Source organism: Chamaea fasciata, unplaced genomic scaffold (assembly GCF_029207755.1).
Source record: "Chamaea fasciata isolate MVZ Bird 193981 ecotype frontalis unplaced genomic scaffold, bChaFas1.0.hap1 SCAF_5, whole genome shotgun sequence".
NCBI classification, from domain to species: domain Eukaryota; kingdom Metazoa; phylum Chordata; class Aves; order Passeriformes; family Sylviidae; genus Chamaea; species Chamaea fasciata.
Genome location: NW_027094090.1, coordinates 63,673,011 through 63,744,827, shown reverse-complemented (window position 1 = coordinate 63,744,827; position 71,817 = coordinate 63,673,011). Strand labels below are relative to the sequence as shown.

The following is a 71,817-nucleotide window of genomic DNA, read 5'->3' as shown; positions in this document are numbered from 1 at the left end:
CACTGGTTGGCACAGGCAAAACCATGGCAGGGGGAGTGCTGACAACAAAACAGTGCAATCAGTTGCAAGGCAGTGTGTGATACTTGGCCCTGATTTATTTGGCACTAATAACTCAGGCAATGTGACTGCTAGCATCAGCATTTATGAAGATCATGAGCTTTCAGGGATATTTTGCAGTTTGTCAAAATAAAGGGCCCTTGTCTCTTAAAAGCACTGAGTGTGAAACTAGACAAAGGGAGAAGACAATAATTTCCAAGAAACTACAAACAAACCCGTCTTTCCTTCACATGACTTAAAAAAGTACAAATTAAAAAGACCTGACCCTCACTCCTAAGAACAAGATAATTATCACAAGACCCAGGAGTCAGTTTAATTTGTGTCAGTGTCCCCCACTGCTCTGCAACCTAGGATATTTTTCCAAAGAGAGTGTTCTGGTCGCCTTCTCTGTCTTTGGAGACATGATATAAATTTGAGGCATTATGGACAATTTGGAGCTATGTCTGATCAGCCACACACTGGCTGGGACCAGTGCAGCTCTTCTTTGTTTACATTCCACTTTCAAAGTCAGACTTTGCTTCAGGAGCAGAAAGTATGTAATTTCTAGAGGATGAGGAGGTAAGGGAATATGTGTGTTTTCATGAGAGAAAAGTTGTGTCCAGGGAAGCTGTGAGGAATTCAGCCAACAAGGTTTCCACTGCCTTTTATTGAAACCTATTTCCAAAGGAAATGCAGGAGAAGAAAGGAAGCAGTTTTCTGTCCTCAGACTTCCATCCATGGAGGTCAAGGTCTGCAGCTGCAGTAATTCCTTACACTTTCCATAGGTGTTTGGAAGGTGACACAGACTTAGGAGATAAACAGGTAAAATTTCTTTGTCCCTCTCATTGCAATGGGTGATACCCATGTGCAGCCTGCTCTTACCCTATGGCTAGTAAGGAATTTTAGGATTAGATATTGAATACTTTAATCTGAGAATGATTTAAATACTTAAGACTAGAGACAAGACTTTAATGGTTTACCTTTATCATTCTGAAACAAGTAGATATTTACCTCTGCCTCCACTATCAGGTATAATTTGAAGTTTTGGGTTTCTTGATCATATCCACAGATGTGACACATCCAGGGTATTGTGAAGTTCTCGCAGTCAGGGTGTTTAAGACCTTTGTGGGACCTTCAGGTCCATTTCTTTGTTCAGAATCATTTCTTTGTTCCTGATTAATCAGAAGGAAAAAACCATTTCTATTTCAATAGGATACTGGTGCACAGCCCTAGGTGTGGTTTCTGAAACCTTCTCCACATATATTTTATTCTGTTTCTAAATCAATATCACATTATGCTGGCATACTCCTGTAATTAATTTAGTGACATGAATAAATTCTCTAATATCAAACACTTTTGCTTTACTCTCTCTTTCTTTCCTGAAAGGAAGATACACTCACAATAACTGTTTTGGGTTGGTGGTTGTCTGGGCCCTGAGCTCAACCTTTTCCATGCCTTCCCCCAAGCGGGGTTTGGCTGCCCGTGCTCAAGGGCTGCCCAAATTGGAATCATCCTGGCTCTATCTCCAGCATCCACTATTATACTTTTTCCCCTCTCTCTTCTTTATCCTCTGTTCCTCCTTCTCTGTTCCTTCTTCTCTCTCATACTCTCCAGTCTGACTGTTCTCTTTTCTTCCTGAAAGGAAGCAGAAGTAGCAACAAGATAGTGCAAGACATATCTAGTATATCTGAGAGGAAACACAAGTCAAAGAAACACGTACAACTTCTGTTTTTCCCACAGTTTTTGTTTTGCAGAAATAATTTCAACATAGCTATGCTCTTGCTGGCATAAGGAAGAACCAGCCTTCTTTGCCAATCTGATTACTTATTATCACCACTGCCTCTAGTGTAACACATTATTCTCCACTCAAGTGCAATTATTAGCAAGTCCTGATATAATGTGTCTGTGTGGTCTCACAGCAAAAGCACGGTACAGTGATTGAAAAGCTAATGAAACTAGATGGATTAGCATGCTCTGCTTCCTGTTCTTCCTCATCCTGTACAGAACCAGCTTCTTCCATAGTCTGGACATAACACTGGAGTCTGCAAGCTGGATATTATGCTATCTGCAAGACCAGTCCAAATTTTTTTGCCCAGCCCCATCTCTTAGGTTCATCAACCAAGCCTCTTCAGGCCCTTCACAGGACACCAGCCAGGAACTTTGTTTTTACAGCAGTTGTTAAAGCTTGGAGTCACATTTATGATTTGATGAGCCTCAGAACAGTCCACACATGTGCAAGCTGTAAGAGATATAGTTATTGTAGGGTCATATTGTAGTCACTGTAGAAAGTCACTGAGGCTTTCTGAATAGAAAATGGATCAGGCTGAAGAAGACAGTGGGAAATGGTAGAATGAATACAAGTTACTGGACTGAAGAAAGCAGAGACAGAGAAGTGACATGCTGGGTGATGAGAACTGCTGGGAATATCCACAGTGAAATTGGTCTGCATTTATTTCACTAGTCAAAATTGGCCATTCATGGGAAAGTGGCAAGAAATCTCCAGCATCAGTTGCTGCTCTTAGAACAGGCTGGACTCTTTGCCTTTTATCAGATCGTGAGTCTTAGAACTGAAAAATCTCACCTCTTTGACTCTGCGTATTTGTAAATCAAAATGGTCCTGCAAGAAAAGTAAGACTCTGGTCTACAACCTGTGCAGAAAAGTTGGAATTGTTTTCTAATAGGTAAAATTAATTTTCAATAAATATTCTAATTTAAAAGATAGGTCTAAAGGGTTAAGCTTGATGTTTTTAAGCCTTGTTAGGCTTCATGCCTTTGGATCAAAAGGGCCGCATAACACTGGCTAAAACTACAAACACATCTTTCCCTTTCTCACCCTTCAAAAGGACTCACAGCCATTCCGACACAGTGAACTATCATCTAAGACTTGTGATGGTACGTTTGTTTCTCTTTCTGAACTGCAGAGGCCTGATGCTACATGAAACTCCAACACAGATGCAAGGCTGGTCAAGTGTGAGTATAACACAGTGTTCTGGTTTGAAAGACAGGTGTCTGCTAAGGAAGGCACAAGCCTCCCTTAGAATGGAAAATGTAAACTCCTTCTTTCTGAATTATTATAATTTTGAAATTAAGGGGTTCTCAGGCAAAGATATGAGAATAGGAATAAAAGTTCTTTACTAGTATGTATAAGTAAATAAAAACAAACAAACAAACAAACAAAAAACTACAACTTAAGAGGAAAATTAAAATAGTATGTAGCAGTATAAAAACACTGACAGAGTTAGAATACAACCTGACACTCTGTTGGTCAGGGTGTTGGTAGCAGTCTGATTAAATGGTGGCTGCAGTATTTCTGGAGTGACAGATGTGGTTCTGTTGAAGCAGTGGTTTTGTAGAAGGGTGTGGCTTTCTTCTGAAGATTTAGTGTTGATGTAGAAGGGTCTGACCTTCCTCTGGGAATCTATTGAAACAAGGCTGACTTTGGCGTTCCAAACTTCAGATTATATCTAGGTAGGAATGCTTGGCTCTTCCTCCTGGGTGGAGCTTTCACAGTGGGATGATGTAATTTTATTAGTCATGCGGTGGGACTTAATGACCCATTAACAGAAGATATCTCTCTGGAGAGAGGATGAGTTGTAGAAAAGACAAAGAACACTGCTCTACTTGGTTTTAACAGATGGTAATAGAATACATACTTTTGGTTACATTTTGCATTGCAACCTAAGACACATAGAAAGCCTAAAAGAGCAGCTCTCTCCAGTGAGAAGCCTGTTGTTGGAGATGAGAGTACCAACACCAGCTGGGTAATGCTGAATGGGAATTTATTTAGCTGGGCACTCACATCAGTATCAGAGTCCTAAGATAAGCGTAATTCTGAGTCCTTGTAGTTCTCTGCATAGTTTTGCAATAAACAAGGGTCCAAGCTGAATAACAGGACCCTCAGGACCTAAGCAGTGTAGTGTTGACTTTTATACCCCTTAACATGAGAAAGAATGTGGCAGACATTTAGAAAAACGACTTCTAAGAACAATACTACGGACTTTTTAAAAAGCCAAACAAATGCTCTCAGCAATCCACTGCTCTTCTAGCAGTCAAGAGACACCTCTGTAAAAAGTCAGTAAGGGCAAGATATGAGTGAGTGATTTATTGTTTAAGGCAAAAAACTAGATGCCTCATTAAGCAAGACATTCAACTTTGCCTTTGTGGGTTGTTTTCATTTGATGAATACATTGCCATGCCCACCAAATAAGCCCACTTGCCTTAGCAAGAGCTCTGCCTCTAGGAAGTCATATGCAAAAGTGAGAGACACCCACTCTGTTTAGCTACAAAGTCACAGAAAGGAGAAAGCTTCCTGGCAAGGAAAACATATTTCAAAAACCTAGCAGCTGAAAAACTCGTGTCCTTCTATCAGTAAACAAACATGCCTCATAGGTGAATTTGCAGAGAGCCCGCTTTTCCTTTTTCTTTTGTGAAAAACCTCCATGCAAGAGGGAGCTTAGTCTGTTTTGAGGAAAGGTCACTGTTAACCAGGGAAAATGAATGTGCCCTTCCTTGAGAATTCAAACTCCAAGAACAGGAGCTGAAGTTGCCTCTGCTGTCATGAGAACTACTGGCCCAGGATCAGCTTGCTTGTGTGCTGGTCTTGCATTGATTAAAGAAAAGCTGTGGCAAAACCAATCAGTGGCTAGCTTTGAATATTGACAACCAGTGGAACCAATTAAAGAGCTGGATATGCCTCTGGGAATACACAGGTTAAAAATCAGGACAAAATCCCAGGAAGCTCTCTTTTCTTCTGACCTGGGAAGAGGGAACTGGGTGCTGATGGGGCTGGCCCCACTCCGCCGTGTGGCCCAGGCTGGGCAGGGCCTGGTGGCTGCGGGGCACGGGGAGGGCAGGAGAGAAGACCTGGTCCCAGCAGTGGCCGTTAACATCCTGCCGCTAAAGCCACCCCCCACACCACGACCCCAGGATGCCTAGCAGGGCTGGGCGGGCCCTGCTGTGGGACAGGCCTCTTTCAACCCCACCCCCCAGCACGGCTTTTTCAAGGATCCTTCACCGTAGACAGCTCTGGCCACCGCTATCAAGTCATCCGGCCAAGATGGGTGGGGGCCAGCCGTGCGGAGTGGCCCCGCACCTGGAGTTGGGGCCCCCGGGGTCCTGGCGCAGCCCGAATTTACCACCTTCGGCCACTGCGCAGGAAAAAACCATCATGACCCTCTGTAGACCTGGGAGAAATATTAACTCTTTCCTTGCACAGATGAATCTTGCAAAGCACTAATCCTCTCTTAAGTGAGAGAAAAGGACAGAGTGAAGACACGTGAAGAAACAATATGAAGACATTAAGGTCAGTGCAGGAAGAGTTACATCTTAGATGAGAATGAGAAGATGCCTTGGTTTTAGGCTGAGAGTCTTCTGTAATGCCATGGTAATGGACTGTAACATAGTAGAATATCCCTTTAAGTTGTGGAAAACATGGATGGGGAGATAAGAGTGTTCAAATTGTAGATACAAGCAAAGGTATTTCTGGTGAAGTAAGTAAATATGGAAGTGGCTGTGATCTTATGAGAAGCTTGAACAGAGAGCGAGAGAGATGAGATGAAGATGAAGATCTGCCCCCAGGAAGAAGACCTCTGTTCCCAGAGATAAAATGATCTCAGAGAGAGATGAAGAGAACCTTTACTTTTGAACTGCTCATCCTTAAAATAGTACCCCATGAGTTTACATGGTCCATAATGCAGCTGTGGGAAGGCTGTGTGATATGGGAGGGACTTCACAAATGCAGATTCCCGGGCGACTGCTTTTGTGAGAATTAAAAGCCATAAGAGAACTGTTCTTCTTGTGAGGAAGTTTCCATGGCAGATCAAAAGAGACTTCTCTCTCTAAAAGAACTAATGAAAGACTATTTTAAATTTTGTATACTGACCTGAGTTCCAAGTTTTGTCACTATAAGTTGTCAGTGAGAAGGGAAAGGAAAGTTGTGGGGGAAGGGAAGTGTTTTGAAGGTTTTATTCCGGGTTTGTTTTTTTTTTCCCCTCTCTTGTAGTTTAGTTAATAAAGCTTTCTTTACACCCTTTAAGTTTGAGCCTGCTTTGCTTTTTCTCCTAATTCTATCTCACAGCAGAAACACTCAAACCGCTACACTAATTGGTGCCATGACTCAGATACAGAAATTGGTGAACCTGAAACCACTACAGTTTTTTAGAAACAGCAGCCAAAAGATGGCAAAGGATGATTTTGCCTTTCCTAGCTGCCCAAGGGCAGCCTAAACTTGCAAGAAAAACCTGTGCCTGAGCCAAGTCAATGTCAGGTACAAAATATGAAACAGGCTGCCAAGACCAGGTTGTTTCAGCCATTGTAGAGTTACTGCTTGAGAGACCACAGAGTCCATGTCGTTCAGTACTGTGAATCACATGTTAGGCAAGGCATTATAATCTTCCCAATATGTGTTTATTTCTGGAAAGATCAGTGTGCAATGATGTGCTGGTTTTGGTTTGGATAGAGTTGGTTTTCTTCACAGTAGCTGTTATGGGGCTGTGTTTTGGATTTGTGTCGGAAACAGTGTTGATAATTCAGGGAGGTTTCAGTTATTGCTGAGCAGTGCTTACACAGAGTCAGGGCCTTTTCTGCCTCACCCCACCAGTAAGGGGGCTGGGGGTGCACAAGAAGCTGGGAGGGGACACAGCCAGGACAGCTGACCCCAACTGACCCAAGGGATATTCCATACCATATGGCGTCATGGTCAACGTATAAAGCTGAGGGAAGAAGAGGGAAGGGAAATGTTTGGAGTCATGGCATTTGTCTTCCTGAGTCACCATAACATGTATTGAGCCCTGCATTCCTGGGGATGGCAGAACCCTTGCCTTCTCATGGGAAGTGGTGAATGCATTCGCTGTTTTGTTTTTTCTTCTATAAGCGGTTTTGCTTTCTCTATTAAACTGTCTTTACCTCAACCCACAAATTTTCTCACTTTTACTCTTGCCTTTCCCATTCTTTTTCCAATTCCACCAAGAGGTGCTGAGTGGTAGTTGCCAGCTGGAATGAAACTACAAACATCTTCATCACCTTTTGTTTCATTACCTTTTACTGGGCACCCTAGAGCTCCAACACTTTTGAGTAATGGAGTTCCTCACTCACACAGGTGCTGTGCCTCTGCTTTGTCAGCTGTGTTTTTAACTAAATCTTGACTTTAGCATAGGTCCAGCAACTAGGTTCCTGATCAGATGTCATAAAATTAGGAAGAACAGGGAAGTAAGTATTTTCACTGTCACATTTTGCTTAACCAATTTCCCAGAACTGTGATATTTTACTGCCAGTGAGATGTAATGATCTCTTAACAGAGGCTGAACTTTGCTGCTTGTTCCATTTTCTGTTAATCTTCACTCAGAACCTGTTTTTTAAATCACCATTCTCCTGGTGTGCAATGCTTTCTGAAAGGAAAATTCATTTCTATTTCCAAATTTAAACAGTCATTAAACAAAATATTGGTTTACATAGTGAATGCTGTTGCTAAGTCTGATGCATATAAAACTGTCTCCATTCAAATAGTAGCACTAGTGAGTATGTAATGGCACTGTTGAGTACTTCATAGTAGCACTACTAGATATGGATTCTGCTTAAACCAAACCCACACAGCTGAGGGATTAAAATTCAAGCCACACTCTGATTACATATTTTCATTTAAGTGATAATATCGCTCTGCATCAATAGAAGTGAGGCAAATACACTCAAATAGAGACAGTGTAATTTAACATATATTTATCTTTTTAATCTCTGGGGGGAAAAGGAAGGGGCTGGTGGCATCTAAAGAAGTGAGAGGCAGTGAAGTCTTTTACTATTTTCTCTAACCTGGACTGCAGCCTCTGTGAGGAGAGTTCTGCAGGTTTGGACAGTACCTTCAGGAGCTGAAAGTACCAGAGCTTAGGCAGCTTTATGGGATTACATATGGCCAAGTGTATACAGTTTCTTAGGAATCAGTGACAGCTGGAAGTGCATCAGAAATAAAAATTTTAAAAGCTAAAAGAAAAACAGAGTAAGCCAAGAAGTGGGAGGAGAAGGGAAAGCTACTTGACAATAATTTTCAGAGCATACTGTAAAAATGAACGTTGTACACATTGTATGGAGATGAGCTTGAGAATGGAGACTTTTCGTCTTCGTGTTTCCCAAAGGGCACACATGTATGCTTCTCTCCACATGGTCCTTTCCCAGATTAAAGAAAAAAAAAAAAAGTGTAAACTTATCCTTTCAGTTTCTTCTTAACAGGCAGAAGAATTTTCCCACTTTGATGGAGAGAAGTCAGTGGAGAAAGATGAGGACTGGTAGTGCGCTTTGACTCTTGGAACTTCAGTCATTCATAAATAATTGCCTTTTCTTTCTTTCATGCTTGTTAAACACAGTTGCACTGTGTGTGATTCCAGGCAATACTTTGTTACTCCTCTCACTTAATTTACTCCAATTAGATTCTGGCATCCCTAGACACCAAGGATCTGCCTATCAGATGGAATGTTTCTGCAACAGAGCAATGCTTGGTGAACATGAGATTAAAGTTCCCTAGAGTGGAACTGAGGCATCTCTGTTCAGCAAAGCTGTGGCAACTTGTGCTTGCTGGAATGTGACGGGATCAGTGACAGTAAATTCACCACGCTGGTCTCATGGCAGAGTCTGGCAGCACCAGTTACCTCGTTAGTTTGCACTGAAACAGCAGTCTGACTGTGTCAGGATATACCTATGCTAAAAAAGGCCTTAGGAGCTCTGGCTTGGGAAGGCTGAAAGGCAACCCCCTCTGCAGAGTCAGGCTGTGAAGTGATGCCTTTCTTCTTTAAAGGTCACACAAAGGCAGTTAACTGGCTTGTTAATTCCCCATTTAAAGTGAAATCCAGTTAGTACCTTTAGCAACAGCTTAGGGTAGAGGTTCGGGAAAATTCTTCTGATACAAAGAGCAAGCAGGAGAGATCGGTCTAAATGCCAGAACTTCTCCTTCTCTATGAAAGCAACTTTCATGGGTGTATATGAAAAGTGGTGGGCAGATTGCCATTAATTCATTGGTAATCTATTCAGGCCTACTGGGATGGGCTCTTTGACCAGAAATACTTTAATAAATCCTTTCAGGAAACACAGAATCATGAGCTGACAAGACACCAAAAGGCCATCTGTAATGCAGTTTAAAACTTCAATCCCAAAGTGGGACAAAGCCTGACTGAATATGTATATGAGTCAAGCCTTTTAGCTCCGAGACAGGACATGAGGATGAAGCCAAATCATTGTTTAGACAACATGTGGGTATTGCCATAGCTGTGTAGGCCATCCACAGCCTCTCTTGGACACAGTGGAAGGTTTGTCAGGCATGTGATGTCACAGATTGACATCACAGTAGCCAGGTACCACCTGCTGGATCTGGTCTCCAATTCCAGGAGCTGGTCACCTCCCAAAAGCAGATCTGGAGTTACATGAACACTACCAACACTGCACCAGGAGTTATTCAACAGGTGCCATGTGCAGTCTTATGAATAGAGTGTAGTGATTGGCTCATGCAAATTAGGAGTTCTTAAGTATGGTGGGAAGAAGTTCTGTTAAGGTTTAGAGTTCTTTTGACATACACTTTTGTTGTTTCAGTATGGTTTTGAACCTTTTTCTGCTCTCCCTTCAATCCTCCCCTCCCCCTGTGTGGCAGCTGCCTGGCCACTCTGGCTGACAGAGCTGTCAAAAACATGTTGGGGAGGGCATATGCTTGCTCCTTGAAAGAGGCGGCAGAGAGTGGGGGACACTTGTTGCGGGGAGGCCTGGCAGGGTAACAGGGCACCACCAGTCAAGATATGAGAAGGGCTCCAGCAATGAAAGGCACGGATGGACTGACTGGCAGCCCTTGGGAGGAGCCAAGTTTACATATAAGGAAGAGGCCACGGACCCTAGGAGGAGACAAGTATACAGATAAGGGCAAAGCCAAGGACTGCTCATGAATATTAATGAGGCTGATGCAAACTTGAGTGTATAAAAGGCTGAGATGCCATTTTGTGAACTGAGCCTCTGGTAAGCAGAAAGAGTCTCACTATGCTCCCAGCGCTGCCCCCCCCCCCCTCACCCCCCCCCCTCCCCCGCCCCCTTTGCTTTGTAATTTTCATAGGTTCTAATTAAATTTTATTTACTCCTTCCCACCCGGGGTGTGAGTTGTTTATAACATGCAGCAAAAGCTGAAAGGTGTTTTCTTAACTAGGATGGACTGCCTTCAGGAGCAGGAAAAAAGAAAACATCTCCTTTATTTCTCATGACCAAGTAAATTAAAAAATGGACAAATGTTTTACTAGAAAAGACACATGCAGTTGAAAAGATGACAGAGCACAAGGCATCTAGACATTCTCAGTACGTGCCAAGAAGAACCTGGTGATGTGGCCGAACAACAAAGAAACAGCAGGTTTTGAAAGCAAAGTTTAAGTCAGGAGGCTGAAAAAAGCAGTCCCACATAGTAGCATTCTTCAATAGTCCTGCTTTATACACTCTGTCAGATAACAGTCTCACTGCATGATTGATTAAACTCTGTGGGGAAAAGGGGATTATATTTATTAGTATCTGATAACATTTTGAAGTAGATTAAGTTTATATACGATGGAGTCCACCTAATCAAAACAGAATCAGTGCTGCTGATATTTAAGATTAAAGACACTATGAGGCAATTTTAAAATGAAAACTAAGGAAATGATGCCAGATGTGGAAAATAAATGGTTCAGATTGATGTATTTGTGTGGTCTGAAATCACAGAAAGCCTATGACTTAGAAAAAGGGATAGGATAGAAGGTAAGAAAAACACAGTAAAACAAAAACCTGGATAAGTAGAGCAACCAAATCAAGACAAATGCTTTGTTTTATTTTACTTCATTTGCTAATATGAATCTAGCCACACAGTTTGGTTTTTTAGCCACTGTAAATGATTGCTTCTTGGAGTTATTTGTGAAAGCACTCACAAGAAAATGAACAGATTTAGTCCTGAAAAATATACAAGACCTAGTACAAGCTGAAACAATGAAAGGCACAAGTTTACAATAATGTTTTAAGGAAAAACTGGCAAAAATAAGCCTAAGAAGCTGTTAAAGGATGAAATGTTTTCAGTGGACAAAGGAGCTTTTTAAACAATCATATACAAATTTAAAAAGTGAACTTAGACCATTTATGAGTATACCCATGCTATAAAGATAGAGTTATGGTAGCCTTAATGTTATAAAAAAGTAAATGAGGCAAGACATGTAGAGAAAAAATGATAACTTAGAGTAATCTTTTCAAACTAAATTTTACTGGTTAGTAAAACATATTTACTTTTGTTACAAGCCTTACTGTTACTCAATTGTTTTCTTATCATATAAATCGGCAAAGAAATTTAAACATTCAATTGCTGAACAAGTAATTGAGATAAATAATCAAAGGCTTTAGCAGGCCTCAGCATCAGAGAAAAGAAATATAAAATGAAAGTTTTTGAGGAGTGCTCAGAGAACTATCCAAGGAACTACTGACCAATCAGGCTGGCTTTTGTACAGGATGATATACACTGTAAGGAAAAACAGAAGTAGTAGAGAAAAATGTTCTGAAGAAGTGTTAGCATCTCTCTATAAAAGAGAGTTGTTCATGCCTCATAAAATTGATAGAGTTCTTGGAAGAATTCCAGAAGCAAACATGTACAGGGTTATCCAGTTAATGCCTTATACTTAGATGCCTAAAGAGCTTGAAGTCCCTTGAAAATGCATTTCCAAGAAACTAAGAGATTAAACGAATGTTGTCATGTAGATTGAAGTCATTTAAAGACAGAAAAAAAGAAAAGGAAAAAATTAATGGTTAGTTTTCATATTGGAGGAAGGGTTTAAGTGGTTTCTGCCAGTAAAAGTATAATTTTCAACACGGTTATTAATTATATGGCAGACCAAGTGGTGAGAGATCTCTTACCTGAGAGATCTGAGTGGTTGAGAAAGACTACATTTTTCTGGGGGACTCCAACTTATTGATGATGGAGAAAACACTAAGCAATTAGGTGTAAATGGGATATGAGATCAGAATCATAGAACCAGAGATTGACAGAATGCTTTGGCTTGGAAGAATCCAAATCACCTGCCATGGGGCAAGGACATCTTCCATTAGAACAGGAAATCCCCATCCAACCTGGCCTTGAATCTTCTAATTAATAATCATCCACAGCTTCTCTGAAATGCCAACTTCTTTGTCTTGCCAGACTCATTGTAAATATTTCTTCGTTATATCTAATCCAGTTCTATCGTATTTCAATTTAAAACTGCTGCCCACTGTCCTGTCACTACAGGAATGAAATCTTGTGATTCCAATGAGGATCAATTGGGCAAGCTTCGGTCCATTTCCTTAAACTTCATGTCATCCCATTCACTTTTATAGTTTTTACTTTGTTTCAGAATTGTCTCTTTCTCTTTCAAGCATTGAATTTCTTCAGTTTCTTCTCCTGTCTCATTGTTCAGCTTTTCTCCCTAATTTGGAGATTTCAATGGGAATAATGCTGGCAAGTTTCAATCCTTTTCACTACACCTCTTTTCCTCTTAGTATAGCTGGCTGTAAGCACTCCATTTCCAAATTCCCTGGTTTTTCCAATCACGTTTTATTTGATCTTATCTCTCTCCCAGAGTGTTTGTTCCCCTTTCTTCTGTGATTTGGGAACACTGTACCTACAAAAGGCATGCCAAGGAGAATACAGGACTGCCACAACATGGCTCCCTCCACACCATTCTGCTTGGCACCAGCCTCACACCCATGCGGCTTTTACTGCACTGCCTAGGGTTAGGGCTCAGAAAACCACAAAGTCCAGAGCTTCAGGCACACTGCAGCTGCAAAAGGCATGCAAATGTGTCACTTTGATGTCAGAGACAGGAATGCGACATAGCACACCAAGGTTCATGTGTAAGAGCCCACTTTTATTGAGTCCTCTCCTCCTTATATAGGTCAGATGGTCCATGCAGTCAATCCCTGTTGGAAACAGTTGCCACCCAGACAACCAGCAGATAGCTGCTCATGTCCCCAACAGTCTAGGCCTGCTCTCCAACAGCCTACACTGGTCAAGTTATATAATTAAGGTACTTATATAATTAATTATGTTTCAATTATAACATTGGGATTAATTATAACCATGAGGCCTTCAGGCCAGCTGTTGGCCACCACAATACAAATGGGAACACTGGACTGCCACAACATGGCTCCCTCCACACCCTTCTGCTTGGTACCAGCCTCAGCTCAAGGCCGCATTTTCTGTTCCACCTAGGGTTAGCGTTATGCCTAGGGTTAGGGTTCAGAAAACCCCAAAGCTCAGAGCTCCAGGCACACTGCAGCTTCAAAAGACATGTGAATGGGAACACAGGACTGCCACAACATGGCTCACTCCACATCTTTCTGATTGATACCAACCTTAGCTCAAGGCTGCATTCTCTGTCCTGCCTAGGGTTAGCATTACGCCTATGGTTGCAGTTCAGAAAACCACAAAATCCAGAGCTCCAGGCACACTGCAGCTGCAAAAGGCCTATGAATGGGAATGCAGGACCGCCAGAACATGGCTCCCTTCACACCTTTCACACTATTCTGCATGTCACCAGCATCCCCTCCATGCAACTTTTCTTGCTCCGCCTAGGGTTAGGGTAATGCCTAGAGTTAGGATTTAGAAAACCACAAAGCCCAGAGCTCCAGGCACACTGCAACTGCAAAAGGCATGCAAATGGGAACACAGGACAGCCACAACGTGGCTCGCTCCACACCTTTCTGATTGGCCAAACCATCACCTCCATGCAGCTTTTAGTGCTTCACCTAGGGTTAGGGTTATGCCTAGGGTTAGGGTTCAGAAAACCACAAAGCTCAGAGCTCCAGGCAGCTGCAGCTGCAAAGGCATGTGAAAAGGAACACAGGACTGCCACAACATGGCTCCCTCCACACCTTTCTGCTTGTAACCAACCTCACCCCCATGCGGCTTTTATTGTTCCACATAGATTTAGGTTATGCCTAGGTTTAGGGTTACGCCTAGGGTTATGGTTCAGAAAACCACAAAGACCAGAGCTCAAGGGACTCTGCAGCTACAAAAGGCATGCCAAGGGGAACATAGGATGGCACAACGTGGCTTCCTTCACAAGTTCCTGATTGGCCCAAGCCTCACCTCCATGCAGCTTTTAGCCCTCTGCCTAGGGTTAGGGTTATGGCTAGGGTTAGGGTGCAGAAAATCACAAAGCCCAGAGCTCCAGGGACTCAGCAGCTGCAAAAGGTATGCCAAGGGGAACACAGGACTGCCAGAACATGTCTCCTTCCACACCTCTCTGTGACAGCAAAACAGCTGGTCTGTGAAGCCTAAAAGAAGCAGACAGAACCAATCCCTTACAAGAACATTACAAAGCAGCTATTGTTCTGTGAGCTTGGTGGTAACCAATCACAGCCAGTAAAGTTTGAACACTGAGTCTTTTGAATAGAGTATATAGGACCTGTGTAAACCATTAAAAAAAGCTCTCTGCTGCATGAAACTCAGAGTATTGTGTCATGTCTCTGTCTCCCCCAATTGTAACACATTTCTGCTTGGCACCAGCCTCACCTCCATGTGGCTTTTAGTGCTTCACCTAGGTTAGGGTTACGCCTAGGTTTAGGGTTCAGAAAACCACAAAGCCCAGAGCTCCAGGGACTCTGCAGCTACCAAAGGCATGCCAAGGGGAACACAGGACTGCCACAGCATGGCTCCCTCCAGACCTTTCTACTTGTCACCAGCTTCAGCCCAAGGCTGCTTTTACTGCTCCGCCTGGGGTTAGGGTTATGCCACATATACTGAGATGAAAAAAGGTGCACTGGAAAGACAGAAACTTGCTAAAATTATTCTGATTTAAATCCCCAAATCTGGGACGAAAGGAAAGCAAAGTGAGAAGTCATGGAATTCAAGGGTTGAATCTGCAGTTAATGAAATAAACTCAAAAATGTGTGTCAATATCTTATGTAACTTTGAGTGCCACAGAAGGACAAACAGCTTAGAAGATTAAAAAGTACTCATCTCAAACCTTTGCAATATATGTGCACTCTGCAAGCAAGGAGCTGAAAAATTTTTAAAAAGAGAATAAGAAGGGCTGTCCAGTTGTTTCAGATAGCTTTACAACTACTTCTCTAGACAGACAAATCATCCTCCAAGAATGAGGACCAAATGGTTCCCTACCAACAAGCTGGAAAGCACACAACCAACCTACAAAGGTTTTGACCTGAATCTGGTTCATGTTGTACAAATTTGTAGAGGAGTTTGGGTTCACTCACTGAACCTCATGGTACAACATTCAATGTGTAGTATGAACAGCTGTTAGGGTCAGGGTTGGAACATTCAGAATCCTGGCATACTCTTGAAAGGCCTTATAAAGGGCAAAAAGAGGCATGAAGTCATAGGTGTTACTTATTCCCCAGGTACAGAATGTGACAGGTGGAGTTTCTTTTCATGGAAATTTCATCTCCATAGTTAGAGCATAGGCAGCATGTAGGGAATGAGAAGAGATAGAGTGGAGTTCTATGGGAATAAGATTGCGTGTACAACATGCTTGTGAACAAGAAGCTAGGTGGTGACTGAAGGATGGGTTGGTTTGTTTTCCATTACCCAGCAGAGGTACAGGATTCTCTGAAATTCTCCTGCTCTTGTTCCTTGAAGCCTTGGAGGGCTTTCCACCACAGGTTTCTTTTTCTAGCAAACCATTCAGATCCATTTTCCTTCCTTACATAAGAGATAGCCCCCAAGCCTACAGAGATACAGCAACAGACCAGTTCAGCCTTGGCCTTAATTAGAACTACTGAGGTCACAATAAACTTCCTACCCTAGTCTCATGCAAATTTGAGTAATATATTTCTGGTTGATGAAGATTATAATAAGGGAATAACAAAGTGATTACTTCAGAGCAAGGAAAAATGCCTGCTGTTAAAACATAAGCACAATCTTTTATGTTTGAGTGTGCAGTAAGGAAAGGGTTGCAATCATCTCATAACTCGTTTTTTGACTATGTAGGAAACACTGGTGACTCATCATGCAGATATACAGGCTGAGGAGCTGAAACTACTTAGTGAGAAGCCCTACAGAGAGGAGCATGTCATAATTGGCTCCTGAATCATCAGAATGATGATTCGTCTCCTGCATATCAGTACCTAGCACTGGGGAAGAGAGCATCAACTTGCCTTTGCACAGTAACTTTGTGGCTCAAGCTAATTATCAGGAAGTTGAAGACCTGGGACTCATGACTGCTTCTAAGTCTTGAATCACCAGGCTACAGGATTGTAAAATGCTTTTTACCACCCTCACTGCATCTGGACCTCATGCAGAAGAGAATGGAAAATCATAGGATCAGCAACAGGTGAAGTTTATTGAAGTTTTGATTCCAGTAAGAAGTGGATTCCTCTGACAGAGAAGAGGCATAGATTATAAGTTCTGTTTCCAATCTTCATTACATATTTTATTTAATGATACTTAGGTGGATATTGAAGAAAGAGTCCCCAGAGCAGAAACTCATTCTGCTCTAAATGAATTGTTATAGATGGAAAGCAAACCTCTGCAGTTCCCCTGTCCTGACAATGGCATGTTACTCTGCAAATTCCAGGCTCCTTCAGATGGTAATATCGTCTCTGTAAATCTTGTCTCCAAAATCAGCCTCTGCAAATGCCCAGTGAAGTGCAGAGGAACAGAAGAAACAGAGAGCTGTCAGAGTACTGATCACATCTTAGAGTACTGATCACAATGCAAATGGGCTTTATCCAAAAGCCACTGAGTTGAATCAAACTTGTCCCACTCATTATTCTTCTTGATTATTAAACCCCAGCAATTTAAGGCCCAGCAAAATGATACATATCTAAGATATTAATTCAGATACAACATTTGCATATGAATTTGAACATCCCCTTTTAGGACATGCTTTGATAGAGCACAATTATACAGCTTGGAAGAAATTAATTGTGCCACTTATAAAAGGCCAAAGAAGAGAATAAAACAAAACAAAACAAAAATTGATTACAAAAGGTCTAAATTGCAAATCTCTCAAAGTGTTCATCACTATTCTCTATCAGAGACTGCAACTGTCTGCCTTTGGCTGTGAAGAGCACCAAGTTCAATTTTCACACCTTTCAGATTTAAAATGCTATTTACAAGGAATAAATTCTCAAAACCCCAAATAATTTCACTGTAATTTCTGAATCAGCACAGTCCCATTAACCCAGCAGGAGGAATTGGGTGGCACAAACACAGAACTCATTTTCTCTGTCAAGTAATATAACGAAGTCAGGAGAAAACATCCTACCTCACATATAGCGTAGCTGAACCTATAGAATTTTTTGAGACCTGAGCAAATGAGCTAATAGTAATTTTATTGTAAACACAGTATTTTTAACATATGAAATGAAATACTTATAGGAAGAAATAATATGTTTACTAATACAGATTTTATATTTCAAATAAAAATATGGTTTTTTGGAAGTCAAGTCCACCTTCAGGTCTGAAACTAAAGCCTTTTCACTGATTACAGAGTGGCAGTTCTGAACAAATGCTCTTGCCTTGCACCACTTTCTATACATCAAAACTGGGAAAAAAGGTTTCCCCCTTTCTAAACTCTCATTATTTAAGGAAAAAAAACCAAACAAAGAATCAATCAATATTTTAGGATGAAGTATATAATGCATAAACAGTCAATAAACCATAAAGAAAATTATGTAGTACTTCAACATCTAGAAATAGAAGAACCCCAGCAGTTACAGGCTTGTGAACCTTCCCAGCACCTCTTACCTGCCATTTTCTGTTGTCTGCCCCACTCCCTCTCACTGAACTTTAGGAGCCCTTGGGTTTTCCTTCAGTAACATTTCTTCTTCCAAATGGTTCTCTACAACTTGCTTTATGTATCCCAGTAATGTTTCCTTCTTATCCTTTGAATCGACTGTGATATACTGTACATTAACATTAAGAAAGTTTTCCTGGATTTCAACAACTTTTTTCTCATTTTTTATTTACACTTCTATAACTGTCTGGTGTTTTTTCACCTTAGACAATACCTATTTCATGCCACAGGGGAAAGGCAGAGATATAGAAAAGAGAGAAGTTGCTTGGTGACTTTTAGAGCTATTTTACAAGTGCACAGAAATTAAACAAAGTTGCTTTTAAGGATAGAACTTTTCTTTCCAAGGTTCCCAAGCTTGTCCTCTTCTGATAGCATTTCAAGGTGTTAAGTCTGCATTTTCTCCCATGAGTTTTGCCAAACAATCTGATACAATTGCAAGATGATTGTGAAGTATTACAGGATCATGAGGAGGATAAACTGTTCATCGTGGATAAGCCAAAAAGTTTGAAAAACACTAAAGGGTAATATTTGTGTTGTTTTTCATGCCAAATCTGTGAAGACCACTGAGAATGATGCTGAGCTACTTCAAGTTTTTTAACACATTGGACTGGAAGCTTGAAAATGGAACTGGTGTTTATTTGTTCCTAGGTGTGAGGGTTCATTTTCACCAGATAGTTGCAACTTCTTTCAGTTACCTGTCTCTTTGGTATTCATTAATATTTATCCATTTAACCGATTTCTTTGATCCTTAAAGATTGCTGCCAGGAAAAGTAATCATCTGATTTCAGATTTTTGAAAAGCTGAATGACCTGTATTTTTTCCATCTTCCATACATCCTTTTCCTTGCCTGTGATGGATTCATCATCACATACAGTCTGCCCAAGTATTGTCTCTCCTTCAGGATCTTTCTTGACTTGGTGGTCTTTGTGACTATTATCCATCTTCACAATGGATTTTAGGCTATGGAAGCAATAGTCGCCAACCTGGCAAAGGAAAACTGGCTCAGTGCTGTCAGGGTTTAACACCACCAAGTTTTCTTCTGACAAAGGCTGCTTTCTAGGAATATCATTTTCCTTCTGTAAGACAAGCAAAGAAATCTTTGTGGGGTTTGAATGTTCTTGGAGACCTTCAGGCACCGTAAGATAGTCGCCAAATGTATCCAGGTGCAATTCAGGAGATGAGGTTGGTGCTTGGCCTGAAACTGGGATCGTGACACCCATTTTCCCCAGGGAAAACTCATAGCAGGAGTGGTCACTGGGAGACTGGGGCTCCTGTGAACCACAAGGTGATTCCTCAGCTGTGACAAGTGGAGGATGAATGGAGGTGCTGGCTGATGGCAGTAACTGGCTGTCTGTGGTGATGTACTCCAAGGGACACTGTTGAGGAGATGTGGTACAGCTGAGAGCCATTGGAGAGTTTTGCTTCTCTGTTCCCTTTTTGGTGCCTTCCCCACAAGCTTGTGAGGCCTGTGAGACTTCTTCCTTGTCATTGAGGTGCTGCATAATTTCCTTTTGATCTGGGAGCATGTACTTTGGAGGAGCTGTTCCTGGCTGTTCTTGCCTCTGTGAGGCCTGGGGAGAGTCTTCCCTTGGGAGAGTCACATACTGAAGGGAAATGGATTTCTTACTGAGTCCCACAGGGTCCATTTCCAGGGTCTGATGTATATCAGGGTGGGAGGACACCACTGGGCTGTACAAGTATGGACCATTGAAAGCAAAGCAAGGGGTTGCTGTGTGGGAAGCAATACTTGCATCAGCACTGTTTCTCCTTGAGATGGGAAAGGAATGACTAGCACTCATACTTGAGCAGGCAACTGGGCTGTGCTCTGACTCATTTAAAGCATGGTATGAGTTCTGTAGGTCCAGTGTAGCAGGGGAAACATCTGTCTTCCTAGTCTGCCCTTCAATGCACTCTGCCAAAGTCTTCACCTGCCTGAATGTGGGAAAGGTAAAAGTTGCTCGTGAGAGAGACTATTGTTTTAAACACAAAATATAAACCAATCTAGTTGAAACACACATAGCTACACACAGGCTTAGAAAAAAATTTCTTGCAAATGCAGTTACCTCTGTAGTAAAAAATTGAATCTCCTCCTCAAAAGCAACTTGTATAGGATTTTTAGTGACAGAACATTTGATTATATTCTGCCATGATGCAGGTCTGCCAGGTCGTAGAGACTAGCTACCGTATCAGTATCATGTGCTGCTCACTCACCTGTCCACAACTTGAAGGAAGCTGGCCTGCTCCATCTTCTCTGAAAGGTTGTATTTGTTGAAGTCCAGCTGGTTGCTTGTTGGCCAACTTCCCAAATGTCCTTTCTGAAAATGAAAAAGCAGACATGACCAAAGAGCAGCATCTCACTGGCAGTAGAATCAGGATTTGTAAATTCCTTGTGCATAAAGAAAACAAATAGGAAAGCCTATAGCACTTGGTTACAGGGGTACAACTTCACTTATACAACTCAAAGGTATGTTCTCTTGTCCAGATGATGGTTTCTTCAAACCCATATTGCCTTACCACTGACATAACTACAAGTACACAGTGAGCCAACTAGGAAAGATGCCCTCCTAAACTTGTTGTTTGTTAGTAGAGGACTTAAGGGACTTGATAGTAGGTGGTTGTCTTGGCCACAGTAATCATGAAATGATTGAGTTTAAAATTTTCGGAGTAATAGGAAAAAAGAAAAAGGAACAGTAGAGTTGCTACTCTGGACTTCAAGACAGCAAATTCAAGCTGTTCATGGAGCTACTTGGCAGTGTCCCCTAGGAACCTGCTTTTGAGAGTTGGTGAGTCCACAGGTGCCAGGCAGGTTTTAAGAACCCCCTTTTAAAAGCACAGCATCAGGAAATTTTAAAGTACTAAAAATTTTTCTACATTGATTTTAAATCACAGTTGTGCTGACAAGCACAGCACAAAGAGGTCTGCTAAATATAAGAGTACTGTTCTGTTGAGTAGGACCAGAATTTCTCCTAAAAACAAGTAATAGATAAATGAAGATGTTTGTTCATTGTGGGCTAGGAAACAAGAAGAGCTCTTAAGATTATTGGAAGTCCTGAAAAAGAAAGAGAAATAATGAATCCTTCATGGTACAGTTCCCTCTTACCCCCAGGTAGCTCTGGATCAGAAGACTCTTGCTGGGGTTCGGAATCTTTTCCTCCCACATTTTCTTCTTCCTGCATCCAGAACATAGTTTTCAAGATTTGCTTCTCAACATGGCTACTACCAGAAAAGGCTGCACCCCATACACTGTACTGCTCAGCACAGCGAGGCACAACCGAGGCACTGGCACAGCACCACCCAACTCTCTCCCTTGCACAGCCCTGCACTTGGCTGCCCACCAAAGCCCATCTCCACACAGACCTCTCTCCTGGGGGACAAGAAGTGCCTCAGACTTAATGCCACTCACAAGGACTGCTAAGTCTCCATGTTGCAATGCAAGCCTACCTGAGGAAATACTTATAGCTGCAATAAGCAACTATCAGCAAAATGATGATGAGAGCTGGGAGCATCACTGGGAGAACCACAGGTGACAGAACTGAAACAGAGAAAAGAGAAAAAGCTATCCACCTGCAGAGTGACTGTTTCCTGCAATAGGTTTTTCACTCTGCCACTATTCAGGGAATTTGATATGTAGAGGGACAGGATCATAGAGCCTTCAAACTGTTGGAATATCCTCCAAAGTAGGACAAGCCAAACATGACCTGAACAACACACTGACTGAAGGATTTCATTATTTCCTTTACTGATTCGCTTCTTAGCTTTTACTGACATCAGAATTAAACATTTTAAGCTTATAAAATGATGGTTATGAACCTCATTCCATCATGAACAACAGGCATGGCATCTTGAGTCTGTCTGAGTCTGCACAGTTCTGAGGAAATGAGGTCTCAGAGATTTCCTAAGAGCTCCCTCTGCTAACAGCCACAACAGCACGCTAATTTCTTCCTGAACAAGCAAATCACAATTTTCCCACAGTATAACCACTACAACCTTCCTCAGGAAAAATCATGCAAGATCATATTACTTGGAGTAAAAGATTGTATGATGGCAGACATTTTGCATCTAAGTCCATAAACAGCAAAAACATGTAAAGATTTTATCTCCAGCGGAATCTACTGTGTGTTTTACACGAACTTATAGTCACTCTGCAAATATAAAAAGCTGATGGCTTATGTTCTATCTTCTTAAAGTTTCAGACTCTTTAGTCACTGACAGCAGAATGGACTAGTGGAATCAGAAAGTGATAATGATAATCAGAAAGTGATAATGGTAATCTTTCAGGCAGGATGTCTTTGATTCATTGTCCACATGGAAAACTTCATGGTTAGTTGTACTCACCTTATGAAGGCAAGTGAAAAAGAAGCTTAAACGGTCATTCACTCCCTTCCCTAACATTGTTGATGTGCTGCAAGGATGCAGGCAGGGCAGCTGCCTTGGTAAGTGATTCCAACTAGGCCATGGGCACCTCACTCCAACCCCAGCTGAGAGAATGTGTTATAGTAAAGAGCCATTCCAGCCATTAACAGTCCACCAAAACCTGACAGAAGCAGCTGCATGAAAAGTACCATTCTCAGTCTTCCAGGTGAACTCCTCGCTCCATTCACTCCAAGGTCCCTCATATTCCAGAGGCCTATTCACCCTTGCACGCATTTTCCCCCTATATTCTGTAGATGCTGCCAGCATCTGCAGGGTGAAGATGAAGGGGGGTTCATCATTGCTGATATTTAACTCCTGGAGAGTCTGGGGAGAGGGAAGGAGCACAAATGACAGAGGTGAGAAGAACTGTCTTTCCATTTTGACCAGCAAAGAAATATCCATGACTCTTGGACTTTGTAAGCTACCTTTTCATATCGGTTGTTTTCCCAGTACTTGACTTGGTATCTCTGTGTTATGAAGCTGTAACTCATATTGTGTTTTATCCATCTTAGTTCATACTCTTGGTTCTCTGTTGCTGTTACTGACACATTTGCAGGCGGCAGCACCTGAACTGGAACACATTGAATGTCTCAGAGAACTTACCAACCTACTGGTCCACTGCTCTCTTTCCACATTGAGAATCTTTTCCAGGGCCTGAAAAAAAGGTTGTTTTGTGCAATGTAAAATGGGTTAGCTTTTTAACACTTCTTAATTCTCTGCATCTTCATTTTAAAGTCAAATACCACAGTAGACCACTAAATAAGGGAAAATCCTTAGCCATGAATACTAACAGCACTCCCTCTGTGCAGAAAAGCAGCAAAGCAATAGTTTTGTCTGTACTTGTCCACCACATTTCCAGAAATTTTCAGTTCTCTTGGAGCTACCTCCTGATATTTTCACTCACTGCAGGAGCTGCCCTAGTTTTAGAGTTTGAAAAGTCACCCAGATACCTTCAGATACATGTGGGCAGTGATGGCCTACCTAGTGCACCTCACTGGGCAAAGGTTTCCTACCTCATCCAGTGTTCCAGGGGCCATTGCACAAACTCATAAAAGCTCACTGGCTTCTTGAGAAATCACAGTGACACACTCCTACTCGCCACAAACACCTCTCACCACAGTCCCCTGTCACCTGCAACGCTCATGAATGTGAAACACAGAAAAGTTAGCAAGGTGGCAAATATTCACTGAGAAGCTCCAGGTCACAATTTGGATTTTGCACAACAGTTTCCATCACTGTCACCTTCCTCAGAGTAACAAGTTCCACTGAGGAACTCCACACCTACACCCCAGAGCTCTGACCTGATACAGTCCCTTTCTTCATCAGTGATTGTTTCTTCCATTTCCCACTCACTTTTCCTCATCACCACTGTCCTCAGCCCCACTTGCTCAGACAGGCAACTCTCCAAGAAACAAGAAGGAGAAGCAAGAAACAACACAGAAACTCACTGTTTTTGTAGGCTTCAATCAGTTTGTCCTCTGTCTTGGCCCGGACAGACACATGATATTGGCTCTGGCTGCTGGAATTGCTAACAGGAATCTCACAGCTCTGGACCACATATAGGGTGTGGGGCAAAGTCTTCTCATGCACAGGAGAGCACTCCTCTTCTCTGAGGGGAAGAAAGAGGATGGATGGAAATCAGGGGAATGGGACAGGCAGAAGCCCTATGGGAGAGGCACAGACACACTGCCATGGGCAGAGCACATACTCTGATGCTGGGGTGGCCCTGAAGAACAAGCCAAAGAGCATAGAGGTGGTGATCACTTTCTTCACTTCCCAGCTGCATGTCAGACGATCTCCACCACTGAAGAGGCAGCGAAGGTTCCTGGGCTGAAGGCCACCTTCAGAGAACACAAGTGCAAGGTTAGTGTCTGGAAAGTTCTAGGTTCTCAGTTTCCAGCCCTGCACGGTCCCACTCCATCCCATGCTACCTTCAGTGGTCTTCCACGACACCTCCGTGCTCCACTTGCTGTACTGCCCAGAGAAGCCGCTGGCCTGCCCCGGTCTTGCTCGCACACGGGCAACATAGCTGCTCCCTGGGACAAGGTCCTCATGGCTGAGACTGCAATGTGTGGTGTTGGAGAGCAAGAACGAGACAGCTTCCTGTTGTTGGGGGAGAGGAGGGAGAGGAAGAGATAGAGGAAATTAGGATGTTGGGGAACAGAGAGGTGGAGGGAACACAGGGAAAGAGTGAGAGGAGGAGCTGACTGCCAGTATGCATCTCCAACAGTCCCAAAAGTGTGATGGTCCCTGCACATGCTGCCATGCAGTGCTTCCTCGCTGCTGCACAAGAGGGGCTCCAGCATGTGCTGCAGCACAACTCAAAAAGGGCAAGGTATGGCCACTGTCAGGCACAAAGTCCCACCGCAACAAGTAGCAAACTCCTGCAGCTTGCAAAGTCCAGACTGTCTTCACCTCCTGCTACACATGTTCATAGCGCTGCTCAGCACAGAATTATGTGGGAATCTGGCCAAGATAGTCCCCTTAAAATCTAAATATCAGGCTGACAGGTACAGAACAGAAACATATGCAGATTTAGAGAAATGATAGGGCAAAGGATATGGACTCTTAAAAACTTTTAAAAAAGAAAAGAAAAACCCAAAACATATCTGTCTCAAAGGGGAAGCAACTTCTCAAATGTATTTTGCTGTTTTCCCCACATGAATCCACAGCCTTCTGTTGGAATGTGATTTAATTCAGTTTAAGAGGGATTCAACTCCTGCTCAAAGTCAAGTACAGTGGTTGGGGATTTCTTTGAGTGGAGAAGAGGTCTATGCATTCAGTTCAGGAAAAATGGTATTTCACTGGACAAGCCACTTGCCAACAAAAAGAGAGCCCTTTCCACCTGACCCAAAACAACACTTGTATCTCTTCACAGTCCTTGAGAATGGAAAGACCATTCATTCACACAACTTTTACCAAAGACTTTCAACTGCCCAAAATGGTGCAGCCCAAACCAGGACAGCTCAACTCCTCTGCTCTTACCTCCCAGGACTCCCACTCCCGCTTGTAAGTGACTTCATAGTCCAGTGCATTGCCCAACCCTTGGCTTCCATCAGCTGTTTTCCAGGTCAGCAAGAAGTCTCCTGATGTCATTGAGCTGACTGAGAGGTTTTGAGGTGAGAGGGGCTGAACTGGAAGGTGAAGGTACAATGCATGAGAGGAGATAATATGGAAATTACACAAAGAGGGGAAGAAAATATCTAGGTAAGCTTCCCCATTTCCAGAGTATCTTATCCCTGACAGACCAAGTATCTCCTGCTTGACTAGTTCCTGAGATGATACCAGATGCAGCTGCTCTCAGAAACTTTCCTTCTGCTCTGCCTGCCCAACCCTCTCAATGTGGAACTCTTTGGCAGTTTTCACAATGAAGGTGGAATTCAATTCCAGATGAACAGAAAATACATTCTCAAAAATCCTTAAAATTCATTGGGAAATGAGAATTCGGTATTTAAGCCTTACCATTTTGGAAAAGATCAACATCCAGTTCTGTTTGAAGCTCTTTTTTAGGTCTGAAGCCATAAATATCATCTACCCCTATTCCAAAATAGTCTGTAGTCTTGCGGCAGACCCAGTGCACATACACGTCTGGAGTTTCATGTAAGTAATTTTCTGTCTGGCGTTTGCAAAACATGTCCTTGTTCTCCCTGTTAACACAGAAAATGATCTGTAAAGATCTGATCTGAAGACCTGTGGTTAGTGCAAAATTAAACACCTGAAACTAATTTCATCCCGTCCTGCTCTTATAATTCATTAAGGCACTTATATCCTTTTCTCACTGGTCCTATTAGTCCTCGTTTGCAACAGTAAATATGAGAAACATTTTTAACACCAGAATTTTGCCTCCCCGTTTCAAAGTCATGCAGCAGAATGTTATAGTGCCAGTTTATTTTTGTTACTTTTTTAGCCTAGCTCTGTGTAATCTCATATTTTTAGGTGACAAATAGTATGATGAAAATGAATATCATGTAAATACACCTTTTACTCAGAGTTAAAGGCTGTAAAACTTCTGATGATCCTAAGCTTCTTGAAGACTTTCATTTTGCAGTACCAGAAAAACACTTAGAAAAAAGATTCTCAACCAAAATGTACTTCAGTGTCCTTAGCAGTTCTGTTCTGCCAAAGGATCTTAAGTATTCATTAAAGATTTCATCCACAACATTAATCATCCTTTCAGATGGCCCTTCTCCACGCCAAGGAGCATCATGAAAATTAGAAACATTTTTTTAAACTAGGCAGGAGAGGATAATCTTTGTGTGGTTGCAGTAGCCTTTGCTGCTGGAGAGATGCGTTGCTTCTTTATGTACCCTGTGGAATTTTGTTTGTGCTTATGGCTTCATGCCCAGTATATTATATTGTTCCAGCTAAGATGAGAAATCTTAAGTTGTGAGTATTTAAGGCCAAATACTCTCTTCCAGGATAGGATGGAGTCTTTTAGCCAACTATATGTCAGCAAGCATTATTCAGCACTACTGCTATTTTTATAAGTTGGATATTAGCAAGGAAACCAGGGATATTGCTGAAGTATGGATTGCACACTGCAGTATGTGTGTAGCCTTAAGCAAATGAGTCAGCCCTAGGGGTGTGAAGTCCTGAAGTTATCTACTCACCAGCATTACCTCACACTTTGGGGTTTAGTCAACTATTCTTAATCTATGAGCTGATCCCATTTAATTGTTGGCTATTTTGATTTCAAAATCAAAATGATTTTTCTGTGTGACTGCCCATGTTTAATACTTGCTTGTCTGATTAGTTCATCTCATTTATGTTCCATGATCCACACACTTCATCATGTAACAATGTTTCAGAGAATCCTTCAAAAGTCCAAGGAACTTTAAATCATCTTTTCCCAGAAGTATTTAACTTCAAGGTCCTAAACCTGCAAGTTCTTCCACTGTTTTCATCTGCTTATAGGTCTATTATTTTCCTCTTATTTGCAATAAAATCAAGAGTTCTTCCTCTTTCCTTTTCTTCCTGTATCCCCAGACTCTAAATAATTTTCTTCTCAACTATCCGTCTTTGCCTTCCTCTCTCCCTTAACTATTCCTCCATTTCTATCTGTCCTTATCCTCACCAAAGATCCAGTCTGATGATTAGGTTCCCTTTTGAAAAGGAAACATATGTAACAGAGAGATACTGTCATGAACACATCAGTATCTCTGGGAGGAAAACTGATGGCACAGATAGAGAACTTACCAGTTCTCTCTATCTCATAAATACACAGTCTACCCATCTTTCTCAAAAGTTATCAAAACCACACACTCAGTGATGCTCCTAAATGAGCAAAATGATGGGGGGAATGTCTCCTCCCTTTAGGGTTTACAAACAATACTCCCACTTATTCTGATACCTCCTTCTCCCCTAATGCTGATTTTTAGCAGCCTATATGCCCCACCTTATTTCATATCTATGATCCTACACCAAAATTATGGAAAATAATTGTAATGGTGATTAAAAAACTTCCACTGGCACAGCCTATTCATTCCTCTCTTCCTGAGGCCTCAGAGCAGTCACAAGTTTTGCTTAATTCAAAAAGAGAGATGGATGTGCTTTCTAAAAACTTGATTGCTTGTCCCCAGGATTCCAAGTTATGTCAAATTTCCCTTTGGACTTTTATCTACCTCAGCACATTTCAGGTACTTACATTTTAATATTATCCCTTTGGTAAAGAATCATACCAACAAGGTCATGAGCCTCTGAATGCTCCATCCATGTGCATGTCACCTGTGAATTGTAGTCATTGTAGCACTTTAAGCTTTTCATTGGGATACTCTCTGGGAAAGGAATTGAGGTAAAAAAAAATGCAATGATTAAAAATATAAATGGTGAGAGATAGGAGGTACAGAATGGTTAAGGCACTGATAACAGTATTCTCCTCTTGGCACCAGAAAAATCATAGACTCATAGAAATGTTTGGGTTGGAAGGGACCTTAAAGATCATGTCATTCCAACCCTCCTGCCATGGGCAGGGACACCTTCCACTGCACCACTTTACTCAGAGGCCAAGTCAATCTGGCCCTGAGCATCTCCAGGGATGGGGCAAGACTCCATGAAAATATGTGCAGTGTTGTGACCATTCTGCACATCTCCACAATACATAAGTGCCCTAACCAAGCTACAACTAGCAACAATTAAGAGAAATCTTTGTGCCTGTATGGCATACATCTCTAGACAAGGTATCACTTTTCAAACACTGAGTATTTCCAAGGATTAGTAGATACCATGGTCAGCAGACATATGGTGATCATTTCCTCCTTATGTGTTGCTTGTGAGCTTCTTTGCTACTAACTTCCCAGTAAAGCTTATAATGCTAGAAAGGTCTATTTAAAAGTGAGATACTCTGGGAATGGCCTTGTTATGACTCAGAAGAATGTCCAAATTAATTTGTTGAAACTAGATTTATGATCCAGAGATGGCCAGACCTCTCATCAAGGATATATTTTTTTTAAGTTCACAACTGTGAAGCTGAAAAATACAGACTGCCTCTGGCACATGCACTATGAAGCAAGCTGCTTTCTTATCCTTCCTTATTTTCTCTGATGGTTATATCCATGCTGCACTTCTGGGATATTGCACCTTCAGATGACAAAGATGTCAGTGTGCATACATAAGTGTGCTCTCTCAAATAATATTCTTGATGAGAGCTTATAATCACCTTGTTTGAGGGGCTTTTTACAGGCAAAACCCCATCAGAACAGAATGATGCTGTCTTAGCAGGCATTAGAGAGACCTTACTTTGATCTGCTGAAAACCAGTACAAAGTAAGTTCTACTGGATTCCTTGCGTAAACAGAAAATCGAGCATCCCACATAGAAAAGGGTGGTCTGAATGTGGGGCTAAGGCTCAGAACACCAAGAACTCAGTCTGACCTACACAGTAATACATTTTCCCTCAGAGACCTCCAAGGAAGATATCCTGTAATTGATACTGGGCCAGTCAGCACAACTCCTCCAGCTACTGCAGACATGAGGCATCTGCATTAGAAAAGGTACATGTCCACGGCGCATAACTCCTGACAACACCCTTTTTTCTGCTGTCTTTAGGATGGCTATAGGCCTAGCCTTGTGGCAGGTGTGGTGTACTACATATTCCCAGATCTGTTAAATCAAGTCAGAGGGCAGGGCAGGGCAGGGCAGGGCAGGGCAGGGCAGGGCAGGGCAGGGCAGGGCAGGGCAGGGCAGGGAAGGGAAGGGAAGGGAAGGGAAGGGAAGGGAAGGGAAGGGAAGGGAAGGGAAGGGAAGGGAAGGGAAGGGAAGGGAAGGGAAGGGAAGGGAAGGGAAGGGAAGGGAAGGGAAGGGAAGGGGAAATAAGCTCTTATTGTGTAAGAAAGGAAACACAAGCAATGGATATGGCAGATGGTCTCTTTGTCTGTCAGCTATTCCACAGGAAGAAAATCAGGTCATCTGGATTTTGCTCTTGGTAGTCCTCCACCACAGTCTTGTGTCTGGCCACATGTCTCTACTCCTGTGCACTACCATCTGAATTATGCAGCCCTTCATTTTCCTGTGTTTTCACTAACTATCAGGGTCTGTCCTCCTTTCCTTCACTCATTATCCAATCAGCTTGGATACAATTTATACAGTATTTCACCCTGTCCATACCACCAACATACAAATGATTTGGCTGCACATGTACCTGCTACATGCTGGTTTTGATCAGGATGTCTGTTCTCTTACAGCTTAGAAAACAGGAGAAGGAAGCAGAAAAACAAGCAGAAAATGAGGAAGTGCATTAGCTGTAAGGAGACATATAAAAAGAAAAGCAATATTGTAAGGATAAAAGAGAGTATAAATTTGTATCTCACCTCGAATGGCTTGAACACTGAAGACCAAATACAGATCCAGCAGCAGTTTGAAAATCTCTTTCATGTTCATATTTTCCTTGGCACAAAGGCTTGATCCTAACCCAGAATTTCAGAATTTTCATTGCCCACTGGCTACTCTCTTGTCCTGCTTACTGTGGAGCTGTTTGGTTTTGTTTCACATAAAGAGAAGTAAAACTGAAAAAGGGAACTTCTTTAAGATCATGATCAAGTGACATTCAGGAAGAACTTCTACCAAGCATTTCTTGTAGGACAAAATCCACGTCTTTTCATTGTGTGTTGTTGCAATACAAGCAAAGAATGAAGTAAACATACATTTCCAAGGGAGTGCAGGGATTCAGTCAGCTGAGTAGCAACAAAGAAAAATGCCAGTTTTTATGGGAACACGTCCTTAAAATTCATTTCATCTGCTCTTTATGCTTAAAGCCTTCCTAATGAACCACAACAGTTGTTAATTTCCTTAAAAATATTATCTGAACCACACAGTTCCTAGGAGCTGTAATCCAACCAGCAATCCTGGTAGGATTTCCATATTCATTCACTTTGAGGTGCCCCCTTTTCTAGGTGCCCCCCAAACATGTTGCAAATTGTAGACGTAGTACCAAAAAAATTTTTTTTTTTTTTCCCCTGGTGATTGTAGTGAGTGAAAGTAGATTGGGCAGTTCCAGGACAATGGACCACACTGTTCAATACTTGAATTTAAGTCCTTTTGACCATCTCTCATTGCTTTTTCAAAATCATAATACAAACACCTGCTTAAGCACATTATAGATCTGAGACTTTTTCTACTACAGGGGAGCATGGAAAAACTCCTCTTAAATTCCTATTGACTTATAGATTCCCAAATGCCAATTCCTTGGACTGCAAACAGCTGGCTGAGCCCTTGAATAATCATTGCAGCTAAGGAATCCCTCAGTAACTCACAAGTCCTTGTATGAGAGCAGACTCTGCTGTTATGCTTCCACCAGAAAGGAAGACATTCCCTTACCTGGATCCAGGGGTGTCTGTGAGGCAGATGATTCAACCTGATGGGTGACTCCCCCTGTCCAGCCTCCCCCCAGCACCAGAATCCTCTGATGCAGAAATCAGCAAACCCACACTTGCCTAGAACTGGATACAGAAGTATTAACCAACCACAGGATTTTCTTGGCAAGTAAGTCTTCAAAATAACTGCTACATCTTTTGTGAACCTCAAATGCCACGTTCAGAGAAGCTGACACTCCCCTTACAAGGAAAGTCTGCAGAACTGCACAAAATAGGAAGTCTGTACTTCCTATTTTAGCCCCCAAAGCACGCACTTAGATGGGACTGTTAGATGGACGGGGAAGGGAGGGAAAGGAAATTTGTCATTGCCAATCTGTGTGTTAACAATTACCAGAATATGAGACCTACATATTTTTAAAAAGAGAAAGGACTGACTGCAGAAGAAGTAAGAAAGATGAAGAAAGAATTTTCTTCAGTGCTGTTTCTTGCTTTACTCTAGGCTAGACAATCTTCATGGCAGGGATCCCTCTGGACTTACATTTGACCATCTATATTGGGGGAGAGTGAACTACCTTTATCTCTGTAACTCTTTATTTTGAGTAATATTTCTAGGTTCTACCCATTTCAACAACAATTAAGAATAAATTATAAGTACTATAATACATAGAGGAAACAAAAGAAAACTGGTGAGAGTAGTTGATCTGAAGTTATCCTACATCCAAGGCAGCCTGGTCTTTTAATCCAGCCATGAAACTTAGCTCAGTAAAAAAAAAATTTAAAAATCCAGCCTTCAAAAATAAACCTGAGAAAGGTTAGGCAGCCATAACAGAGACACATGCTCAGGCTTCTGTTCTCAGGGATAAACAATGGGGGCTCAGATGAGTCCCTAGATACAGAATAGAACTGCCAGAGACTGTCTGTCCTGCACTGCTACTCCTCTCAATCCCTGTGATACTGACCAAAACCACAGTTAGCAGTTATTCTCTCATCAGAACTGTATCAATAAACAATAAAAACCAACTAACAAACAAGCAAAACCAACCAAACAAACAAAAAAGTATCATGTGAATAAGGGAAACATGCAAAGCAAGACAAAGAATATGGAGAATAACTGGGGAAACTGTGTGTCAGAAGGTGTCCATATAAAACCTGCAAACAGTTAGGGGAATATGTAACTTGGCTGGATGGGAAGAATTTATTTTGCATTGCAGTTTAAAGGCAGAGGGGGATCATCCTCTCCTGATTTTCAAAGGCCAGTGTGTTTATGTTCTTCCAGAACCCTTATAAAAGAGGACAGTTGCTTCCCAGCAGACATTTTCCCTCCCTTTCCTTTCTCATTGAAAATGTTTCTCCATTTTGAGAGAGATATGCTGAGTTGCTATTACACCACAGGATCTAGCTGTCAGTGAAAATCTCAGTGCCACTTGCTCTGTTGAACTCCAGGAACAAGTAACAAGGAATCCTGCACACCAGAAGCTTTGCAGGCCATATATGCTTTTAGGTTTCAAACTTACAATGCTTTTTCTTATGTATCACAACATGTCATATCACTGACACAATCACTGTATTACTTCATCTCCTTTTTAATCTGCATTGCTACAATGCCTCTGAAGCAGGAAGTTACATTTTGTAATATTTTAGTAAAATAATGTCAACAAGTTCCCCCCGACAAAAAAAAAAAACACTTTAAAATAAAAACTGACAAACTAATATTTAACTTTATTTGTTGAATAATCTGATACAGTAATTTCTTGTTAGTTCTACTTTGAAATGCAGTGTCAGAAAGCAGAAGTTGCAGAAGAAATTGCTGTTTGAGTAGACATTCTACACATTTTCCCAGAAAATGAAAACAAGTAGATTGTACAATTATGTAAAGGTCTATAAGGAACACTGCAGGTGTACACAGGTCTGATTAACAGAATTCAATACACTGGTCCATAGAAAAGAAGAAAGCTAAGATGGGCTGCAATTTCTTCACTGAAATCCAAAAAAGTTTTTCTTGATGCTCCTAGGACAAACTCTGAACACACAGTCAGACTCCAACAGGAGAGAAATAATTACACACTGGTACACAAACCTTCAGATCAGCAAATGAAGAGAAATTTATGGGAGTCTAGGAAAAAAAAGAAAAGCTTATAAAGTCATTCCGGATAAATAATTAGCCTTAGGAGTGAGAACAGAGACCAGAGCAGGTCTGGGGGCTTAGGAGACCTCTACTGCAGGCTGACACTAACTTGCTTTGTTAACATGGCCCATGGTTTTATTTCTCTATTCCTCACCTTCTCTGTTCCCTATGTAGATGTCTCTATTGCAGATGAATGCTAAAAAGCTGAAGAAGTTAACAAGTACAGATTTTACACTGAAAGGTAATATATTACTAAAAATGACTCATTTCAAGGACACTTCAAAGACATGTTGAAGGAAATTGCCTGTGGAGAGGGGTATCTATATAGCACTTACATTGCTCCTACTGTTTGAGTAGCACCTGTTCCTGGACCAGTGTTGTAGACACCCAAGTCATCTTTGTGAGTGATGTGCAACTTCCAAGGGAAAAAGTGCTTCTCAGAGGGACTTCTTCTGCTCTGAGACACCATGAGCTCAACATCCTGATCAGAGAGCAAGCGGATCAGATCACCACCAGGGTCCCGGTAATTCAAAACAATGTCATCTTGGTTAAACTCCTGCCTGGGAGAAAAGAAATGGATTGATCCCAAGAAATCAAGGAATTCCTGGGAGGTGCTACATGATGAACAATATACTGACAATCTAATAATTTTGATAAAAGCCACACAAAGCCTTGGGTGTCTTGGCTTTCTTGATACAGCTAGTACTAGAAATCATATAGCCACATTCATGCTGTGTTGTGTTTAAGCTAAGAAATCTATCAGATCCAAGAACTATTTCCAGTAACAGCACATAAATGGCACAATTAATCTGTGTGTTTGATGGAATTACCATGTAAAAGACCTGACTGTTGTTACTACCCACTTTTGCCTACTTATTTTTGGTTTTTCTGAGGAGTGCAATAATATTAGAACAGGTGTTCTATTACCAATATTTACTGTTCTAAATTGTTGCTGTTCAGCACCAGAGTAATTTAGTTTAACACTAGTTTAACAAGTGTTAGAAGGCCATGTCCTACATCCTGAAGAAATGTACTAGACAAAAGATGCTTTTATGGGGGTATGGCTCTTATCTTAGTACAAGAAATGGAAAATTTCTACCCATCACAATTGAGTCAGAAGTGTGTGTCATTCCTTACTCATGACAATCCCAAGAAGGACTAGTGTCTGCACAGATGGCCCTGGGTCAAGTCAAAATGCAGCTTCTTCAAAACACTTGAAAAGTATTTCATACACAGAATATGGTGATGACCAAGTAGAATGTGGAAAATCTCGAACCGGAATGAACTTGACAAATGTTTAAGTATCAAATATACAACCAAGTGATTGCATTGTACCTCATCAATTCCATTAGATCTTTGAAAGATGGAATGCTGCTTAGATCCTCTTCCACTGAGATATCCCTGTATTTAGAATACATCTAATCATTACGTATCATGACAAGAGAGAATTGTTGGTGTTTCTTCAGCAGTAAACTGGAAGACTATTTTGTTACTACCTGATAATGCTCATGGTCTCATCATAGTAATAACAGCGAACTTTATTAACTGTGTCTTCCTGCTGTGGTAAATCTTTTATGATCTTCACAAAAGCACATGGGAAAATCCCAGTGGCACCATCAGCAGTTCCCTGGAATGATAGGAAATATTAGAATCAAGAAAACCATGCCATTTTGGCCACATGCAATAGGTTCTGGAATTCAATTAATTTACATAGAAATAATAATAAGAATTTTTCCACTGTAATCAAGAAAAGAAATTCTATGGAAGTGACCTGACGGCATCCCTACAAAAATATTATACAATTGCATAGTCAAATACCAGGCAGAGTGAAACAGTGTGGAAAAAATGAAAGTCAGATGGTTAACAAGGAAGGCTGTGGTGTTTGAGCAAGCAGAGATATCATAACAGCAAACACACAGTATGTTCCCCTCATCCTTTTTTCAGAACACTGCTGCATTACCCAAGTTCTCTCTAATCAGGCTGACGTGTGTTGTGGTATGAAGCATGAAGCATACATCAACTCACCCTGAGGCAAGAAAACAATTAATGACTGAAATGGAGTTTCCATCTCCTTTCTGTGTCCTTTCTGTGTTCTAATCACTTCCAAAGAATTTAAAAACATTCCAGCAGAAGCAAATGCAAATGGAAACTGAAGTCTGGAGAGCAGAAATTTTGTAAGCTAAAAACCATGAAGGAACCAAACAACTACTAATTTGGAATCAAGGATTTATTCTTGACAGTAAGACCTGATTATGACAGTTTCTCCTTGAAAGGAAGTGGCAGGTCACAAGGACCAGGAGAGCCCTTTCTACTCATATATTTCAAGGTATGCTAATAATTTAGTACTGCTATTGCATTCTTACCTCCAACCAGTCTTTGTTTACTTTGCTGAGTAGATAGATCAAATCTCCCTTCTTGAAGCTGAGTTCCAGTTTATTGGTTCCAGGAAAATCAAACAGTGCCTGTGGAAAGTAATAACCTCAAAACTATTGATTCACAGAATTACAAAAGCAAATCTTTCTGTTGTGTTCTTGAGGAGAAAGCATAAAGCAGCAAGACAGTGTGCACTTTGTCATCATATATGTATTTCTGGGATAAGGTCACATATATTTGACCATAGTCTGCAGTTCTCACACTCTCTTCTCCTCAGCACACACAAAACTGCTTTGAAGAAGCAGTGAAAGCACTAGGATAAACAGGGCCCTGAGAGAGCTACATCCAAGGATTCTAAAAGTGGCAAAACACTGAGCACCAGAGAAATGAATATACGTAAGTTGAAAGCACTTAAGAGCAAGTAAGACAACAGACCTGAAGCCAACTGACAGCTTGAAATCCTGAGAATTAAAAAAATATATTATTTCTCATTGCAGCTTTACAGCTTTTAGATTTGCTGCAAAATATTGCAAAGAGTCTTAAAAAAATTTGCAGAAATGTTGTGTCTTAATTTAAGGGTGTCACAATAGGACACGAAATAAAGATGCTTGACTCCAGTCAGCAGGCAGTAGAAATCAGAAGGTTTTATTTACAATTCATTTAGCCCTTTTATAACATGCTGCACTAAGAAGGCACGTTATTGGTCCATAGGACTGACACCTCTCCCATTGGCTAAGTAACAGAAATAGCAAACAACTGTTGTTATGGGAAAGCAATATTGTTTACACAAGCTTGTTTTGGGAAAAAGAAAACTGTTGAAAAGTTTCCCTTGGGAAGAGCTAGCAATTCTCAGGCTCAGAAAATATTGGGTCCACATAAGGGTAAGTAACTGTTGCTTTCACATCTAGTTTTCAGGTCTGTATGCTGAACTGGGAGATTTGGGAAAGCCTGGGAAGTTGGCATACTGTTAAAATGAAATTGAGATGCCCTCTTCACGAAAGGGAAAAAAAAAAAAAAAAAAAGGAGGCAAATACATGCTACCACCCCAACAAAAAGTTGGATCATTATAGTGTCTGAGTTATCAAAAATGCACATCTCCCCCATTGTCCTTAGAAAACATGGTAGCCATTTAAATGGTCTTAGAGGAGCAAAATGATAAGGTGTTCTTTATTCTGTGTTACAGTGGTTCTTTTGGTCTTGTTAATGCCAAGAATTCTCTTAATGAAAGAAAACCAAACAAAACAATGGCTACTGTTGTGCTAGTGGTTCTTATGTCTACTTAATAGCTCTTTCAAAAGCCTTTTTTCACCTATTGAAAAGTTCTGGTAGGTATATTCAATATTAATAAATTAATAGATAAAACCCAAGAGATATGACTGTTCCAAGACCTGTAGTTCTCTGCATAAAGAACAAAACTAACAAACCTCAAAGCAGATGCGTGGGGTTTTTAATCTTATATGACAAAGTCACATGTTTCAGGAAGCAAGATCCTGTTCAGACAAATACTGGTTACAAAGCAGTCTCATGTGCTTAATACTGAGAAAATATACCACAAAAGACAAGCCTATGGGCATTTTTCAGTAGAACATTTATGTTACAGAAAATACTAAGATGCCTCACCTGCAAAACTTAAACATATGCTGAAGTCAATGAAGCTGAAGCTTATGCCTGCTTTAGATTTAACTTTTGGGTAGCACTATGCAAATGTGGACCATTTGGCAGAAAGCTGTACATGTCTCAGTTTTGAACCTCCTGTCATTTTGATTTCACCATGGACCTTCTTATTACTCAAATGATGAGGAACTGAACACCTCTTTCCATCCTTTCATTCCCTGTTGTTAAAATCAATTGTTTTTCTCTGTTGATTTCACTTTCTTCCCCCAAGCTCTAATTGAAAAAGGCAACTTGATGGATGAGGTACCAAAGTAAAACAGGATTTAATCTCCTGTCCCATGACAGGTTGTGCAGAGTACTCACCTCAGCCCGCGGAGCTGCAGTGCGGTCTAAAACAGGCACTTGATCTGAAACACTCTTACTGCAAAGAAATGAGACAACAAACATCCTTCTAAGACATTAAAAATGCTACACAGTCGGTAGTGCAGTGTCTGTGGTTTTACAATTTAAAGGGCATGTAAGCCATAGATCACTGGAGAAACTGCATGAGAATCTGTGTGCAGCACTGAAGTAAATAAATATGGATGCAACAACACTGCCCTTGTTCTCTCAGTTTCAGTGCAGAGCAGCAGCAATCTCATGGTGTCTTCTGTTGAGAACAGATGGGATTTCCAATACATTCAGTATTCTGGACCTCTCTTCCACAGCACTGCTCAGTCCCCCTATTCTGCCTTCTGGGCATCATTGTTTCTAGCATTTATGGCATTTAGTTGAAACTCTGCCATCATACACATATGCAGTTTTTGCACTGTTTGAGGTAGGTGAAAAGGAAGCAAGTCCATCTTTGGAATGCTGAAAGGAGAATTAATTTATCTGACGGGTAATGAAGTATGATGTCAACTTAGCAGTTCTCCAAAGGGGTGTCAATGCTGCTATGTAGGACAGGCCCCTGCTTAGACAAAGGACAGGAACAAATTAAGTATTCAGTTTCACTTAGTGTCTGAACAGAACTCACTGAATTCAGTGCCAAAACTCACATTGACTTCAGTGGTGTAAACCTATGTCCTTAAGCTTGGCCTGTATATTCTGCACATTATAACAGAGATTACCATTAAAGAAATACAGGCAAATAGAGATGGACAATATTTTTTAAAAGCAAGGTATACTCTCATTTTGGAATTTTCCTTTAATGCAAGTACTACGTCCATTTTAAAAATCTGAGATTACTGAAAGCAAGAAATACTCTGTGTTCACTCCACCACAAAGACCCTCATATTAGGGATTCATGGATTCACTTGGAAAACACAGTGGTGATCCTCATCCCTCTCTTCCCGCAAAACTGGACAGCATCTCTTACATCAAGCAATGCTGGAAACCACATATCAATCACTTACATTCGGCGTGTCCGTGGGCGAAGTCGTCGCAATCTGTGAGGCACCTGCTCACCATCAAAGGTTGAGTGGTAGAAGAACAGCCGTACGTCCTCATCCATCAACACCCAAGCAGGGAGGCAGAGGAGATTCTGTGCCAAGAGCAAGCAGGAAGCAGAGTGTAACAGTGGGAGAGACCAGTTCTCTATTTATTTACATGTAACAAATATGCCTCTCTGACCTACAGGATCATGAAGGATATTTATTACTGCCAGAAATCTCCCTCCTCTCCCTTCTCACTCAGCAGGACACAACTGAATAGCTGACAGTCTCTCCTCTTTACTCCTGGAGGTGGCCAATGCATTGCTTCACTCTTTTTTGTACCTCATTTACTGCAGAAGTAAATTGGTTTTTGTGTTTCTCTTCAGAACATGAATGACTGTGGAAAGAAGGAAATCTTAAGTAGTGGAAGTCTTGGCCAGTGGTTCAGACTTTTACTGATTTGAAGTTCAGTTCTTCAGTTAACCTGCACACAAAGAATATCTCTCCTTGATGTATGCTGCATCTTCACTGTAATTCAGGTTTTCTCAGAAGCCCACCTGTCCTGATTCTAGTTCTAAGAGAGTCAAGTTTCTTCTCAGTAGCTGGTACAGTGCTGTGTGTTGGATTTAGCATGAGAATAATGTTCATAACACAGATGTTTTAGTTGTTTCTAACTGGTGGCTTACTTAGTCTAAGCCAAGGGTTTTTCTGTTTCCAAGTCCTGCCAGTGAGGAGCTGCACAAGAAGTTAGGAGGGAGCCTGGCCAGGACAGCTGGTCCAAAGTAGCCAAAGGGATATTCCATGCCACAGGACATCAAGCCCAGTATGTAACTGGAGGGAGTTGCCCAGGAGCCACTGATCACTGCTCAGTGGACTGGCAGTTGGTCAGCACGTGGTGAGCAACTGTACTGTGGATCATTTTTTTGTTTTCTTTAGTTTTATTTCTCTCTTTTTGGTTACCTTCCTTCTAATTACAATTATTTATTAGTATTATATTTTACTTTATTTCAATTATTAAACTGTTCTTATCTCAACCCATGGGTTTTACCATTTCCTGATTGTCCTCTCCATTCCATTAGGGGAGGAGGGAGTGAGCAAGAGGCTGCATGGTACTTAGATGGTGGGTGGGGTTAAAGCACAACCCATACATCATTCTCCTAATCCCTTGGATGCACACACCAACCCTGTATTCATGCAACACCTGGAGATTCACCGTTTCCTCATACATCTTGGGAGGTTTTGGTAAGGATATCTATCTATATATGAAGACAGAGAGTGAGCCTCTGTGAACTGCATACTCCAGCAGATACTACAGTCTGAACAATGTGGGGAAGAGGACTTCAGGTTGTACCACAGTGTGGGCACTGTGTCTTCAGGAAAGCAGTACAGAGAGAAGCAGAAACTTAGAACTGTCTGTCTTAGTTGATTTCCATGACAATGTATCTGCAGTGATCAGTGCATTCTTTACTTTAAAATTAAGTTTTACCTTCATGTAGACATTTAGGATAGGAATCCTGTTCTCAGCAATTTCCTTTTTGGCACCGACAAAAACTTTTCCTGGAAAATGTAAAACCTGTGACAGTTATTGAAGGAAAAAAAAAAGAGGCTGCCAGACAAATGAAGCAATCAGAAGGAAGTAGAAGCTCAAAAAAATTTACATATTTTCTAGAGGATTTTAGATTTCTAAATGAAATTTCCACAAGTGAAGGGACTGTCAATGGAACACGACTTCTCTGGCATCCATAGACAGGAATGAGCTTCTTGTCACAACTACTTCTCTCACTGCATTCCTCTTTAGAACAGCCTGGAGCTGAGAAAGCTGATAATTATGCAGAGGTTTGGTACTCACAGCTTACCTGGCAGTACAGGCAGTGTACAGGTAAATGGGCTGTTATTGCTCTCTGGCCCATATCTCTCCTCTAGTTTGGTGTGCAGGGCATAGAACTCACGATAGCGCCGGAAAATGAGGTATCTGCCACCACCTTTAAGCTTTACTTCAATGACAAACATCTGAAACAGAGAAGAGGGATTCAGGCTGATGTTCATACTTATAAATACTCACCAAATTAATGTGAGGAATAAAATAGGAACATAACATCAGTGCTCCATTAGTGGGAATATTCTCTGAGGAGCAAAGAGGAAAGCAAGCCTTCAGTTAGGCATCTGCTACTAACAGGAACTAGGAAATAGCAAGGTAGCACCAGTGTGGTATTTTTGTGGGTCCAGCTTGCATATGAAGCATGTCCCTGTGGCTGCTTTATATTATATAATCTTAAAAGGAAACATGAAATTACTAGATTCAACTTTACGCTTGCACACTTTCCCTCAGTGACAAACAAAATACATTAGGGAGACAAATACAAATATTTTACAACAAGAATGCCTTGGGCATCTAAATCTAGAGACAGACAGACATCTAAATGAATTGATTTTCAGAATTGAAGGCATTCATACTTCTTTTTGACTTTAATGTACACAACTGCAAAAATTGTGGTCTGACCTCCTTCAACCACTCTGCTATTTATCTCTTGACAAAATTGCTTTGCTCTAAAGGAACCCAAAATTTCCATGCACTGACCTCTGAGTCACATTGCAGCCAGATCCTTCAGCAAACATAAAGACAGAACAACCGAATGTCACTCTATTCCAGAGTAAAGCCTGAATTCTGCAGTGGAAAGGTTTTCATGAGCAATGTCTCCAGCAGCAGTCAGACTGAGCTGGTCATATTCAAACTTTCAGAAAATCTTAGTGCCTTTCCCTACTATTCTCTTCCTGTGTGCTCTTTTGTGTCTTAATATGCTATCTCCTGTGAAGATGGGAGCATCCTAACTTGCCAGTACCACAGAATAATGAAGCAAGACTCTTCCTTTCTACCCTCCGAATTACTTTCCCACTATCTTCACCAATGGCACACCAACAGTACTCCAACAGGAAACAAATCAGATATTAGAAAAGAATAACTATGTTGGACGATATGTCCCACATTTCATTCAGAAAATAAAATTTTAGACTGAATTTGGAAAGCTATACTCCATTCCAGAAAAATAAAGCACTGAGAAGTCTTCCACATGGAACTACTCATGCCAAAAAGCAACTACACCAGAGTGACTGCATTTTGCTTCCCACAACCAAACCAGTCACAGGTAAAACAATATAGAGGCAAGATGAATCTCCCTTCTTACACAGTAATTAGTAAAGCCTTTCTTCTCTTCAATATCTGCAATATTAGCTGAAACAGGTACATCATCTGGAAGCTGGTCAAAATCACTGTGAAGCAAGAACAGAAGTTTTAGGTTACTCATATTGATAATAGCCTTTGAGGTATCTTATGCCACACAGAGCAAAGATACTCAATATCACATTTTCTAGTATCAAAACCAAGATGTTAGAAACTCATGGTGTCATTCTCTTCCTCTGGAGGTCTGGTCTTGAGATGCCAAGTTTCAATAAGTTCAGCACAAGTCAGTGACCATTGTGAAGATCCATCATGCCTGAAAAATACCCCTCATTCCTAGGCTTGCCTGAGGAACAGGACTACAAAACAAACACTTGAACTGCTAAGCTTTTCCTGAGAAATGTGATCAGCTGTGGATACATTCTTAATCCTTCCTTAATCTAGGAGATTTACAATAAGAACTGTGCATCTGTAGATCTTATTCTAAGGAGATCATTATATATCATGATTTATGCTGCTATTATTACTGCATTACTGTAGGGAAAAGGAAACAATTCTGAGAAGAGCTTGTCATGTGAGGTGCTGTAGAAACTGACAGCACAAAGCTAAATTCTAAAAACTTTATACTCTGTGTAAGATGTGTAAAATGTGCCGCATACATATAAGAAACAACAAGGATAAGGACAAACAGAAAAAGAACAAAGAAACAAAAGCATAGAATTGTTCTATATCAAAATTAGTGGTGCCTACACCAGCTGTCAACATGTTGTCAAGTTTTCTTGTAAACATCACAATAAAGCAAACTCTTAAAGAGGCTTGGAAAAAAAAGGGTAGGCTATCAAATATTTGGAGAGAGACCTCCCAGCCACAGCAGGTAAGATGTATCACAGAATCACAGAACATTTGGAGTTGGAAGGGACCCACAAAAATCACCCAGTCCAACTCTTAAATGAAAGGCCTGCACAGGGATCAAACCTACAACCTTGGCACTTATCTTCCAGTCACAGCAGATAACCTGAAGCAAGCACAAAGATACTTGTTTGAAAATGTCAAAAATGTGTGAAGGAACACATGGTAGTAGGCAAGGTTAGAATAAACTTTGCAGGTCCTAGAAAAAATTGGATTTGAAGTGAGAAGGAAGAATCCCTTGCAGGAGCACCTAACAAGCAGCCATATGACCACATAGTCATGTTACAGGTCTATACTGACCACACAACAGAAAAACATGGATTGGCAGGTGTTTTTCCTCTATGATCTTCTCCTTGGTGCAACAGCTTTGACAAGCAGCACACAAATTCACCTTTGCTTCAATCTTAGAGGGGTATTTATATTAACACATGAGTAAAAAGGATCTAGAATGAGGAAAAAACAATAACAAATGAGATAAAGAGAGATTTTAAACAGATCATCTAAGGAATGCCAAGCTGACAAAATGTTAAATGATAATACAAAACAAAAGTGATAGTTGTCTCAGTTTATTCTGCTAGGAGGATATCCCAAGCAGGGGCTTCCACAAGGCGTAGCCCATTTGAAATGATGAAGTAATGATGCAACATCTTGCAATAGTTTGCTGTACAAGGAAAACGACATGAATCAGCACCACCCACAATACTGTAAATACTACCCCTTACTGTGAAGAGGGATGTGGTTATGGAGACCAAGAGATATAATTAGTCATATCACAAACACTCATATCATAAACTCCAGTAAAAGGGAAACTGTTTTGCAGCTATAAAGAGGACAATGACCCACTATGTCCTAGGTGGTGAATATTCCCCACAAAAAGAAGAAAGTCCACTACAGCACAAGAAATGGTCTGCTCAACCTGCAGCCTAATAGTGGGGAAGTTATGATAACAAGAAGCCTTTTAGAATCACCAAAGATGCTTGCATCCAAATTAACCAAACAGATCACAAGAGTTACATGAGACTTCTGGGGAGGCAGGAGCAGAGAGAGACACATTACCTCTTTTCTCGCAGCTGTCGGGGAAGAGACATGGTTCTTCTTAAATCCAGATACCTCAGATCTATTTCTCTACTTCTTGGACAGTTCCTGGTTTAATAGGATGAGCACAAAGTCAAAGTAATTCTCCCTGCATGAAACAAGACTCTCTGCAAGGCCTCAGAGATCTTTTTTTAATGTCTCAGTGTCAGACGATTTCTGCTGTACCTCCCCACCCCCACGAGTTTGAGGAAGTACCAGGGGGAAAGCAGTAATAAAGAGAGACTGTTCTGTGATGTCAGTCATGTCTCAAAACTGCCACAATTGAGAAACTGAAAGCCCAAGAAAAAGCAGAAACTATGATCCACATATTCCATTGTCCACCCTCCACCGAAACATTTGCCTCTGTTGAAAGCCAGTATGAGTGGGCTCAGCAAAGTCTGTTTTGCCTCAGCTAAAATGTCCCCATACACCTCTGTATTAATATTTATAAACTAGGATGAATATTTCTGATTCCTTCTTGAGGCTCTTTGATTCCCAAGGATCCTCCTTTTCACAGACCAAGAGCCAGGAGGTGGAGCTAAAGAATAAATTTTAAAATGGGAGCAGAACGTATCATCAGAAAAATCATCCTTGTCATCACCAGGGCATCGGGCACAGCTTTGAAGGATGGATCAATGAAAGTAAGAAAGAAGTCCTTTAAAGACCAGTGATCTTTTCGGCTTCATGCGCTCAAAACGACCCACATTTGCCAAATACAAAGACAAGGTAATGGCTCGCTCTGGCTTGTACTCAAACTGTAGTGACACAGCCTTTATATAACATCAGTTGACAATCTTTCAAGAAGAAAATAAAAGAAGACAGTGATGAGGAGACCACGATTTCTTAACAATATGGCTAAGTTGTGACACAGCTTATCTGCCTTAGTCAAAAGCTGTTATGTGCATCCTTGACTCTCCATTTCAGTCTTTGACTCTCTTCCATTTTCATGATCAATAAATGTTTGCCTCCTTGTCCTACTTCCGCTGACAAGAACAAAAATTCCTATCTGAATGGAGCAAAAATCAACCAGCATCCTTCAGAATAAAACTCTATTTACAACTGTAATCATCAGCCTTGAGAGCAATTGCATTGCTTTGCATTTTAATGAAGTAAATCCTTCACCCATCTCCTTCCCATGGATAACTCTAGGCACCATGATAGAATTTGAAAGGGGATATAGTGTCTCTTGATCAGAAGGGACCAGGAGAACAAAATTCTGAACTTTATTTTCTGAGTATATTTTCTGCTACTCTGCTACATATCATAGCTTTGACAAGAAAATCATAGAAAGGGTATCCTAATTTTTTCCAGTGTCCTGAAAGATAATCTAGGTACAATGCAGGTACATCTTTTAATAGACAGAGGGTATGACACAATGCAAAAATACATGTTCATTGTTTATCTAGGGACGTGGCTTTTTGAAAACAAGTCAACAGAAACACTCAGACAAATTGTCTATGCAACTGCTTTGCTGTAAGATGAGTATAACAAACCAAAAGCAGCTCAATTCCACTACACTCTACTAGAGATTACAGCTAGTAATAATACTAACCTGACAGAATAATGCTAAACCTACTAAGAATGTTTATGATTCTGCAGTATTTTCTTGTTCTGAACTCAACCAGAAAAAAGGCTTGCTTTTCTGACAAAAAGCAGATTTCTATCTCAGAAGAGTGGATAGCTGATTGGTTAGAGATCACCATGGCTGTGAGACTAAGACTGGAAACACTGTTTTGCCATCCTCTTCTGTACCAAATCAGTGCCTCAAATACCACGTGTTCTTTTCATTTCTACTATTGCACTACTAGAGTAGAAAAAACAATTTCTATTATTTGAGCTGAGAAAATAGGCTGTCTCTAATCAAATACACATCCTTTCTCTGTTTAAATAATTATTTTATGAACGATACAAATATCCACTACAAAACTGATATCCTAATGACAGTACCCATGTCAAGAGATATGCCTGCACTAGGAAAGTACCCAATTTAATCAGCTGACAGGGCCAGCTCTCAGTTTCGAGAAAATCCATCCAGACCCTATGGCTGGCATGGTCGCTGTGGTGCCATGCACCAACCCAAATACATGTGCAAGAGAAAGCAGGGATTCATCCAAGTGCAAGGAATACAAAACAAAAATTGGTTCATTAAAGCAGAGTACTGAGAGAATCCTCAGATGACTGAATCATGACCATATGCTGCCACCACTATATGCCTCTTCACAGTTCACAATCTAGTCTACTATTTTGGACATGCCTGTGAGCTGTGAAACTGTGGCCTTCTGTCCAACGCACCTGTTGTTAGAAAACACATGTACAAGGATACATAGTACCCTGAAAATCTGACAGTATCATCAAGAACCAAACAACCAAAGTGAGTGAGGAATTTTAATGAAAAATAGGAATGTAGTCCCAAATCACTAGAGATATATGGACCACTAATAAAAGGTAAACCAAAATATGTAGCAGAAATACGCAGCTGAGTCAAGTTTGGATGACTGCACTACATACCACATCTGCTAGGGTAGCAGGTAATGTATCATTTTGCATGTCTCTATAGAATAATGGCTTCTCTCTGATGCACCTGATCTTACAAGAGTGCTGTGCAGTTATGCTCAATCACCAGCCACAGAATAAATATTTTAAATGATAGGAGAAAGTGAACAAGAATAATATTGTTAAAAGATGTCTGATCTCATCACAGATTAATCTGCAGAGGAAATAACATTTAGCCATCACTGCAAAGGAGCTGAACACGAAATAGAAACACATAAGGCAGAGTTGGCTTGCAAGATACTTTCATTCAACCTATTACTTTCAAAGGATATGTGGAATATTTGTTTCTGTAGCATATACATCATTAGCAGTCGGATGCCTTGACTCCTGTGGTTGCTTGATACAGAGCTGCAACTGTAATGACACTGATTTGGGAAGCATTTGGGGATCTTTTCCATTTTCCTTTAATAATACTTATACAGACCACCAGCTTTGCAGAACGGTTTAAAAGACTTTTCCAATATTTATTTTAAAATACAGCCATGTATAAACTAAATATTATTTTTATTATAGAACATGAATAATTAATTACAGTTCTCATTCAGTAATAATTAATTACAGCTTTAATTCAGTAAAATTTCTGGACAAATTTTTTCTGGACAAAAGTTACATTAGATAAGCTATTCATGTCTATCCTGCAGTCTTTGGAGCTCTTTTGCAGATAGTGCTACAAAATCCTTAGGAGGCAGCTGGCACAATGGTGAGTAGTAAGACTATTTCATTCCTGTATGCTTTCAGGACAGTTGAAAATAAAACCATTAAAAAAAAAAAAAAAAAAAAAAAAAAAAAAAAAAAAAAGTTGAAGTTGTCCTATCTTTCTAAACTTGAAACTTCAAAAAAAAATCCAAAGAGGGCATAAGTTGAGAGTTGAGCTAATTGGTTCTGTATTCTTCATTTGACAATGGTTCAATTCATAGGGTCTGAATGTATGGATATTCTCCCTGTCATGCATTGTGTTGGGGTTAAAAAAGCCACAGGAGTATGGATTGACAGAATTTGGAAATGTGCTTTGAATTAATCTGGACACAGTTTCCATGATTGCTTTTTTAGGGTGAAATGTAGCTAGTAGGATTTGCAGAAAAAGACTCTTCATGCCCTGCTGATATAAACACAACTAAATGATCCATCTTGGACTGAAGAAATTTAAAGGTCAGCATCTACCACTGTTCCTGACAGTGAATTTAATGGTGTCATTTCCAGAATAAATTATTACTCAACATGGAAGAGGTTTACAGAACCAAATGTTAAAGAAAGAGCAGCCTTTTTTTTTAATTACGTTCTTCTCAGAACATCAAACTAAATCATACACCTGAATCTAGGCTTTTTCACCTCTACTGCTAGAGCAAAATAAGGAATAAGTATTGCAAGGAAAAAAATAGAAATAAAAAACCACCCCAAAAAGTGAGGTTTTTCTTTTGACATTATCAGCTATTTTGGAAATACGCAACCAATAATACTGTTCTGAGGTCTGATAGTTCATGATTCAACAGGCAGATCTCACCAGCTTTTCTTATGCTGAGCAATATCACAAGCAGTATTATGTTCCTCTCTGTGGAAAACAATTCTTCTTTTAAAATAAACCTGCTTCCTTTAAAAATCTTTTGAAAAATATACAGGATTTCTTCCTGATAGAGTAGAATCACTTAAATTGGAAAAGTTAGAAGAAACTTCTTCATGAGCAATGGATTTTTTTGTTCTTGCAGAGCTCAGATGGATATTTGATGCCCAGGATTGGACTAAGTGAGAAAAATGGAAGCTCAAAAACAACAAGAGAACATTTCTTCATCCAGATCACATATCACTTCCTGAATTAAAGAGGCTAATAAGGAAGAAATAGGGCAGAGTTTGTCACTGCCACTGTACATGAGAGATGCGGGCTGGAGGTGGAGCCCTGTGCTCCAGTCAATTTCTCCTATGTCAAAATCTGGTAACTGGCCATTGCAGACAAAGAAGTAGGGAAGCTCCATTCAAGCACTCCTGAGAGAGCTGTGCCTACAACCATCCCTCCAGAACTTTAAAACCTAGTTTTAGTGCACAGCAACAGTGCGCCTTCATGGCAGGAGGGTTTTTGTGTTTCAAGTCTCCTAATCATCTTGAGAATCAAAAATCTGTCAGAGTTATTGCAACTTGAGACAAAGAAAATTCTGCTTTGTCTATTTCACAAGTTCAAAAGACCTGTTAAAATTACTCAAAAAAACTTCACTGAACTTCCCCAAATGGCAAAACAGGGTTGGGATTTGCTAAAATTTGTGCAGTGATGCATTCAAATCAGCCTACACTGTTCCTAACAGTTTAATTTCCCCATCCATTTGAAGAAATCCTGTGACCAAATTCCTTTTACCTTATTAAGAAACTTTAGATAAGTGCCTGTAGTTAAGTGAAGTTTTCTGAAAAGTGAAGAGAGACAGGCACCATTTGCCAGTAAATAGGATCTCAAGTGGGCCAATTCTCCCTATGAAGGTTTTATCTGTCTCCTAGGAATATACATGAATTATGAAATGTCTATATTGCCAATTTTTATTCCTCAGGTTTCTAAAGGTAAGGTAATAAATCTGTCCCTTACTGTGGACCTAGTTATTACTGGTACAAAGGTACCTTCTCATTCGTGACTCAGCTATATTTGGATATGCACTTTTACACTGGTATAATTGTCTTTACCCTAGGGGAGTTGTACTACTTAAGATACACTGATATAGTCAAAGAAGCACCATTTTCTGGCGCAGAAATATCCAGTCTGCTCCTTCTAGAGAGTTTATGGCTCATTTTCTAATGGTTCATAAATTGGGACAATATTCCTTAATAAAATCAGGGGGCAAGGGGGATAGAGATTAGGGTAGGCAGGCAAGTGACAAATATAGAGGCAATAAATAGCAAAGTCCTATGATTTTCAAAGTTCTGTTCTGTCTATTCCTCACAGCATATATTTACAGCCTGCTTCATCTGCTGCCTCACCTACTGGCCGTTTATTACCTCAGCCTTCATTCCTTGAAAGATAAACTTGTGGAATTAATGCACCAATTAACATTTCAATAAGCAATTCAATCCCAAATCAGTGGCTAGACTGTCCATTTCAAGTGTGGAAGGCTGGAGTTTATATCTCCCATACCTCAATAGGCAGAAGGCTGCCCTGTTATATGAAACTGGGTCTGAACAAGAGACCTCTTAATTAACTGCCACAGCAAGTTCAGCCACTGACTTGCTGTGTGTAATTCCTTCTGCTTTTGCTTTGCCATCTGTAAAATAGGGCTGACTAAGACTTTTCTCATGAGGGGAGAGGTGGGAAGGAAAAATGCTCAGTAGAGGTATAATTCTTGGGGAAAATCAGGTAAAAAGTGAGAAACTACAACCATTATCCTTTGCAACCCACCTGCACTCAAAATCACCTGCAGTGCAAACAGAAAACAATCTAAAAAGGTTGCTCTTCTAAAATGTGCCAGTAATGCTCTGATGCCAGGCCTTAGAACAGATTCCCAAACCCTCAGAAAAGACTGTAGTGGCTAAACTATCACATATGTTAAACAGCAGTAGCCAACAGGCCTGTCCTACAACAGAAAAGAACAAGGAAAGGAAATTAGTAACTTCCTGCCCAGAGTGCTATTTCATCTTGGAATACATCATCATGCTAGTGGACTGCTTCAATAATCTGAGCCAAACAAAGGTACTGGAGAACTTTGAAGTTGTGATTTCAAGAAATGACTCTATGGTAATGGTAACAGTTTAGGAAATTCCCTGTTCTCACGTACTCCTGCTTTTTTCCTGCCTCACAGGATGGCACACCTGAGGCTATGCTGCAAAATATGTCAGATAACTAAGCCAGCTGTACTTTTTTAAGCTACAGAACAATTTCCCAGCCCAGCTCACAGAGCAGACCATCAATATGATGAGGAGAACGAATGGGGAGGAATACATTAAACAAGCATGGCCTAATAACTTTTTCTTACAAAAGCAGTCTGGCCAGAAAACACAATGAGCGTATGTGTGTACACGTACAGCCCCAAATAATTCATTTTGTCTCCTGACGATCCATCTCCATGTGCAGATACTAATGCAGCCTCTTTCACACATATGTTTCAGGCTAATCTAACAGTGGCATAGCAAGAATTTTACCACTTTTATGACGTATGGAAGAAGCTGAAACACACCCCCAAACCATGACCTTTGCTGTAATAGCTTTTTTGAATGAGACAGCAGCTACTGAAGTAGTATCTATAGAACACAGTCCTTGAGTAGCTGCTCCTCTCTCCTATAGTGCCTTTGCCGTGTTTGCCAGCATTTTATTCATTTGCCACTACTTTATTAATTTTTCCAGATTTCACTACTAACAACTTGTACTAGCTGTTGCACGATGTGAGTGCAGTGCCATAACAGTGGGTTTCTCATCATGAATCATAACACAGGTCTGCTGAAAAATAGTAAAAGCTAGAGGGGGATTGATGTCCTGTTCCAGTTCTTTCTGTTCTACATCTCGCCTCTTGAGTTCTGCTGAATGTGACATTTTTCTCTGGCACCTAATACACAGAGCCCTGTTGCTAATTTGGTGCACAGAGTTCTCATGCTGTGTAATTTGAGGCCAGAGACTCCTCCAACAGCCTGCCAGACGGAGTGCACACCCTTCAACACTGCTTCTGCTGCAGAGAAAGGGGGGATGGGACAAGGAAATGAGCCAAACAAGAAACAAGAAACAAGCTTCCAAACTTGTCCAAGATGTTTAGCCAATTTTTGGCTCTTAGATTTACCAGGGATCTATCTCCAGCTCATTCTGTCCAGTTTGTCAGACGATCCATCCAGTGGATTTGCCAGAAATTGCAAAGACTCAGTCAACTTAAGACACACACTTTTCCCCTTTTTTCCCCGCATTAGATTCTGTCTGGCTGCTCTAAAACTAAATCAGGCTGTTGGCCACAAGGGTCTTTTAATTCTACCCTGATGAGATAGTATAAAAACTGATTTCTGCAACATTATAATCAAGGATTTGAAAGAGAATCTGTTTTCTCTTTCTCCCCACCTTGGTTAACATCTCTGCATCTCACAGAGCTAGTCTGCACTGTAATTCATTCTACTAAAATGAGAATGATCAAGTAACCTTCAAAATATGGGCTGATATACTCAGTATGGGATTGTATTGGATGTATTCACATTAACTAACCAGAAAAAAAACAGACTCCCCTCTTTGCTTCCAGTGCCTTTTAGTGGAATCATCACTTTCCACAGTATTGGATTAGATCAATTTTCAACACTACTTACTTCTTCCTTGGTGCTGATATTGCCAGAAATAGAACACCCCACACTACTGTATTCTCTCCATTCTACTTTCTCTTGATTGTATCAAAAACAGACAGTGAGGGGACTGCAGGGAAGAAAAAAAAACAAACAAACAAAAAAACTTTGATAACACAATTATATCAATAACTTCTACTGTAAACACTTTATGTCAGAGCAAAATAATCTGCACTGCCTAAAGATTTCTTTGGATGGTACAACATCATCCTCACTAATGCTTCTTCTCTGACAATTATTTTGACCAGCAGTGTCAAGCACAAGCTTAGTCTGAAAAAAAAGAATGGATCTCAGGCACAGTTGTACAGTGAGTGCTATGATAATCCACAGACCCATCTGAGACTAATTTAAATCTTTCTTCAGAATTTGAGAAGAGCTAGGACATCTTCTGCTGTTCACCTGCAAGAGAGCATCATGTTCCTTGACACCCAGAGAACTTTCTTTGAACTTTCTCTGCAGTTCATCTCATTGTGAAATATGTGCCTCTGTAGAGAGAACAAGGGAGGGAAGGCTGGGAAGAGGAACATAGTCCTTTATTCTATATCTGCGAAGTCAGATAAACAAAAGATTACACATAAGAGTCAGGTAACTTCATAAACTGATCTACTACAACCACTAACATGCTCCACTGAAGAAAAATAACAGAATGAGATGAAAAATAGGGACAATGCACAGCTGACAAAAAGAGTAATATAAAACGTAAAAATAGGGATGTGTGGAAACAATTAAATGGAATTAAGAATTGGGAAGAATCTATACTTTCTCTAAAGAAATGCAGTGCATTTCCAAACTTGACCCACATGTGCCTGGCTATCTGATTGATGAGATGTGAAGCTGACCACACAGAAGGCTGGTTATAAATTATATCTCTTAGATACGTCAATATGATTTACATTAGGAAATAGGAAGGGAAAACTGATGAATAAGATTCTTGACCTTACCCTCCAGGGAACTGCCTGAAATATACTCTGTTGGTACCTGAAAGTCTGTAGATGCCCAGAAGTAGTAATATTCCTTGCCAAGACCTCTGCATCATAAAAGGTAATAGATCAGAGCCTTTTTTCCACAGTCTGACAGAATAGCTGCCTAGCACAACTGCAGTCTCAGATCCACAATATTTGCAATTTTGCCAACCAAACTTTGCTCAAATCCTTGCTTTTTCCTTTTCTTTCATAGATCTTCATGGTGTATAGACTTTATTTCTCTCTCTATACTTCTACTTCAGTTTGTTGGGGGTTTTTTGCAGTAGCAAACCAGTAGCCAGTAAGTCAAGAGTAATTATTTTTCTTGTTTAGCAAATGCTTATCAGGCTGTACCTGGAATAATGTAGGACTGTATCTAGAATACTATCACTAGTTTTGGAACCCCAAAAACAAGACAAATAGTGATAGTCTGACAGAACTCCACCAACGACAAATAAGCCTGGATGACATGATATTCAAGGGAAAGTTGAAGTAAATGATTTTGCTTAGCTTAAAAAGGAAAAGACTGGGAGGGAGATATACTTGTTACCCCAACTAAACAAAGTGAGATTAAAGAGCAGACACAGCTAGACTCTTCTCCTGGGTGGACAATGAAAGGACAGGAGACAGTTGCACAAGCGAAACAATCTCAGTGGAGGTAAGAAAAAATAATTCAACAAGACACTGGAACAAGGGCTTAGAAAGACTATGGGATCTCTGTCATGGGAAATGTGCAAACTTTGACTAGACAAGTTAAATCTATCCTTTATGTTAGGTCATCTTTCAGTTATTCATTGCATATATGACATCTGGTGGCCCCTTCTAACCTTATTTATTCTATGTTCAGATACCAGATGCTATCTTCAGACAACCAAAGTCTACATCAAAGTAACTGGTCAGCCAAGGCAATCTGCTTGACCTAAATTAAAATCTCACAGGCATTTGGCAACAGTGAACACTTCAGACAGTCTATGATAGGGTGCTATAAAATTAAATTTCTCGTATTTAGAAAAAAAAAAAAAAAAAAGGAATGACACAAAACGCAAATTTTCCTAAAATCAACACTTCTAAAATCATTACCTTTAATAACATTATAGTAAAATGTATTGATGCATATTCTCAGACTGGATTGACAGAAAGAAGAAATCAAGTGATAGTCATGCCTTGCTTATACTTTCCATCTCATTCATCTGCAAATTCTTTTCTCTTTGATCACCAACTTTTTCTGCCTCACCATTTTCTCCTGGTGGCATTCATCTCTCTCCAAGCCCATCTTCCTCCTCAACCTACTTTTCTCTTCACATAACCTTTTATTTCCTTTATTGATCCCAACCTTTGCTCTTCTAGACTTGAACCTCTGAGCTGGAAAATAATTCCTCAAGGCACCTCCCCTAAATAGCAGCTAATTATTTGGCTTTGGGCCTGCTCCTGCCTTGTTAGCTCTCTTGTCATCAAGTCTATCAAGTGTGTGGGGAAATTTTGGAATGACCAAGAAACCTATAAACTGATGTGGTAATCCCACGGAAAACATGGTATGCTTTAATGATACTTGTAAAATAATCAAGAGACCTTGATGCGCAAAGTACCTTTAAGCAGCCTTCCTCAAAAGTTGCCTGACACATCAAGTATTCAGTGCTCCAAAGGGAGGGAGGAGGGAAATATGTCTGCCATGAAAATGAATAGAGAGACTTAAACTATGCACCACACAACCACTAGACCTGCACTAATTTTATTAGCAATTAATATATTTCTTTGAGTTTTCTTTTGCCTTAGTAGTTTGTCTCCCATTACCCTCAGTCTCTTTATTCTTGCAAATGCTGTGGCCTTTAGACATCAAGAGTCTTAGTATAAGAAATAAAACAGTTATAACATTCACTATGCCTAGCATGCTGATACAGAGAAACAAAGGATGAAGAAACATACCCCTTGAAACTGGGCTCCTTAGGCTGTTAACTAGTGAGCAGACAGAAAGGCTGCAGAGTTTTATAAATAGACCTGATTTGGAGAACAAGAATCACGGAAAATAACACTTTCACCACATAACTACATAGTTCCAACTGGTATTTTAGAGATATAACTGGAAAAGTCAGTGATATTTTGCTCTCAGTTACAGAAAAGTTACTGTTCACATATTTGAATGCGAGACATGGGGCTTACCAGTCCACCTACATCATCATGTAAATATACAAAGAGTTTAGGAACATAACAGGAATTTTTATACTAGAAAAGTTGTTAGTTTCCCTCACTCTTGAATCCATATTTCGATTCATCAGAGCAGATCTGTATTTCTAATCTGAATACTTTCTTTTCAATTGTTTTTGCAAAACACAAAAAAAAAATTTGAAAACCAAACACACTTGCTTGACTTGGCAATATAGTTCACAGTCTTACGGATGACTGTATTATGCTTTCAACATCAGATTTAGCTAGGCTAACAACGGACACTCTGCTTTTACATATAATCCTTCTGCAAATCTCAATAAACTCTTTGCTGAAATAATAGCCATCCAGCTGCTAAACCCACAAGATAATTAAAGACTCTATGAAAGGACATTTCTTTTTAAGTAGATTGAAATGTTATCAAATGATTACTCCCTCTTAGTTTGAATAATAATTATTCAAATACTTTTTTCTTTTTAACCTTTTCTCACGTAAATTCTCTCTGGGGCCCTTGGGCAATAGAAAAACTAAAAATGTAACTGTGGGATAGCTGAAAGCTATGTGAAGAAGGCAGGGAAAAAAGGCATTAAATAGTTACTTCATTCTCATTTAAGCTCCAAATCTATCTTCAGAGGGGCTATTCATAGTCTAAAAGTTAAGGATAAAGAACACTGTTCAAGATCACAGTGCCTTTGGCATAAGAATTGTTTCTTGCTATGACACATCTAAGTACAATACTTTAAAAAGGCTCCAATTACAGTCGATTCTAGAAAATTTGATGCAGTATAAAACAACTGAGAAAGAAGCATCTAGGAAGAGAAACTTTTAGTAATTCTCCAAATAAATACCTGAGTGAGTTTCCTTGTACTGATTTGGTTTGAGTCTCCATTTTGACCAGACATATGAAATACTGCTTAACACTACTTTACTAACCACAGAAAAATTTAAGAAGACGTAGCAGCCTTGCTTAAGAATGTACACTTTAATTAATGCTGCCAAAGAAATCCAAAGACTATACAAGCATGACAATCTATTTAAAAAAAAAAACAAACATAATGGGGAATATATTAACAATAGCTAATTTTAAAGGGCTAACAAACTATGTAGAATGACAGGAGAAGGGTGTTTGCTATATGCTACTGATTCCAGTCAAGATACTCCCTCCTTCACTTTGGAAAATGAACAACTCCCTTAAACACACATTTGGCTTTCTTTCTCCAAGTGTCTATATCTACAAAGATCACTTCTTGCCCAAAACCAACCTATTTATTTCTCTAAAATATGACTGTATGGTATGTTACCATTCTAAGGGAGAGTCTAGCAGATGTTTTTGTTTTGCTGTCTCATCTTCAGGCTCCTTTTAAGGAGCTATTAGTCTTCCCTAATCCCCCAACTAAATTTATCAGCAGTTGTTTGCAGCCAAGAGTTAAGCTAAATTAAACTTTGAAATCCCTGTACAGTGTATCAGATGCACTTCTGGTAGGAGAGCAGAAAGTTCCAAATGTTCCACTTACCAAAACGTAGGAGAACTATGTTTTTCTCTACAGGTTTCTCAAAGCTTCCACATATTTTTCAAGATGACCACAGTTTCCCCGATTTTATAAGTGCAGGAACTCAGCTATTGAAACAACTGTTCATTTAACTCTACGTCTGGTATGTACTTGCTTTTTTCACATAGGTACATACTTTCCTCTACAAGTGTAGATTATTTAGGGAGGAGGAATGTATAAACATACACGCTTAGCTTAAGGCTGAATGCATGCCTGAGGCATCTGTTCCAGCTGATACCCACAGTGAAAAGATATTTATCTACATCTCTCTCTCTCAGCATGTATGTATCTGTTCTCCAGTCTTCATCTTCACACAATTAATCATTCCCTTGTTTGCTTGTCTCACATACTTATAAATACCTACCAGAACAGATATTCCTCCTGGTCTTAGTAAGTAATAAAATATATACTGTTTTAAAACTTTGTATGTAAATACTTGCTTAGTTTTGGTGATAATTTATGATAATTCCTCATTCCAGAACTGTGTACTTCTGTGGTTCTTCTGTATCAGATGGACAATTATGTATCCTTACATACATGCACACACACACAAAGCAAAACAAACACCACAACAACGAAAAATCTTCAAAACAAAACCACAAAACAAAACATTATACGACAGTAAGGTATGTACTCCCTCTTACAAAAAACAAAAAAAGCACATGCATAAAATGCAGATGCTTAAGAAGAAACAGCATAAGAGATAAATCTTTTACCTGTTTTTTCTGCCTTTAGATTACAGTCTAAAACATCAGTAGTTTTCAGCAGTCACTGATACCTTAAAAGAGATCAGTACCCATACAGATTTATGGTGTCAATGAAACTCCCAACCAATTTGCCTTCTCTCTACAAAGTAATTATTCAGTGGTACTAATTGATCTCCATCACAATGCAGTTCCTGAGAAAAGCTCTAGAAGAGGACCATGGTGAAATCTCCATTAAAAACACCACAAGAGTCTCAATGACAACTGTGGAAGATGGCTCAGACGCTCAAAAGACAACTGAGTTGAAACTGCAGCTGTCTGGATGTAAAAGCAATTCTTGCAAACCAGATTACACTAAACTAGTGAAATAAAAACAAACTTCCTCTCCCAAGACCTCATACCATTTACCCTGAGGCTAAATCAAAGATCTATTCACATTTATCTATCCTTTCCACCAGTTTTGGGGTGTTTTTCAGGAGAGAAATTTTGTGTGAAAAGTGTGATTTCTGCTGTCTTTATTCCCATGGCTACTAGAAATTTCTAGAGAGAGAATTGGGCACATCACACAAAATGTCAGGTTAACAAATACTAACACAACAGCTCAGAGAAATAGACACTTTCCTGCACCTTCATCCTTCCATATCACACTAAAAGAAAAGGAAAAAAAATCAACAGAAAACTAGCCAAAACCATGAAAGGCACACAAATACATTCTTCAGAAACATAAGCTCATCTAAAAATAGGATGAAAGGTTAAGCAAGTCACTTGGTTTTACTCATAACAGTAATAAAGGTCTTTGTAAGGGATTTGCACAAGTTCTCTGCTGTTTCAGTAGCATCTGTCTCCTCATTGCTGAAGAAAAACGGTGGCAAGGATTTAGAGCATGTATAACCTGAAAGAGAAATCATCTGTCATTCCTTCATGGGGCATTAGCAAACTTTCCCTCTCCTGGGAGAAGGAAGAGCCCCACTCCCTCTGTCTCTTGTGAACACAGCTTTAAGCATTTTTACAATATGCTTATGAATACAGGCTTATGAATAATATAATTAATAGGAACAAATCTAGCCCTACTAAGAAAAGGTAAAAGAAGCCCAGCTGAAAAGAGACAATGTTCTGTGCAATAAACAGGGTGAATATGGTAGTAAAGAAGAGGTCAAGTAACAAACAAATCCTCTATGTGAAAGGAATGATCTCTTTGCTCCACCCCAGTGAAACTCCTGTCACAAGCTATACTTCTCAAGATCAAGACCTAGAGCAACAAAAAAGAAAAGGATGGTCCATTTTGGAAGATAATCACCCCATGACAGGGTGTAACATGCAATTTCTTGTGCCACTGTACTGTGTGGTCTCATGTAAAGTTGATTTGTTTATATTTCAGTTGTCTGCCCTTTAACAGGAGAAAGTGTTGGAAAAATAAGTCCCTAGGCATAGTAACAGAAGTAACATAGTCCCAGGCGATAGTAACAGAAGACATGGAAGTACACTACCTCAGAGATCAACAAGATTTTTAGTATGCCCTGATATTTGCTTTTTCCTTCACAAATTACAGATCGGAATTGTCAACAGAAGTGCAGAAAAATAACTGAGATAAATTTCAGAGGCAAATTGCTGCCAACCAGCACATCAGTTGTGTCTTGTGAGTCTCTGCATCATCCTCAAGCAAGTTATTAATGATCAATTTTCTGAAATATCTCGTTCTTCTTCAAGACAGCAGCTTCTGTGTCCCAGTGAGATCAAAACTCAAAAGGCTTGGGAGGCTATTGCCTCTTACAAACAACCATAAAATACTAAAGCATGAGCCTAAAGTGCTGATGCATCTCTACCAAATGCATTCATGCTCTACTTCTAGATTACAACACTTCTTTAGCCTACACAAGGAATATATACAAAGTTTTGAAAGCAGGAATTCTAAAAGGCCCTGCAATAGGGTGATTTCTGCAAGAGACTGCCACCATGAACCTTTTGGGGAAGAAGAAACAATACAAACATCCAAGCAAAAAAAGTATGCCCATAATGAGGATCAATTCAGATATGCAAAATAAAAAAAATAATGCAAGTTTCTATAAAAATGGTTAATCCAATAAATCTATTTCCTTTTTGCAAATATTTTTTAAATAAAAGGAATAAACTTTTTCACATTCATAAAAAAAGAAAGAAATCCCCATCCATAAAATTATTAACAATGTGATGATTATCAGAAGGAATACCTAAAAGAAAATTGTAAGAAGTTGAGACACAGTGGAAATGGCAGACAAAATATACTACCTTTAGGAATATGACTGTGAGTCTTTCTTTAATATTTTTTTCTCTTTAATATTTTATCCTCTGAACACATAGGATAAGGATGTTACAAGAGATAAACTCAAATTTTCAATTTGACATTTACCTGAGGGGATCCCAGGTGAATGCTGCTGGACAAGCTAACACTTGAATGTCTCTCCATTCTCTTAAGAAGTTTAGAACAGGTAGCAAGAGTGATTTCCTTCCTGTAGTCTTCCATTTGGCAACCTAAAGATACAGTAATGTGTGAAAGCACAGGAGATTTCAGCTTTTTGGGTCAGGTTCAGGCCATGAATAACACGGAGATATTATTTTTGTGTAAATAAGATCATATTGTCGGTATTTGTTTATTAACAACTGGACTGATGCTGTTCAACTCATTTCATCAGGATGACTGAAACAGCACTACAGAATAATGATTTTTATTTACTGTTATTCTCCTTAACTGAATTCAAATAATCACTTAAATTTGAGAAGATATCTCATTTACCAATTGTGTAAATGGGAGAACAGTTTTCTAATGAAATATTGACAATAAATAAACAGCTGACAAAACAGTGCTCCTGTTTGGGTAATAGCTATAGACTTCCTTATCTAGCAATTTCCACTTGGGATGTTGGCAGTTAAGCACCAGTTTGCCATTTGAACATCACAGCTATAACTGTTACCTTGCTGTTAACCCACAAAGATATGACTCCTTTACAAACCTTTGACTTTTAAATCCATCTCGGTGGGCACTAACATCTCTGAAATGAATTATAAGTGCATTAATTTCTGTTTTTAAAAAGGAAAAAAAGAAAAAAGACAACAACAACAAAAAAAAAGTAAAAAACCCACCCACCCACATAAAAAACCCAACCCCCCAAAAAAACCCCAAAACAACAAAAACAACCAAAAAACAGCAAAAAAACCACCCAAAAAAACCCCAAAAAAACCCTAAACAAACAAACAAAAAAAATAAAAAGAAAAAACAAAAACCAAACAAACCAAAAAACCCCACCCCAACAGATTAATTAACAGATTTATTAAAGAATGACTATCAAAGTTTAGGTTACCATAGGATTCCAGATGCTAAAACTGAAGTCCAAATTCCCCAAAATCTGTTTACCCTGATCTAAATACTCTGACTGTTCTCCTACCAGCAGTCTTGTATAAATAGGAATAAGTAATGAAACCATCTTTCTGCTGTGCTAGTTTTTGTGGAATATAACCCCTGTGGTAATAATTACATGGGGCTTATCCATCCCAGTGTGAACACCACCAGAGTGTCAATTATGACAAATGTCTGATACCCACAAGTGTCTGTTGTAAAGAAAACCAACTGTTTCCATTCTCTTAACCTTGGGGTCAGGGTTTCCCACTGGGACTAACAACTTTTTTTTCCTGCTGTAAATATCCATTTGAAGCTGCTAGAGGTGTTAAGATACACAGACCTACTCTTTCAGCACTTGCTTTTTTCTTGTTTGGTAATTTGAGCCTAACTCCCACCAGGGGTTTACACCTATCTCTGTTTTTTATTTGTATTATCCCCTTTGGGTGAGACATTTCACTTTCTTTTCCACACCATTTGCAATACAAGCTGGGCAGTCCCCAAAGCCCACTGGTAGCATGGACTAGTAGTGACCTATTTCTTACCCCTGGGGTACCTCTTGCAGCTATTTGCTATCTTCAGCTTTTGAGACAATTATCAGAGGAATAGAAAAATCAGTAAAAATGGAACCACTGAGCTTTGGACCTAGGAATACAGACTTCCCTTAGGCAAAGCCAAGAACAGGCCATTGGAGAGGAATTTATAATTAGGATATACAGAACAAAGGACATTTTCAGTAGTGTAAACAGTGACAGTGGACATAGACAAAAGTGTTTGGAGCAATGTAATCGCAAGGCAGTCAGATTTTGACACCTTCCCCTAATCCTGTCCCAAATCACAACCATTTTGGCTCAGGAACTTGACAAGCTGGATGTGGCCTGTAGAAGTTTGATAACTTTCAGTGGATCTCACTTCCATGAATTTGTCCATTTTCCTCCCCAGCACATATAAGCACTCATCATCACAACATCCTTGGCAGACTAGAAGTTCGGGTTGGTCATCTGGAAAAATTTCTTCTCTGAAAGAGTGGTTAAGCACTGGGATGGAAAGTGGGGGAGTAACCACCCCGGGAAGCGTTCAAGAAATGACTGGATGTAGCACTTAGAGCTGGTAGTGTTCAGTCAAAGCTTGGACTTGATGATCTTGGAGGTCTTCTCCAACTTTAATGATTCTGTGATTCTATTACATCCTTAACAAATAAGGAAAATCTATGGGGAACAAAAGATGGCTGGCTGGTATCCTTGAAGACTGAAGCTGCTTGTCACAACACATAGCGGACACAGGAGATAGCAGCTGTTTTAAGGTGCTATGCTAGTGCTGTAATGATACCATCCCAAATTTTGGATACATTAGCTGATAGGGACCTGGAGCACCTTATTATTCAGATTACAGTTATTATGTGTGGTGAGAAAGAGAAAAAGAGATGATAATGGATGAGCATCCCCAAATCCACACTGTATATGTATCCTAAAGGGGAAACCCAGCCCTAATCTTTTTGTGAATGAACCTGATTGAGATGACAGTAAATATGCAACCACATTAGCAAAACTGACAAGAGCAGTAACACAAAATTCCTCCCTAAATTCTACCATTTCACATAGGTGAAATCTCAGAATCTCAGTGAACCTATTGCCACAACTCTCCACACCTTCCAGCTTCCGGAAGATTTGTACGAATAACCTAAATGTGTCAGATTTTGATTGTATTCTTCTTAAAAAAAAAAAAAATTCCCAACAACATTACCCCTTTTAATTAATTAAATACTTGACATGTAACAAAGACCTCACTATATGCCTGATGTGGTCATAAATCTGTTCTCTCTTTGTAAATAAGGCTTAGTAGGAACTAACTAAAACTAACTAAGAAAGGATTTCCACTAATCAGGAATGCTTTCACATGGCTAAATTACACAGAGGAATCACAATGACTGGCCCTGCACTTGCTTTCCCTTCACCAGTGGACAAATGCAGTCATTCCAGTGGAATGGACAGAAATGGAAGTCAGAGTCCGTTAGCCAAAAAGACAGTCCTACAATCCTTATCCTCTCTAAGCTGCCAAAGGAAGGTAAAAGAGAAAAGCTGTTCTGCCAGCTACCAAATGGAAATGAAGCATGCAGCTAACAACCATGAGATACTGGTATCTCTAAACCTAATCTTGGTACTACACCAAGGGTTTATAATATATGAAAGTGTAATGCATACCCCACGTGACTGAATTTAGCATAGAGTGTACAATTATTTATAGAGTTCCAAAGGAAACCCACCATTTGATTGAAGCATCTGGACTCACAAGAGTCAGCTACCTCACATTGCAATCATCACCTGCTCTGAGCTAGGGTATGGACACAGTGTTTGTGAGAAATTAAGAACGCTGCTGAATAGTATTACTTCCCATACAACTGAAGCACACCAAAAACTCAAAAACCACTACAGGATATGTAATAGAAAAAAAAATAAGAGAGAGAACATAAATGATTGAATTAACCTTTGTCACGTTTGATTCAATAAAGCTGCCTCTTTAGAAATTATCTAAAGCTGCTGGAGTACTTCCAATTTGTCACAGAACTCAGCATGTAAATTATATGGGTAGTAGAGACATATTTTTAAATATTCCTATTCCATTCATATGTCGATTTTCTTTCCTCACTTCTAGGATCAATTAATCAAGCTAGAAAAATCAGAGCTCACATTTGCAGCACCTGCCTTTCCCAAAAGATAATTTCCATTGTATCACAAAACCTTGGTTGGTTTTTAACCTAAGAAATGTTGGGTTTGAGTGCTGAAACAGGAAAAAGACCTTTTTTTTTTTTACTCATAAGTGTACTACAGACAAACGCAGTGCATAATCCTCTATAAAATATTTTTCCTTGCCAGAAAAACATTAAATATCAGGAAACATGTCCCCAGATGGATTACAGAATGGCAAATATATTTCATAGGCATTTTTATTGTTGTTATTATTGCTTGACAGAGTAAAAATAGAAGTGCCTTCAAAGGTGTCTTTCCCTGGAATAAGCAACTCAGCATAAAGAGAACTGATATGCTGAGAAGGTTACAGTCAATGTATTATGGCTGTATATACAGGATGTCTTCATTTACAATTCCCTGTCTCTCCCAAGAAAGCTCAGGTTGTAAATTTTTTAGGTTTCTACAGCACTTTGCCCAATGGGGCCCTGAATGCAGATTTTGCATACCCCTGTAAGTATGAGCAATCAGAATTACATAATTGAGTTTGCTGTTGCCTGCAGGGAAAAAAAAAATATTTCTGACTTCTTTCAAGGCCAAGAGGTAAAGCTCAATGTTGTGGCTTCAGGTGCAGGAGGCAGTTTAGAGCTGTTCTATTTCGTTTCAAGTAGTATCTATCAAGGCTAAAGAAAAAAAAGGGCAAACTCCAGAGCCCATCTTTGCTTTTCCTCACACTGATGAGGGGATTACATCTTACTTTTCCCTTCATGAGCAGAGTCCCATCTCTCAAACTGAACCTCCTAATGCATCGTGATGTCCTTGATGGCACTTTCGTCTGATGTACAATTCATGGTCATTTGCAAAACGTTTTCTCTTGCCAGAAAAGCATTAAATATCAGGAAAAGTGTCCCTAGATGGTTGACACAATGGACAACAGGTCTCAGTGGCATTTTTAGCATTGTTATTTTCCTATTTGTCCCTTAACAGCTCACTTGTACTGCTTGCCTCTCCCCTTAACATTGAAGTTTCATGTGGACCATCAGTTTGCCAATGTAATGGGTTTTCACAGCCAGGGGAAGGTAAGCGCCAAGGATTATTAATAGCGTTCCTCGATTAGTTAAGGGAAAGATAAATGTGACACCACCAACAAAACCCCTGAATATCTGATACCAGTGAGGAGTGGGTATCACCCGCCGAAAATAGAAAGAGCGAGAGAGATTATATAAGTGGGGTTCCTACCCCGAGTTCCACCTCTTTTTGATCACCTCCCTATCTAGCACCTTTCCAAGCGTGCTAAGAGAGATCCAAGAGGTAAGTAGCAAGAAAATGCGCAAATTTCCACAGCAAACGTGGATTCACCACCTCCAGGAAAGAAGCAGGACCGTCGCAGATAAGGGTATCTTCCATCACTCCGGCCTCATCCCCCTTTCCACAAACAAAAGTCCGGAAACAAAGAGATGCAAATCTCTCAAAAACTGAGGACTGGCTTCCCGCTGAGAAGACTTCAAATGAGAAGAATAGATCATTAAAAGGAGAAAATAGATGAACTCATTGAGGGGGAATGAGCAGAAAAGCAGGGGAGAAGATGGAAATGGCAAAACCGGGAAAGGAAGAAAGTGAAGAAGAACTCGAGCAACGGCTCGCGAAGAAATTTTACTGAAATAGCCAGCTGTGAACCGAAGACCAAAAAAAACACACAAAACCCAGAACACGTCTAGAAATGGCGGCTCTCTTTCTGCACAGACGATTGTAAGCATTGGGATGAAGTTGCTCTCTTTGGTGCGGTCACTAGGAAGCTAAAGGAAAAGAGTCGTCCTTTTTGCAAAGGACCGCCGTCTTTCTGCTTCAGATCTTGGTGTGAGGGCTTCGTGCTGTTCAGGAAATTCTGCCTGAATTGTTTGCTTTTGGCAAGGGTGGGCTGATTGCTACTTAGTTTATTTGGTCGTTTACTTAGTAACAATATCATCATTCTGACGCAGGTGGAAGGGGTAGTTGATCGACACAAAAGTTTTGGTGCAGACAGCTTGGAAATCCACGGCGTGTATTTTGCAAATAGTTCGGGCAGGAAAATTGGCAAAATCTCAGAGATAAAGGAAAACGCGTCATTCATCTCGCAGGGATGATGAGAAAAAGATGAAGGGTCGAGTGAGAAACTGCCAATTCGTGAAACGCCTTTTTTATTAGAATAACAGTTCCAACTACAGGTTGGTGGTTAAAAGCTTATGGAAATTTGCTAGCTGTCCATAAAGAGAGACACTGCTGAGGCTGGAGCTGGGCCTCACCACTCCTCCATGTCAGATCCCAGCTGTCTGCTTCGCAAACCCTATGTCGCTGCTTTCACCTTTCTGGCTGTGTAGGGTACACACGGCTTCTGAGCTGGGGGAAATGTTATTTACGCTCTACAGATGGCTCCACCTGATCTGAAGCCTCGTTTTTCTGACACCTCTCACTTTTCGCCTCCACAGCATGACTGGGCCGTAGAGGGCTGACAGATCCGATGACGGAGGGAAAGCGGGGCAGTTCGCGCATCGTTAGAGATGCGGAGGGAGCCGCGGGTTCCCATCCCCAGGACACAGATCCGGAATGCGCCTCTGGCCGGTTTGCTTGGCATGAGGCTAGTTAACCTGATCAGTGTCTGCCAGCACAGCAGGCAGCGCTGCGCATCGCCTCTGCCAGCCACCGGCTCGAGTTACCCCCGAGGGCAGCCTTCCAAATGTGCTCTGCCTTGTCAGCAGAGCGGGGTTAACACCGAAACACGAGTCACCCGCTAGGAGAGCATCTTCACTGGCGGGTGGGCAGGTGCGCTCCTGTTTGTCGGGACCTAAAAGGAAGTTCTGTGGCTCAACAACGGGTTTGCGAAAGATTCGTAAGAAAAGGGGGAAAACCCGTGGAGACTGAGGCCCGACTCCTCTTCGGACCGCACCGACTCTGCACGCAGCAAAGCAGGGAAAGCAGAGGGCGATGTAGCGCTGGGCCGGCGGTGTCTGCGCTGGGAGCAAGAAGAGATTGTTCTCTCTTCCCTCAGTTAAGGAAAGGTAAAGGGACGTCAATTTCATAAGATATGGCACATTGATCGCTGGCATGTAGCTGCATATTGATGGGTCTGCACATATCCTACGTTTAAAAAGGACTAAAAATAGGGTTCTAACCCTGAACTCCGGTAAAGCAAGAGACCCCAATACCCCGAGTGCTGTCTTCTGCATCCTTCCACCTGCCAGCTCCAAAACAACAAGGGCCGCTGAGTGAGAACGACCCATGCGGGAAGGTGCGCAGAGCAATCTCTTTTGTTGGACTGCTGTTTATCTCGGTTCGGCATCCCAGAGCTGCTCTTTCCCTGTAGAGCTGGGAAGGATGCATTCAGCCTAGGGAGAGGGACTTGGCTCCACCACCCATCTCCTTGTTTGTCCTGGGAGAAAACTAAGCATCTCTTGCATCTCGGGAAATACACGGAAATGGGAAGCCGCGGGGGAGGGAAGTTCCAACGAGAGAAAAACGACGATCCCTTCCACAATGAAAAGGCAATCTTTAGGAAAGTAAAGGAGAAGGGGAAAAAAAAAAAGGGGGGGGGGGAGCACCTCACACCTCAATGTCACCTCCTCCTCCGTCCTTCTGCGTTCAGTGACATGGTAATGACTGACCCATTGTAGCTGAACTTGTGCCGTGGGGGAAAAAAAAAAGAAAAAAAGAAAAAAAGAAAAAGAGAGAGGAAAGAAAAAGGAAGGGGCTCGTACTTTTAAAAGCACCGAGCAATTACGGACAGCAAAACCCGAGGCTATGCATCAGCCGCCCCGTTTTTGAGGCTGCTCTCCGGCGACCCCATTCAGAGGAGAGGTGTGATTGTGACAGTGGGACCAGGCCGTACCCGTCGATCGCGCCCGGGGATCTTGCTGCCACCGCTCTGTCCTCCCCCGTCTCTCCTGGAGCAGCGATGCCAATACTCCTGCAGAGATCTGCCCTACTACTGGGCCCTAACCTTGGCTACCTCAGCCTAAATGGCTCCTGCCCAAACTCTGAGAGCAAGTTGGACCATTTGCCATATTTTATGCGAAAAATGGGCACAGATTCTTGGAGGAAAAAAAAAATACCCCTAGAAAACACATTACAAATCCTAAATGCTTTCTCTTTTTTTGACGCTAATGGGAAGTGCCCAGTCCTGCCTGAGAAACCCACTACTGCACAGGAGCTCCTCACGAGTGTGTTGTCACCTCGCTTCTCGTTTTGCCATACCCTATCACGGTATATACTGCAGCATACTGTGCATTACAAACGGGATCTGTAGGATTCGCTGGGATGTGATAATTAATTCAGTGAGGATGATGCTTAATATGGACTTGCCCGAAAGAAACAAGGTCTAAAAGAAATATGTGTGTGAAGGGGAGGGGGAAGGGAGAAGGGGGAGATGTTTAAAGTGGTTGAAAGATAAGGCAAATGTTCAAAAGCTACATTACATTTGCTTCCCGACCTCAAGAGCAGCTTGAAGTTTGGCATATGCTGCAGTTCCTTACTCATCACCAAATATAACCGGTAAAGCTCATCCTGACTTACTAAAGGAAAAGGCTCTGCTCTGCACCACTGGTTTTTGCACCCGAGGACTTGACCTTGGCAAAACTCTTTCTCCAGCCGGTATCACAGCAGACTCTGGCACTGCTCCAGTAAGGCTTAGGCTCCAGCCTCCCAGGGAGCGACCCCCACCCGCATCCTCCCCCACCCCAGTCCCCACAAAGGCATCCCCGTGCCCTCTCTCTAGCTGAACCCTAGCGTCTGTGGACTACTTGGTGCTCTGCAAACCGGAGAGCGACAGCCCACAGCACTTATCCACGCAGAGCTATAGAGCTGGCACGGGTCCAGCCTTTCCCGGTGTGCCATCCCCACACAGCACTGCAGCTTTGGTCATATGAGCAGAAATGATGAGAAAAGCACTTTTTAATCTTTTCGCACTTGCTTCCCTGTTCAAACAGTTGCAGGATGGCTATGACTGACTTGCTCAGCGCTGAGGATATCAAGAAGGCTGTTGGAGCCTTTTCAGGTGAGTGCTTTTTTCTATTTTTTTTTCTTCTCGCTTTTCCTCCTTTCATCTCTTCAGGTTGGGATAGCTGTGCATTTATTTCAGCTATGGGAAGATTAGAGGAACTAGCTAGACAAAATTTCAAATGAGGATATGTTTTCAGATGTTCAATGAATGCCTCTGACAGGTTTATGAAGTACAAGGCTGCATCCTCAGCAAAGTTGTCCTGCACGTTACAGAGGTGAAACATTTATTTTAAAGGAAAGTAAGCAGTAACTGCGGACAGACTTTGCTTCTACTGAGAGCATACTTTCAAAGAGAACAAACCCCTCGGCGAACCAAGCTGCATTATATCTTGGTGTGGGATAGAGAAGTCAGCAGTGGATGTCGGCAGCTTCCCACTCATTCCTGAAATTTAGTTTCAGATGTTACAGAACTCCTGTTTCCCGTTTCAAGGATATAAGAAACCACTCTTGTACTACCTATGCAGAATCCCCCGGTGGGCTTTGCTTTTCGGGATGGACAGAAGGCAACAGTATAGCAAGCAGGTTCACTGCTCGACTGCAGGGGCTCTCTGCAGGTCGAATGGCTGCAGTGGTCCACACTTCCCTCTTAGACTCCTCCGGGTATCAGATGTTCCCTACCCGTCTCATTCATCGTGACCCCCAAAACTGACGGCAAACCCTCTTCGTGTTTACAGAGATTCATGTAGTTAAGGTTGCTCTCAAAGCAAGCCAGAAACCGTGCTCCGGGATGCACGTTATCCCCCCCCCCCCCTCCCCCAAACTACCTGGCTGACCGCACCATCCCGGGGAGCCGCCTCTGTCTGTCCTGCTCTGTGCGATGACCTTCCCGAACAGAAAGAAGCGCAAGACCCGCTGAGCCCGGCTCAGCTCAGAAGCCGGAGAGTCAGAGAGAGCGACAAATTGCTTTGCTGGATCCAGCAGTTGTTTTACTCATTAGCCTCCATTGTTTTGTGACCATCTAAAAGTCCTGGAGCAGATGCAAATAGCAGCAACTAATGACAAATCTCAGTCAGGCAGATCACGGAAGACTGAGCCTGCTTAATTTTATGTAATGGAAAAATTTAATGCGGCGGGAATAAGAATGCATGGGGGAAAAAAAAAAGTCCACCGCACGTTTTGGAGGTCACTGTATGGTATTTCTCATCTACATCACAGTTGTTAGGCTACCTCGGTGAGACAAAAGCGGGTGCGGTTAAAGGACAAAAGAGGTGGAGCAGGTAAACTCGGCTCCGATTTCAAGGGCTCTGGGTTGTTTGCTTCTTTCCTCCCCGGAGAAAGCTCCTCACAAGGTCTTGCAGGCAGCGCGCCGTGCAGCACTCCCTTGCAGAGTCTGAGCTCACACACCACGATTGCACATTCCTTTAGCGGTTGAATTGCAACACTGATTTCTAGTAAGTCTCCAGGGAAAAAAAAAAAAAAACAAAACAACAACAACAAAAAAACAGTGCTCTGAAACACTTCTCGCCAATGCCTGAGCTAGAGCATTTTTGGTTTTTTTTCGGAGGTGGAAATATCAAAAAGCGACAGCTATCTAAAAGTCAGTCTGCTCTCAGATGTCTGCTCTAGTGTAAAACTTAAAAAAAAAAAAAAAAAAAAAAAAAAAAAAAAAAAAAAAAAGGTTTAAGGCACTGAAATGAGACCAAGCACATTAGACCTCAGCTCCCAAAGCTCACAAGTCTCTCACAGACTTCTTGTGTGACCTTGGGCAAGTCTCATCCTATAGCTCAGCTCTTCATCTGCAAAACGGAGACATTGCCCCTCTGCCTCTTTGTTTATTTCCATTAGCACCTGTGAAGCACGGATGATTACACTGAGTACACCCAGCTCCTACCACAGCTAGGCTCCACTGTTCCTCCCAGGGCAGGAAAAACAGCAGCATGGAAGAAAACCACGGGTATGTGTTGGTGTGTGTCTTTCAATGACTTTTCTAAGTAGTTCTCTGGTTTTTCATCTCTTACAGCGGCTGAATCTTTTAACTACAAAAAGTTTTTCGAGATGGTAGGATTGAAAAAGAAGAGCCCAGAAGATGTGAAGAAGGTTTTCCATATTCTTGATAAAGATCAGAGCGGTTTCATTGAAGAGGAAGAACTGAAGTAAGTAAAGTTACATCCTTTCTCAAATATCCCCACCTTAAGAGTCTAATTTCCTGTGGGTTATTTTTACAAGACTCTAGGTAGTAACATAGAGCTCAAACTCTCGACTAGTATTTGTGTGCTATGCCAGCTGTTTGCTGAGCACATGATCTAAAGAGTGTTGGAGTTAGCTAGTTGTCACTTGGATTGCAGGATGCCTGAAACACACGAATGGTTAACACCTTACAGGTAGTTCTTCAGCCAAATGCAGTTTCAGAGTAAAGTGCTTCTGATTGTTAAAGAAGGTCAACAACAAAAGACACAACGCTGGATTCTAACTTAGGTCTCAAATCAGTAGTATAAATAAATATGAAGTGTAATTGTTCTGTGGAAAAAACAAAACAGCAAAACCAAACCAACCAACCAAACAAACAAAAAAACAACCCAAACAAACCTTTTTTTTTTTCTATGCTTCCTCCTTAGGTTTGTCCTGAAGGGCTTTACCCCAGAAGGAAGAGACCTATCAGACAAAGAAACGAAGGCTCTTCTGGCTGCTGGAGATAAGGACGGTGATGGTAAAATTGGCGCTGATGGTATGTAATTAGAGGAGTTTGACAGTAGCAACTGAATATTACCCTAACACACAAGAACTGAGGAAATCTAGGAATCACTGGGCGCTGTGACCTTCTGAAGGGCACAGTTTGGGTTTAATGAAATGCCAAGTCCTGCTCCATTTGCAATACGTTGCTTGGAGGCGTTAGAGGAAGAGGAGCCGAGCTGTGACACTAGAGGGGGCCGGAGCTTACAGAACACGGCCGTGGGTCGGGCACTCCGCAGCGCAGGACTAAGTACCCAGCCAAACTCTACTTCAATTACTGTAATTTGTTGATATCAGTGGAGTGAGGATCAGGACACTGCGAGTTCAGAGATCGAGGCTTGTCTATAAAGCTTGGAAAAAATAAAAGCTGAGCGCGAGCATTTCTGCTTGATGTTTAGTTAGCAGGAAAGTAGTGCATGACTTAGTGAAGCAATGCTCTTAAAAATCAAAGTACACCCATTTTGCTACAGAATTTCTATACAATAACAGTCTACTCAGCTTACGCTAGTGTTTACGTGGGTCTTCACACCTAAGAAAGCTTGTCACTCCCTTTTACTGAATATGAGAAATACAAGAAAAGAACAACTTTTCCTCTCACAGCATTGCTTAAAAAGCTAGTTCTGTTTTCTATTCCCCCTTGGGATGAATCAGCTTAGCCTACATAGAAAATTTCTACTTTTTTTCCTTTTTTTTTTGGAGGTGAGAGTGAATGAAACACACTGAATGAGACAAGAAGAGATGCAATTCTAAACTAAAGCTTTCCTCATTGCAGGAGATAGAAGTTTGTGGCGAGTACTAAATCACCTAGAGAGCAGGCAATTGCTAGGGTTTCGACATATCAATAAGCCATATCATAAGTTAAAATCTAAAAAACACCTAAACTCCCTCATATCTCTCTGTGTTACCTGATCTCTACAATTTTTAAAAACTGTTATCTCAAAAAAAAAAAAGGCTAATTAAAAAAGAAATAAAAAGCAAGTTAACTAACACAGTCTCCCCACTTAGAAGATGACACACAAAATCACCCATTGCGGTATCAGTCAGGTGATGCACACTGGCATATCAGTGACTATGGCCATGTTCCTAGACCAAAGCCTCTTAATTTCTCCAATCATGACTATATTATGGTTTAGGCGAAGCTCCTGCTAAACTTCAGC

The 71,817-nt window shown here is 40.8% G+C and overlaps 2 protein-coding genes across 8 annotated transcripts in view; one reads left to right on the top strand and one right to left on the bottom strand.

Annotated features, from left to right (window-relative positions):
• Window positions 1-16,328: 16,328 nt before the first annotated feature.
• NCF4 (neutrophil cytosolic factor 4) lies at window positions 16,329-43,865 on the bottom strand. 4 transcript variants are annotated; one of them, XM_066184042.1, is made up of 14 exons: window positions 31,022-31,167; window positions 30,016-30,210; window positions 27,856-27,985; window positions 25,674-25,858; window positions 25,197-25,345; window positions 24,143-24,314; window positions 23,920-24,052; window positions 23,660-23,820; window positions 22,637-22,782; window positions 22,361-22,535; window positions 21,240-21,330; window positions 20,899-20,968; window positions 20,010-20,113; window positions 16,329-19,730 (listed from the first exon to the last, which is right to left on the bottom strand). In XM_066184042.1, the coding sequence occupies exons 2-14, from the start codon at window positions 30,083-30,085 to the stop codon at window positions 18,527-18,529; spliced, it is 2,790 nt and encodes a 929-aa protein (XP_066040139.1). In that variant the 5' UTR covers window positions 30,086-30,210; window positions 31,022-31,167; the 3' UTR covers window positions 16,329-18,526. The 4 variants fall into 4 exon arrangements, with proteins under 4 accessions (XP_066040139.1, XP_066040141.1, XP_066040140.1 ...); XM_066184044.1 differs by lacking the exons at window positions 16,329-19,730; window positions 20,010-20,113; window positions 20,899-20,968; ... (8 more) ...; window positions 27,856-27,985; window positions 31,022-31,167 and adding exons at window positions 33,478-33,702; window positions 34,478-34,543; window positions 34,639-34,769; ... (5 more) ...; window positions 41,724-41,808; window positions 43,682-43,865 and having other exon boundaries at window positions 30,098-30,210; XM_066184043.1 differs by lacking the exons at window positions 16,329-19,730; window positions 20,010-20,113; window positions 20,899-20,968; ... (9 more) ...; window positions 30,016-30,210; window positions 31,022-31,167 and adding exons at window positions 32,691-33,346; window positions 33,478-33,702; window positions 34,478-34,543; ... (6 more) ...; window positions 41,724-41,808; window positions 43,682-43,865.
• Window positions 43,866-64,218: 20,353 nt separating this feature from the next.
• PVALB (parvalbumin) overlaps window positions 64,219-71,817 on the top strand; it is a 14,240-nt gene continuing 6,641 nt past the window's right edge. Inside the window, exons 1-4 of one of the 4 annotated variants that reach the window (XM_066184038.1) lie at window positions 64,219-64,270; window positions 67,918-67,985; window positions 69,951-70,083; window positions 70,546-70,655. In XM_066184038.1, the coding sequence (XP_066040135.1) occupies window positions 67,925-67,985; window positions 69,951-70,083; window positions 70,546-70,655 (304 nt within the window). In that variant the 5' untranslated portion in view covers window positions 64,219-64,270; window positions 67,918-67,924. Of the gene's footprint in view, window positions 64,271-67,464; window positions 67,484-67,592; window positions 67,612-67,806; window positions 67,986-69,950; window positions 70,084-70,545; window positions 70,656-71,817 lie in introns of those variants that run through there. The other 3 variants (XM_066184039.1, XM_066184040.1, XM_066184041.1) reach the window with 3 other exon arrangements.

Bases quoted from the DNA above. Each gene is read 5' to 3' on its own strand.
- NCF4 (XM_066184042.1), bottom strand. From the start codon at position 30,085: ATGAACATGAAAGAGATTTTCAAACTGCTGCTGGATCTGTATTTGGTC. The intron at 24,315-25,196 runs GTAAGAGCAGAG...CCCCAACAACAG, and splicing joins GGGAGTGGGAGTCCTGGGAG to GAAGCTGTCTCGTTCTTGCT. The intron at 22,536-22,636 runs GTAGCTTACAAA...CCCTCTCCCCAG, and splicing joins AAAACAACCGATATGAAAAG to ACTCTCCAGGAGTTAAATAT.